Source organism: Gadus macrocephalus, chromosome 17, assembly GCF_031168955.1.
Source record: "Gadus macrocephalus chromosome 17, ASM3116895v1".
Lineage (NCBI taxonomy): Eukaryota > Metazoa > Chordata > Actinopteri > Gadiformes > Gadidae > Gadus > Gadus macrocephalus.
Genome location: NC_082398.1, coordinates 13,625,034 through 13,697,122, shown reverse-complemented (window position 1 = coordinate 13,697,122; position 72,089 = coordinate 13,625,034).

Here is a 72,089-nt window from a genome sequence, read left to right as displayed (position 1 = left end):
CTGACTTACCGACCTACCCGATTCTCCCCGTGTGAGCCCGCGAATGACAACTCTCCCGGGGCCTCCCCATGAGCCCCATCGTTACCACCTCAGAACACTGCAGGAACGATTAGTCGATTAACGTGTGGCTTGGAGGAGGCTCCCAGGAAGTGCCACAATCCTACGTCTGACACCCGGTGAATCTTGAGCTAGGTCAATCAAAACCGTCTAAACTAGGCAGAACAAAGAGTCATCCAAACCTACAACAATTATGCACATCTGGGTATCAAATATATGGTGATATTCTATAAACAAAACAAAAACTGAACCTAAAAGAAAAATTCAGAAGTTATCGGATGAAACAAATGTTATTGTAATTGAACTACAGCAGTTGAGCTAACTCCCGCCTTGTGCACCGGTTAAAACCATGAATGCCGGGCATCCATCACTGCTTGGGTTGCAAAGGCCTGAAGAGGAAGAACAAATTTAGTACAAATGTGAACATTTACAGATCGTTTAAACTATTAATGTTGGTGAATCAAAAAACATTGATTACAATCTACACAAATATTTGCGTGTTTTGCCGATATCAACTAGGGAGTGGCTCTCTGCATTTCAGCATCCAGACACACAGACCCTCAAATATACAAACACTTAACTAAATTTACATCTTGGTTTCAACACATGGCTAGGTGTGAGGGTGGGAGGGGGCAAGGGGAAGAAAATGTTTGCAGGGACAAAGGGTGGGGAGGGGGGGATCTGACGACCGGATTTGGGACAAAGGGATGGGGGGGGGGGGGGGTCTGACTACCGGACCTGGAAGACTGGGACAAAGGGTGGGGGGGGGGGGTTACACGTGTGTAGGGGGCCTGGAGGGTCTTTTACCTTTAATAATTCATCGTCTTTAATAACAAAATACTAACAGACTTGAATGTAAAATGAAGCATGCAGTCTAGGGTGGCATTTAGCGGATCGGCAGATAAGATAGTATACACTCCGAACGTCCGCTATGATGCTACTGCTTAGGAACACAGACCGTGTCGGCCTCAGCGGAGAAGTGAAAGATAACTCTCGTTAACATATATTTTGGCCCGATCTATACAGAGACCGATAGTGGAGGGCTTCACCTCTCAACCAGTACCAAGAATGATCGTTAACGACGAGTACTAAAAACAACTCAAGTGTGAAGAAAGGGGGAGGTTGGGCCTTCAGTGTTCCTTGCAACCGTTGATCTACACGTGTTGTTATGCTAGGCTTCTGGAGCAGCACGATCGGACGGTGGCTAAAACAAACTTACACCTAAATGTTCTTATAACCAATCCTATTTCAGATTAAATCTTTAAGACAAAGAGTTCTACTTACCTCAGAGGTGCAGGCCTGTTGAAGTTGTTTTAGCGTCGCGCCGGGACGGGACTTTCTTCCAAACGTCGGGGTCACCATCTATTGCATATTCTCGAAGAAAGTTGTCCAATCCCGGGTTGCTTTAAACTCACTTCATTTATTATAAAGTCGTCGGCATGTTTCGGCATGTTTCGGCATGGTAAGTGAAGCTATACGGAGGGAATTGAATCTAACACGTGTGAGAGGAAAATACCGTGATCTACTTCAAGCCCCCCGGGCTAAGGCCCGGGTGCTCTCTGTCGTCTACCTATTGATCTCTGGCCATCTCCACCCCTTGTCCTCAGGTAAAGACCGTCAAGTGGGCGTGGCCTAGTGGGCGTGGCCGGGGTGCCGTACTGGCTTCGGCTTCTTCGTATATATAAAAGCGCTGCTATCTGTGGCTGGAGCAGCCTCCAATAAGGTCTTGCTCCCCTTGTGGCTATGTATAGTATTTACGGCTTATATGTTTGGTCCTAATTCATTGGGTCTATGTGTGGGTAGCTTAGATTCTTAAAATACGTAACAGGTATGATTTCTAGATGTCACGTCCGCTCGCGACACTGGACTTGCGAGGCATCGACGCGGACTTCCATTCACATAGCCAAAAACAAGGCAATAGATCTATGGCTAGATCAAAACATCAAGACATACAATTCTAAAAAGAACAGATGAAGCAGCTACCCTTTTTTCCTTCGCGGTTTGCCTGAGCAGCGCACCTGCATTTAATATATCCGTGAATTGTCACAATTTCTCAGAATCAAAGGTGAAAGTAGAAACGGGTGGCCTAAAGCTGTCATATTGTTCACAGACAAGTTTAAGTAGAAACGGGTGGCCAAAAGCTGTCATATTGTTAGTTATCACAGACAATTTTTAACAATCAATGTTCTGTACGGAGCTCCTTAAGGGTCATTAGGGAGAACGCTCCCGGACAGAACCTTAGTTTGGAAGTCGTGCTTAGTGACACGACAAATACTTCCAATTGAAATACATGGGTTTGAAATTTGTGCTTTTTGACCCGAAAATTTTGAAAAAACGTGTCCCTGATCACGTTCAATAGATTAAATAACGTGACAGTGTCACGTATTTTCCTGAGACCGGGTTGACTGTTACCAATGGTCCATCGTAACAAATCGCCTGCTCGGCATGCCATGCATATATGGATGAAGCTTTGAAGGGGACGCAAAACACAGCTTTGGCAGCGCTGTTGAACGCTGATTGGCTGTCATCACGTGTTTGCTGCCGAAAAGTTGAAATATTTCAACTCGAGCAGCATTTGACGCGCCGCAAAATACGCGAACGCGCCTGCAGTGCGGGCACGGGCGTGCTGCGCTGCAAATCAAATCTTGCCGTGCCGCAAATCAAATTTTGCTGCCGGTTTTCTCGGCAGCAAGTGGTCCGGCAGCAAACCCGCAACGCGAATCTACATTCACTTTGAATGGGATCGTGCTCTTTTTGCATCTTTTGGTGTGAACGCAGGGCAGACTCGAGCATGCGTTGACAGGTGGACGCAATGTTAACAGTTACTATTGGCGAAAATTAAAGCAGGGGGAGGGCTGAACACAATGCACCTGTTTAATTGGCTTTTATTTAGTTATTTAGGTGCGAGATGTGAAGGTAAAGCCTGAGGGAGTTTGACGTAATGTAAAAGCCGAGTGTTCATTGGTTTAACGTTACGCCGACGGGAGTAATGACGACCGGCCCAACATTTTTTCCATAAATACCGGTATGTTTATGTTGTAACAACAAGCTCTTCACGGACCCCCTGGCAACGCGCTGCGGACCCCCGGGGGTCCGGGGACCCCACTTTGAGAACCGAGGTGCTAGAATACCGTCTAAGGAGAATAATTCTGCTTTTCTAAATCATGTTATGACATTGAACACAAAAGTAAAAATCAAAATATATATATATCTGTAGTATTGCAGGATAAAAATGATTGCATCCAATTTTTGAGAGTATTTGTCTAACTGAACCATATCATTTGTACAAACTCCATTGGGGTTGTCCTCAACCTGGCCCCCACTCAAACCTGTGAAGAATATTAATGTTCTTCGAGCCCAAAACCGACAGTATGACATTTATTGTGGATCAATAATAGAACACAGCCAAGAACGTCTCCTTATTCCTTTCTGTGAACATTCCACCAGAAGGGTTAGGTTAAAAGGTCATAGCGCCCAACGTGGGGCTATGACCTGAGATTAAGAGTCTCATGCTCTACAGACTGAGCTAGCCGGGCTGCTTAAATACAAAACATCATTGGAGAAAATATAAATAAAACCAGAGACTTAAATCACCTCGACATTGATGTCTTCAAATGTTGATATAAAAAACAAGGAATTTCATGGCCCACTGAGTGATAAATCACATGATTTGAATTCCAGGGCAGCCTCCCTCTCAGGGCCCCCTGAATCATGACCTTTCAACCCTTGCTCTGCACTTGTTTCTATGAACATTCTCACTGTACCAACAGCGACATATTATTTCTCCTTCTTCTGAAAAATGTACTCATGATAAGTCACTTTGGATAAAAGCGTCTGCTAAATGCCCTAAATGTAAATTGACCACGTCTCTGATTGTACGTATAGTGTTCACCTCACTATATAGGGATAAGGGAATGAGGGCACCATTAAACAATAAAAACAATAAATCCACTACTTCCTAAAAAACGATATATTTTTTATTGCAGCCCCTTTTCGAGGAACAGACTATGATGTTTTTTCCATGCAAACGTTGGCCCCTTGAACGTAACTATCGTTTAAAGTGCATGGAAGACAATTTGTGACCACTGGGGGTTCTGAAAGGGGGGGGGGGGCTTTAAGAACAAGCCTTGCCCCCCCTGTGGCCCTGAGATAGGACAGTGGGACACCATCAGGGCCTGGTGCTTTTCAGGTGTCTCTGGAAGAGCCGGCACACATCCTCTTCACCTATGATGAGTGGGGGGTGAGGGACAGGAGGAGGTGGGGGAGGGGAAGCCAGGGGGGAGATGGAGACTGCAGTTGGCCTGGGACAGGTGAGGGGTGTGAATGAGTCCTTTTCAAACCTGCAAAAAAAAAAAAGGGGTTTTGATCGTTTGCCAGGCCTAATGGTGTTCCAGATGCCTCAGACACCAGCCTTCCAGGTTGCAAGTGGGGAAATCTCCAAGCTTTCTTGCAGCATTTCACAGAGGCTCACCCCCTTTTGGTCGGTCCCTATCGGAATTCTGAGAGTATACAGAGTTCAGTGAGGCAAACCAAAAAAAAATTTTTTACCATGATGGGCATTTTAATGCTCTTACACACTAGATTACATTGGTACTTTATTCCGGTCACCAATTTATGCATTGCTGTGCGTGCACTACAATGTAAAGTTGTGTTGTTTGTTTTCGAGCTGGTTTGCTAAAGAGGCTAATGTAGTTAACCATAACAACGACTAGTCAATGACATGACCCAATCACAAAGACGAACGGGAAGTGATACGAGACAGGAAATGACGTCACAAGGGCAACTCGGAAGGCTGGTGTCCGAGGCATCTGGAACACACCATAAGTACGGCTGAGTAGTGGGGATGGTCCCTTGTCATTGGTGATGTCCTGAAGGCCTTTCCAGAGTGAAGTGGAGTGAGCTCAAAACCCCTTTTCTACTTTTCTGAGTAGCTCCTTTTGGCTAGTCTTTGGTCAGTGTATTCCTGAGTTCTCTATGTAGGAAATTGTCAGCCATTCTGTAAAGCTGGTGGAAGGGCATTACAGCCTGAAAATGCCTTTTAGGAAAGAGCACCCAATGCTCCCAAATAATTTACCGGTGGCCGGGCAAAGGATTATGGTACTCAAAGAAAGGTTTGAGAAGGATGAGCAGTTTCATCAGGAGTTTGCAAGCTTCTTCACCGACCTCATTGACAAAGGTTATGCAGAGAAAATACCTCAGCACCAGTTGCATTGTGAAGAAGGATAGGTGTGGTACATCCCCCATCAGACAGCTTTCAATGTGGTGGCAGGGGATTTTAACAAGGCTAAATTTACAAGCATTTTGCCACGATTTGACCAACATGTTTAGTTGCCAACCAGAGGGCATAACACCCTGGATCATGTATACACCAACAAACGGGAGGCCTATCAAGCAGTCGCCCGTCCTCCCCTGGGCTTCCCTGGCCATATTTTCATTCTGTTGGCCCCCGCCCATCATCGTGTTCCTAGGGACAGTACACCTACATAGAAAAGCATCACTGTGTAGCCAAATGAGGAGATCCCTATGCTACAGGACTGCTTTAAACGCACAACATGGCAGGTATTCAGAGACGTAGCTACTGGTGATGGGAGAGTGGACTTGGAAGAATATGTGTCATCCGTTTGTGGATACAACAGCAAATGCATAGGTGACGTCAACACCACCAGGAAAAAGAACCATACGCCCCAATAAGAAACCCCGGCTAAACGGCGAGGTGCGGTCTCTGCTTAAGGCACGGGACTAAGCCCTCCGGTTTGGGGATGCAGAGGCCTTAAGGGCAGCAAGGTAAGAGCTGGACGCAGGCATCAAAAGAGTAAAATCAGTCTATGCTCTCAGGAAACACAGTCAATTTCTCTGTAATGACCAAAAGAGTATGTGGAAAGGCATAAAGACTGTCACTGATTACAAGGGGAAGAGTGCAGGGTGCCCCAGGGGCCCTCAATACTTATGACTGCTTCGAGACCTACTACTCTAACTCCACCATCAGGCCGATGTTTCCTCCCGACGAGCTTCCCCTCATTGTGTCTGCTAAGCAGGTGACTGGGGCCCTGCGGTGGGTCGAATCCCGAAAGGCGGCAGGTCCGGAAAACATCCCGGGACGAGTGCTGAAAGAGTGCGCCCAGGAGCTTACCTGTGTGCTGGAAGACATCTTAAACCTCTCACTCTCTCAAGATGCTGTTCCTGTGAGCTGAAAGACATCTTCAACCTCTCACTCTCTCAAGCTGCTGTTCCTGTGAGCTGAAAGACATCTTCAACCTCTCACTCTCTCAAGATGCTGTTCCTGTGAGCTGAAAGACATCTTCAACCTCTCACTCTCTCAAGCTGCTGTTCCTGTGAGCTGAAAGACATCTTCAACCTCTCACTCTCTCAAGCTGCTGTTCCTGTGAGCTGAAAGACATCTTCAACCTCTCACTCTCTCAAGCTGCTGTTCCTGTGAGCTGAAAGACATCTTCAACCTCTCACTCTCTCAAGCTGCTGTTCCAGTGAGCTGAAAGACATCTTCAACCTCTCACTCTCTCAAGCTGCTGTTCCTGTGAGCTGAAAGACATCTTCAACCTCTCACTCTCTCAAGCTGCTGTTCCTGTGTGCTCGAAGACATCAACCATCATCCCAATGCCCAAGAAAAGCATGATTATCGCCCGGTTGCTCTCACACCAATGAAATGCTTTGAGTGGCTGGTCATGGCCAACGTAAAGGCCACCATGGAAAGCAATATGTATCCCCATCAGTTAGCATAGAGGAAGAACAGGTCTGTGTCTGATGCAGTACCAGCTTTTGTCCACTCTGCTCTCACCCAGCTTGAGAGCAGGGACACGGCCAGACTGCTCTTCCTGGACTTCAATTCTGCATTTAACACGATCATTCCGCAGACATTGGTCAATAAATTGCATCTCCTTGGATTTAGACCATCCCTCTGTAAATAGGTCCTTGACTTTCTGGCAAACAGGCCGCATGGAATCTCATCATCCACCATTGTGCTCAATATCGGCTCGACCTCAGGGGTGTGTATTGAGCCCCCTCCTCTACAAGCTCCTCACACATGACTGCTCTGCCAGGTATCATGGCAGTCATATAGTGAAGTTTGCTGATGACACGGCCTTCGTTAGACTAATCTCTAATGGCGACGAGTCTGCGTATAGGAAGGAGGTGGATGATCTGGCGGACTGGTGAAGAGAAAAAAACGTTTTTATCAATGTCGATAAAGAGATTGTTGTGGATTTTAGGAGGGGGAGGCATACCCCATCACCTCTCATCATCGGAGGAGCTGAGGTTGAGATGGTATCATCACTCAAATACTTGGGGATTCACATCTCAAGCGTCAGAGTCAGTGTCAGAATGGAAGGCCAGGGAGCACAATTCTAGTCACAACAGACAATGCTAGAAACATTGTCAATGCTGTGAGGCTGGACTGGGCCCGCAAATTAGATGCTTTGCCCATACAGTTAATTTAGCAGCACAAAAAGCAACAGGAATTAACCAGGTGTCCAGGCTTCTTGGCAGAATCAGGAGTGTTGTTACTTTCTTCCACCGAAGCACAACAGCTGCCCATATATTGCAAAGCAAACACGAGATGCTGAATGTGCTAAAACAAAGACTCAGTCATCCATGATGTCCCCACTCGCTGGAACTCCAGTTATGACATTGTGAGCGTTATCTTGAACAGCAAATTGCTGTTTACTCTGCATTAACAGAAAAGGCCCCTGTCTGACCAGGATGTGAGAATGGTAGAGGAGGTAATTGAGGTCCTTAAATCCCTAAAAACCCTCAAAACATTGATGTGCATTGAAACCACACATCAATGTTTCAATGGTCCTGCCTCTCAAAGCCATGCTCCTGAGATCCATTGAACCAAAGGAGGAAGACAATCAAACTGTGAAAGATGTCAAAGCAGCTACCGGAGGCAGCCTGAAGGACAGATATGCTGACCCTGCTCTTCAGGAATCCCTTCACAAGTGCACAGCTCTTGATCCAAGATTCAAGGCCATTCCTCATGTGGATAATTCCTGCCGTGAGATCTCACCACAGATATTGTGGCTATTAAAGAACAGGTATTGAGTGTTACATTATGCTATTTTTCTTCTGAATGAATGCCATTTTTGCTTAATTTGAAACATGTTATTGCTTTTACAATGTTATTAGTACTTATTTAGGCCACAGAAGCAACAGGAGCCACGTCCCATCCCAGAGCAGACCCAGAAGAATCCGGAGTATCTCCCCCACTCAAGAAATCAGGCATGGCCCATGCCTGATGAGCTCTTCAAGACTGAGGAGAGAAAGAAGCCTACTCTTCCGCTGGTGAAGGAAGAGGTAACCTCATACACGGCAGATGACTGCACTTCACTGGATTCTGACCCACTTGCATGGTGGAGGACCAATGACCACAAATATCCCCATGTTGCCATGTTAGCAAAGCGCTACCTGGCTGTACCTGCTACCTCTATCCCTAGTGAGAGGTTGTTCTCCCCTAAGGGGGACATATTTGCCCTTTCCGCAAACAAGTAAATTTTTTTGAAAAAGAAAACTGAAACTGCAATGAGCAATCCCTGGCAATCCTAATGTAAATCAGTGCAAATAATTTTCCTCTGTTCATTTTCTAAATGCTATATATATATATATATATGTATATTTTTTTTAATAATTGTTTTATTTACTTTTTTCAGCAGCATTGACCTAATTTTTGTATTCCTTGTTGACTTAGTTTATTAAGGAAACCATTGTTAAATAACAAATAAATAAACATTGGATATGTACCACGCAGGTAGCCTCCAGCCATATACTGGGGTTCCCACACACAAATGCAACGATATATAATAACCATATTTCCAATCGATTCATAATTTTAGTGCCAGTGAAACAAGAAATACTGTTAAATTGTGTTTCTAAATATTGACATTGTAAGGCTCTACGACGTCTGAAATGGTTAGCTTTTGTGATAGCCACAAGCATGGCTATCATATATGTATTTGAATATTTAAATATTTTTAAATCTTGAATGGTAGCGTGCAATTCGAAAATACTCCATAGTCGCTGGTGGTGGTTCGACTATGGATGGACACCGCAGAGACCCATATTACCAGACAGGGTCAATGTCCCATGGTAAAGTTTTGACAGTGGAATGGAGTCTCTAGGTGACGAATTGTGGAAGAATTAGGGTCCCAAAATGTGTAGAGATTAATAAAGAAATAAACAAAGAATAAAGCCTAAGAAGAACAGTGGTTGAGCGCTGTGTGCAGCACTTGATGTTGGTTGTTACAGTGGGGCCAGCCCGTAAATCCGACGCCTCATTATTCCGACATTTCAATGTTCCGAAATATTTCCCATTTGATCGACATGCCACCATGCCGACGGTTCTATGTTACGAAAACGGAACTCGTTGGTCCTAAGTGCTAGTCTGGCTATTGCATGACCAAGCTTAATCGTAGATTGCACATTGGTCTGGGGAAGCTGCCGTCCTTTTCTTCAGCACAAGAGGCGTGATCAACGGGCCTAGTTCAAATGACTCTGTACGCGATTGGCTGCTTGCCGTCGCTTCCCTGTCGTCATTGTGTTAAACCAGCCAATAGCGCGCCAAGGGGGAAAGCCAGCTCGGTGATTGGATGGCACCGTTACAGTAAACTATAACGTGTATGGAAATTACAATTAAAAAGACCATCAATCTTGTTATGTTAACCATCCTTATTTCCTTGAGGCTAAATTATCCATTCAACCCTGTCTCTATAGTTAAGGTGTGTAATGAGAGATAATTGCCCATTTTCCTACTGTGGTGCATTGAGGGGGAATAAGTCCTAGTTTTCACATGGCGATGTGCGTTTCTCCATTAAAAATGCTTGGAGCAAGAGTGGCAACGCATATTTAGTCGAATATTTTCCTTTCCTACAGACTTTTCCTTGATCTCGATGGAAAGGCAAAGCGTGGCGCTAAGAGAATTTGACTAGACGTACACTGGGCTGCGTCTTCATGTGACAGAGGATGCAATGGACTTGGGTCTGCCATTTTGAAACTACCATTTTAGAGGGACTACCAAATGAGCAACTTATTACTCCACCCTTTGCATTCTTACCATGTTGTTTCATACAGGCTGTATAAACATTGTGTGGAACTATTTAGTTCTTCGCCATGATTGGAATTTGAAAAAAAAGGGTTATAGTCACAAAACAGAAACAAAAGTGGAACAAAATGGATGTCACATTGAGAATGGTTGCGTTGTAGAAACTATTCATTTATATTTCACCCCCTGACGGTGTCTAGACGCTGGTGGTGGTTCGACTATGGATGGAGTTCCTTTGCACTGGAGGACACCATCTTTTTCTCCTTAGAGAGGTGGAGCTTAGTCCCGGGGGTGGAGGGGATGGAGGATAAACCAACAGACAAGCAACATGAATGAGAAATATTTATATCCACTGTGCGTTGGCGCGCATATTCCTGTTAATGCGTTAGGTCCTGATTGGTTGAGAGATTTGGAGGCAGCAGAATTGTTATAACTTCCATTGCGTACGTTATTCATTTATTGTTCTTCTTAAGTTTTCTTTATTTCCTTGTACGCATGCCTGTTTTTTCTGCAGTTAACTGCTCCTGCATACTTTCAGCTACAGATACCATCCAACGATCAAAACGTCCATCTCTTTAACGACATGATGGCTATCTCTCTGCGTTTTTACGATGTAAGTCAATGGGCAGACGGCTCTACCGTCTCTTCAACTACTTCACACATCGCAACTTGGTCAATTTCAATGTTAACCTTCGTTCAAACCATTTAACAAATCAACGCACTTGTATCTTCAATTATCTGAAAACCGAATTTGTATTACCTTTATACTTTTTCAGAATCACAGTTTAAGTTCCATATCGGCTTTGTTTTCAGTTGGTCTCATTGATTTACTCTGAGGTAAGAGCGTGGAGGACGTGCAGGCATTTTTGCCAGATGGGGTTGGTGTTTTTCCCGCCGAATTGGACAACTTTTTACGACGTTCAGGCAGCGGTGATGCTAGCGTTGACGTTAGCGGTGATGTTAGCGTTGACGTTAGCGCTGACATTAGCATTTTAGCAAGCACACTCCCGCAGTTCGTTAGGACGAAACGCATTCTAGTCTCCTTACTAGAATGCAGCCTTGTGTCGGGAAGTCTCTGGCTCTGGTTTAGATGAGACTCTGCCAAGATGGCCGCCACAGTGCACTATTGGGGAGCCAATATCCACTCTTCTTCAAAGAGGAAATGATTAAAGGATGCTTTGTGGAGCTCTTGAATGGACAGAACAGAGAGATGATGAGGGAGGAGTGGAGAGATAGATTCCCCCGTTGCATTTGGTGTTCATGCTCAATATATTGATGGATGGATTGATAGATGGTAGCTGGGAAAGCGTATATACAGATGGATGGATGACAGACATATCGCTTCAGAGCTGCCTAGCACTAATAGTTCCCATGGATGGGAAATGCATCCGGCTAAACGGTTTACCTTTGAAGGCCGTAGTGAGGAGACTTAAGGCTGGAAGACAAGAGCTGTTTTTTAGAATCACAACATAGTGAGCACACTCAATGAAAAGGCAAGGGGTCATTGGAAAACAGACAAACACACATGCATGTGCACTTGAATACAAACTTCCTTGCACAAACAGATATTACCAGACAGGGTCAATGTCCCATGGTGAAGGAGTTAGCTACTTGAAAGAAAAATGAAGACACCCTTTATACAGTCAGAATACCCCAAGAGTATTTGGGAGTGTACTCTGTGTGTGTGCGTGTGCGTGTGTGTGTGTGTGTGTGTGTGTGTGTGTGTGTGTGTGTGTGTGTGTGTGTGTGTGTGTGTGTGTGTTAGCGGAGCATTTTCAGTGAGTCACATGGCCCTGTGCCAGTGAGCTCTTATATTGGCTCGGACATGAGGAAAATCCAATCAATGTCGTGATCAAATCTGATTCAGCTACTTCACTCCAATAGTCTCTACACCACATACATTACTGTCTTTATGCCTCCCTCCCTTTTGTCTGCTCTCTCTCTCCCTGCTTTATTGCTTTATCTCTCTCACTTTACCCCCCTCTTCCGTTCCGTTTTCATCTGTCTCTCTTTCACTCCACCCGCTTCTTATCCCTCTTCCTTCATTCCCCTCTCTGCCTCTCGCTCTAGATCTGTCTTTTCCCTCTAATACTCTGACGCTCCCTCTCTTGCTCTCTCCCCCTCGCTCTACCTCTCAGTATTCCACGTTTTCTCCCCCCGCCAGCTATTAAGCCATAGCGACCAACCAGCGAAACGCCATGGTGCCCGCCCTCATCGCCTGCGCCGCGCGATCAAGGCTCTCGGTGATCGGCCTCTTATTGGAAGACGCTGGTGTGTGTCTGTGTGCGATCAAAGAGCCAGATGCGACTCCCAGCTAAGACTTCTTCACAGCCTCAGAGGATTGCACATTTGTATGATTTTGATTGTATCCTGCATTTTGTATAGATTTTATTTTTTTATAATTGTACATATTTTCTTTTGAATTTTCTCTTATGTTTCTATTCTAGTCTATTCTTGTGTTGGTCAGGACCAGTGCTAGAGCATTAGGAACAGAAGGGGCCAGATCCAAACGCAGATGAGAACTCGGGAGATTAATTTAATAAAGAAACGCAGAAATTGACACCGGCATAAGGACAGGACAACATGGAGCAGACAAGGGAACAAAGGAAGTGAACATGTAGATATGGGAGAGACTTATCAGGGGATGAGGTGCAGGTGGAAAGATAGATAGGGACGCCCAGGTGAGGGGAACGCTATCTTTATGAGAGAGAAGAATATATAGGTCGCTAACAGACAGCGAATCGGGTTAACAGTAAACATCGGAGTTACAGTGAACATCGGACTCAATTAAAAAAGAATGTAATAATAATAATTAAAAAGTATGCTAAAGATACTATTTCACAAATAGCGAACTGGTAACCAAACCAAACCAGCTAGACAGGAGCATGATCACCGGCGTCAAAAAGCAGAGTCTGGCAGTAAAAGGCAGAGAGAAAGTGAAAGAGTAGCAATAGCAGGAGTTCAATCCATTCCACAGAGGGCTTAGAGGAGCCCACTATGGTAAGCAGCAGACACTATCTTAACTACCATGTACTGGAGACGGTTTAGGCACTGAAACTGGAATGTATACATGCCTACAAGAGTCCCCGCCGCTTTATTTCTCCTACCTCATTGACCCACCAGCAGAGGAACCAAAGAACCATGCCTACAACCCTCCCCCAGGGTTAATGGGGCAGGCTAGAATGTAAGAGTGGCAGTGGGAGCTCATATTCACACATTTGTGTCATTGTGCAGACAAACGGCACACCAGAACAACATTGCTGCATATCAAATGAAAACATTTTGTGGGCACAATCAAATGTTCAGAAAAAGCGTGAAAATACATAAATATGTATTTGGTGAAAAATATGATGGGGCTAGATGCCAGGCTCATAAAGCTCAACCAGCATGACCATAACAAGAGACACACACGATGGAGATTCTGCAGGCCTCACCTAGGACGCCGTCCCGCCGGCGGCCATGGACGGCTTGGGGAGTGATGGGGGGGGGGAAGACCGGTAAAGAATGGTGCAATCAAGAGCCAGTTTCAACCGGAAAATACTGGAGAGAGGGATCAGCCAACCGGTGTGTGTATACTGAGAGTGAGTGTGGATGTTTGTGTACAATAAGTGGGAGTGTACCTGAGACACACTCACACTTTCAAGGCGATGTTCGTCTTCTTTCATTTTTGACTTTAATACCAAAAGCGGCTGAAGGGGGAGCAGCTCTGTCCCCACCACCCCTCTCCCCCTTCTCCTCGTCCGCTAATCCTACACAACCACTGCCTGCCGTCGCATTCCCCCAGGCACCGCAGAGACCCATCTGGAGCTGTTCCCAGGAGGGTTCCTGTGAGAGAAGCTATCTCTGACGCCGCCTGCTGCCTCCCATGAGCTAACCGTCAACGTCTTAAGTTTGCCCATTTAACACCAATCCTCCACATTCACAGAAGCCCAAGCCCCCAGATCTCCATCCTGGCCAGGTGGCAGAGAGGGAGGGACGGACATACAGATGGACCGGTCAGGAGACCTTCCCCCAACACACCCTGGACTGTTGACGTGCCTGGCCAATCGCAATCCTCAGACGGGCTGGATCTGGCTGCCATGGTGATGGAGCAGAACATCTGTAGATGCGTAGAAGCGAGGGTTAGTGAGTGAGAGTCCCCCCCCCTCCCCCCCTGTGGTATGGTCCTACTTATCCATGTCTGAGTTAATTAAGACACACTGAGCTGCAGCCGTGTGTGTGTGTGTGTGTGTGTGTGTGTGTGTGTGTGTGTGTGTGTGTGTGTGTGTGTGTGTGAGTATGTGTGTGTGTGTGTGTGTGTTTGTCTTCATGTGGGGGGCTAGGAGCAAAACAGCAAGGCATCCCTTTCACCATCTGGTCGGACCCAAGGACGGGTCAAATGTGTGTGTGTGTCGCCTTCTTGATTTCACCCCATCTTTCTTTCTACTGATGGAATTCTCTCTCTCTCTCTCTCTCTTTCTATTTCTCTTTCTCTCTCTCTCTCTCTGAATCCTGATTGCAAACTTCAAAGCTGTTCAGATTCAAGGTGAAACGGGTTCACTTACACCTTACATACATTTGGATAGAAACACAGCCTCTCTCTCTCTCAGACACACTTACAATTGAGTAGATAAAGTGGCAAATGAGGCAACCGGCTTGTTATAAGGGAGTCTTTATTATTCATTTTTCTAATTGTATTTATACTTCATTATTAATATTCATGCTCAGCTCGCCAGTCAAGGCGCTGATAGCGACTTGGATTCGATGCCCACAATTAACGGCTTCAAGCTGCTGTATGGCCGAGAGAGATTTAGAAGAGAGATTGTGAATGTGTGTCTCTGTGTGTTTATTTTTGTGATTGAGTGAGTGTGTGTCTGTGTTAGTGTGTTCATTTTGGTGAGTGATTGTGTGTCTGTGTGCGCACATACAAGTAGGTGTTTGTGTGTGTGCATGACAATGGTCCACGTCCACACACAAACACCCGGGGACGTGTGCGTGAGTCCACCTCGCTATCAGAAAAAAAGAAAAGGTGAGCATGTGCATTAATGAGCGAGACCTGAACCTGCCGTTTAAATGTTGTGTCATGAACCAAATGGCAGATTGAATCAATCTTGCTGAGGCGCAATTAGTATCTCCCCCGACCGCGACCTCCGCTGTAAACACGGCCGTCTCATGGGCAGCCGATGACTTCATGTCATAAAGCTGTGACTTTCCCCCAAGCCATTCATCTAATCTTGGCTAGCTATCAAGCTTGTGGGCAACACATGATTGAGAAGGGTAAAAGGCTTTATGTCATTTTAATTGGTCACTGGTACTCCTGAAACAATGTGGCTTTTGACTTTGGTAAAGATAAAACTTTATCTGGATTGCTGCATTGTTTTCGAAAATTGGAAATTTATCTGATAATCTAACCCTGTTGTTGTGTGTGTGTGTGTGTGTGTGTGTGTGTGTGTGTGTGTGTGTGTGTGTGTGTGTGTGTGTGTGGGGGGTGGGGATGGATTGATGAATGTGTGTGATCCTCTGTATGTATGCATGAAAGTATCTCTGTGCATGTGTGAGTGTGTATGTATACTATACGTGTGTCTGTGTATCTGAGTCAGGTCAAATGTATTATCCCACTGGGGGATCATTTTTGGTTGCAGCCAGGTTTTAGAAACACGTTCATCTCATCTCATCATCTCATTTTCGACCGCTTATCCGGGGTCGGGTCGCGGGGGGAGCAGCTCAAGCAGGGGGCCCCAGACTTCCCTTTCCCGGGCCACATTGACCAGCTCTGACGGGGGGATCCCGAGGCGTTCCCAGGCCAGTGTTGAGATATAATCTCTCCACCTAGTCCTGGGTCTTCCCCGAGGTCTCCTCCCCACTGGACGTGCCTGAAACACCTCCCAAGGAAGGCGCCCAGTGGGCATCCTTACCAGATGCCCGAACCACCTCAGCTGACTCCTTTCGAAGTAAAGGAGCAGCGGCTCTAATCCGAGTTCCTCACGGATGGCTGAGCTTCTCACCCTATACCTAAGGGAGACGCCAGCCACCCTTCTGAGAAAACTCATCTCGGCCGCTTGTACCCGCGATCTCGTCCTTTCGGTCATCACCCAGCCCTCATGACCATAGGTGAGGATAGGAACGAAGATCGACCGGTAGATCGAGAGCTTTGCCTTGCGGCTCAGCTCTCTTTTCGTTACAACGGTGCGGTAAAGCGAACGCAATACCGCCCCCGCTGCTCCGATTCTCCGGCCAATCTCACCCTCCATAGTACCCTCACTCGCGAACAAGACCCCGAGGTACTTGAACTACTTCACTTGGGCTAAGGACTCATTTCCTACCCGGAGTAAGCAATCCACCGGTTTCCTGCTAAGAGTCATGGCCTCAGATTTAGCGGTGCTGATCCTCATCCCAGCCGATTCACACTCGGCCGCCAGCCGATCCAGTGAGTGCTGAAGGTCACAGGCCGATGATCCAATGAGGACCACATCATCTGCAAAAAGCAGTGACGAGATCCTCAGACCACCGAACTGCAACCCCTCCCCACCACGACTACGCCTCGATATCCTGTCCATGTATATCACAAACAGGATTGGTGACAAGGCGCAGCCCTGGCGGAGACCAGCACCCACTGAGAACGAAACTGACTGGCTGCCGAGAACACGAACACAGCTCTCGCTTTGGGAGTACAAAGATTGGATGGCCCTGAGGATAGACCCCCTTACCCCATACTCCCGCAGCACCTCCCACAGTTTCTCCCGGGGGACCCGGTCATACGCCTTCTCCAGATCCACAAAACACATGTAGACCGGATGGGCATACTCCCAGGCCCCCTCCAGGATCCTTGCGAGAGTGAAGAGCTGGTCCGTAGTTCTACGTCCGGGGCGAAAACCGCATTGTTCCTCTTCAATCTGAGGTTCGACGATCGGCCGAACCCTCCTTTCCAGCACCTTGGAGTAGACTTTACCAGGGAGGCTGAGAAGTGTGATACCCCGGTAATTGGCACACACTCTCTGGTCCCCCTTTTTGAACAGGGGAACCACCACCCCGGTTTGCCACTCCTTTGGCACTGTACCCGACTCCCACGCGATGTTGAATAGGCGTGTCAACCATGACAGCCCCTCAACACCCAGAGCCTTTAGCATTTCTGGCTGGATCTCATCAATCCCTGGGGCTTTGCCACTGCGGAGATGTTTGACTACCTCAGTGACCTCCACCAGGGAAATTGACGACGAAACACCATCAACCTCGAGCTCTGCCTCCAACATAGAGGGCGTGTTATTCGGATTCAGGAGTTCCTCAAAGTGTTCCTTCCAACGTCCGACGACCTCCTCAGTTGAGGTCAACAGAGTCCCATCCTTACTGTACACAGCTTGGATGGTTCCCCGTTTCCCCCTCCTGAGGTGCCGGATAGTCTTCCAGAAACACTTTGGTGCCGACCGAAAGTCCTTCTCCATGGCCTCTCCGAACTTCTCCCACACCCGCTGCTTAGCCTCCGACACGGCAGCCGCTGCAGCCCTTCGAGCCTGTCGGTACCCTGCAACCGAGTCAGGAGTCCTCCAGGATATCATATCCCGGAAGGCCTCCTTCTTCAGTCGGACGGCTTCCCTGACCACCGTAGTCCACCACGGTGTCCGAGGGTTACCGCCCCTTGAGGAGCCTAAGACCCTGAGGCCACAGCTAGCCACCGCAGCTTCAGCAATGGAGGCTTTGAACACCGCCCACTCCGGCTCAATGCCCCCAACCTCCACAGGAATGCCAGAAAAGCTCCGCCGGAGGTGTGAGTTGAAGATACCTAGGACGGGGGCCTCCTCCAGACGTTCCCAGTTCACCCGCACTACTCGTTTGGGCTTACCAGGTCTATCCGGAAATTTCCCCCATTCCCTGATCCAACTCACAACCAGATGGTGGTCGGTTGACAGTTCCGCCCCTCTCATTACCCGAGTGTCCAAAACATGCGGCCTCAGATCAGATGACACGATCACGAAATCGATCATCGATCTTCGGCCTAGGGTACTCTGGTACCAGGTACACTTATGAGCACCCTTATGTTCGAACATGGTGTTTGTTATGGATAATCCATGACTAGCACAGAAGTCCAATAACAAACGACCGCTCGGGTTTAGATCAGGGAGGCCGTTCCTCCCCACCACGCCTCTCCAGGTGTCTCCATCGTTGCCCACGTGGGCGTTGAAGTCTCCCAGCAGAACTACGGAGTCCCCTACTGGAGCCCCATACAGGACTCCATTCAGGGTCTCCAAGAAGGCTGAGTACTCTGAGCTGCTGTTTGGTGCATACGCACAAACAACAGTCAGAGTTTTCCCCCCTACAACCCTTAGGCGCAGGGAGGCGACCCTCTCGTCTACCGGGGTAAACTCCAACACCGCGGCGCTCAGCCGGGGATTTATGAGTATCCCCACACCCGCCCGGCGCCTCACGCCCTTGGCAACTCCGGAGAAGAATAGAGTCCAACCCTTATCCAGGAGTACGGTACCAGAGCTGAGACTGTGCGTGGAGGTAAGCCCCACCAGATCTAAATGATAGCACTCCACCTCCCTCACAAGCTCCGGTTCCTTTCCCCACAGCGAGGTGACGTTCCACGTCCCCAGAGCCAGCTTCTGCCGCCCGGGTCTGGTTCGTCGAGACCCCTGACGTTCGCTGCCACCCATGTGGCTGCGCACCCGACCCCAACGGGTCTTCCCACAGGTGGTGGGCCCATGGGATGAAGAGAGGGGGGGTGCCACGTAGTTTGTTCGGGCTGTGCCCGACCGGGCTCCGTGGCAAACCCGGCCACCAGGCGCTCGCCATCGAGCCCTCCGTCTGGGCCTGGCTCCAGACGGGGGCCCCGGGCTTCCTCCGGGCCGGGTCACATCTCCTCTTTTTCCGTTATTCATTGGAGTTTTATGAACCATTCTTAGTCTGGCCCCTCACCTGAGACCACTCTGCCATGAGAGACCCTACCAGGAGCACAAGGCTCCAGACAACACAGCTCTCAGGTTCACAGGGACACGCAAACCTCTCCACCACGATAAGGTGACGGTTCCAGGAGAGGAAACACGTTCAATCCATCATAAATGTGAAATCAGAAAAAAAGGGAAAAAAAGACAACCTAGCAGACAGGACAGTGATACGACAACACAATACAGTACAGTGACAATACAACACAATGCAACATAATGTGAACACAAAAGACAAGCAAATGAGAAAGGGCTTAGTGCAAATTCAGTCTTCTAATTGCAGTGCAAACAAACCACTTTACGGGCCACTCAAGCCGACCGAGGCTATTCTCATAGGCCAGATTCAGGTTCCCAAACCACGCCACAATCGTACAAAGCACGACTCAATAAAGGTTCTTTAGAATAGAGTCATCCTTTTGGTGCACACATTCGAATAATTAATTTTCCTCAAGAATTAAAGACATTTTTGTATCTTCTTTGGCATTTGCATTAAGCTGAAACTACAACCTGTTGCCAAACACACTGCCAAAATATTTGTAGTTCGGCACTAAATTAATCTCAGTTCCCTTAGTAACTTTGGGGATGGGGGCTGATTTCCTAGAATCAATAATCACCTAACCTCTATACTCAAACTTGCTCTGGCAGCTATGTTTTGAAATCCTATAAAGATGGGGAGAAACTAGGCAACCTTCGGGGGAACCAGTGGATGAGTGGTGCTTGTTTGAGATGACACACTTTAATCTCACACACTGATCTGTCTGTTAGAGAGCCTAACTCAATTCAATGATAATAATATTGAGATTCAAATCAGAGAGAAGTTTCTCTTCTCGGTTTGGTGTTGGAAGGAGGAGAATAATCAATGAGCAGAAGGCTGGCGTGAGCCAGGGGCCCTCAGAGGACGATGGATCAGCAGTCTCTGGGAGCGTCCTCCACACCTCAGCTCTAGAGGCAGACTGCAGGGGATCTGGATCTGGCTCCATCACCTTCTCCCTGACCTCCATCCCTACGGAGGGAAGGGTTTTAACTAGAGCTGTCAGTTAAACGCGTTATTAACGGCGTTAACGCAAACCAATTTTAACGGCGTTAAAAAATTTATCGCGCGATTAACGCAATTATTTTAATAAAAAAAATAACAAATTTTTGTTTTATTTTTTTTCTTTGGCTCAAAACAAAGAAGCAGTAGCCTGACTGCTATGTTCAAATGACATTTGTTCAAAGCAGTCGTTTAATTGCACTATAGGCTCTTTTTTTGTATCGTCCTGTTTTGATCAGTATACAGTGCCAATGTTGTTATCAATAAAAAATCATTTGCACAAGGCAAGCCGATGCACTTCACCATGTTGATAAGATAATTAAAATGAGAAGAATTATGGGAAAAATAAATCAAGGGATATTTAGCATAGAAAAATAATTTGCGATTAATCGCGATTAATCTGAGTTAACTATGACATTAATGCGATTAATCACGATTAAATATTTTAATCGCTTGACAGCTCTAGTTTTAACACTTGACGACGGGGACAATAGTCAAGGGTTTCCAGATTACTGGGTTCTTTTGCAACTCAAGAGATTTCCCATAATAATGTGTGTCTCTCTGTATTTACGTGTGTCTCTCTATAAGTGTTTGTGTGTCTTCATGCACCTATGTCTGCACTATGGGAGGGTCTATAGGGGGGGGCAACCCCGTGCTGAAATATGATTTCCCCCCCAAATGCCATTGGGCAATCGGAGTACTGAGTACTGTCAATTTGACGATGCCCAACGCCATTGGATAAGAGCGCTGTCAGTCGTTGCTTGATTTGCGATAAATGAACGATCTGATCCAGTGATGTGGGAATGCTAAGATGTGAAATGGTGGCTTGGAACAGAACAACGTTACTCTGGGATGTGGTTGGAGAACTGAAGCCCCTGATTCATACCAGAGGGGTGTTCCATCAAAGTCGCTAACAAGGGCGGCGCTTAGTTGATTTAGCCCGGTTAGAACTAATGCCAATTTCCACTTGAGGCTAAAGCCATTCCATCAATGCAGTTCAGTCGCCCCTTGCTCACGTTAGTTCAAGCCAGGCTTACGTTATCATGGATTACGTACGCTCATGAGAGCCCAGAACCGTGAATGTCGAATCATGGATAAAATGTCCGAAAAGGACCGAGCGGGATCTTTTCCAGAGGCGAACAGAAGCTGCTTGTGGAGGTCTATGAGGAGTGCAAGCATATGATAACTCAAAGAGGGAACACCGTAACCATGAATAAATCAACCCAGTCGCAAAGAAAAAACGTTGACTGTGTACGTTTCCATGAACACTGGAGACGTACTATTACAACGTAAAAACAGCGTGTTATACCTACAGTATCCACGCGTGCCGCTGTGGAGGCGGGTTTCGGGGTTTGGGTTTCACGGCTTTCGCGGCAAATTGTGGACACGATTGTTTAGGGGGGGGGGGGGGGGAGGTAGACTGTTGTTGACCGGGGAGGGGGGGGGGAGGCACGTTTGTTGAGGGGGGGACGACGACACGATTGGAGGGGGGGGGGGAACACGTTAGTTGAAGGGGGACGACGACGATGACACGTTTGTTGAGGGGGGGGAGACACGTTTGTAGGGGGGGGGGGGGGCACGCTCGACAACGAGAGTTGGTTTTTATTGAACGCTCGACAACGAGAGTTGGTTTTTATTGAACGAGACTTCAACACGGAACAGCTGCACGAAACGATGGTCACGTCACTCTCGGTGACGGTGTCGACAACAATGAACACACGAACAATGTTAATAGAACAACACACAACCACATAACATCCCGAACCCATCAACCCCACTTAATCCTAACAACAAACAAGTTAACAAAAGCCCCATTTGTCAACTGACAACCCCAATTCCCAGAATCCCCCGCGGCTCCGGAACACGGCGTAGCTTATATTAATCTTTATTATCCGAATGGGAAATGCAATATTTCAGGACAGATACACCATTAAACGCGTTTCTAATGACATTTCTAGCGAGAAATGTACATTTTCCTTACATAATCTTCAGTCAGTGAATGTGTATGATCTTTATTAATCTTTATTATCTGAATGGGAAATGCAATATTTTAGGACCGATTCACCGTTAAACGTGTTTCTAATAACATTTCTAGCGAGAAATATACTTTTTACTTGCATAATCTTCAGTCAGTGATTGTGTCTGATCTTTAGTTTTATAGTTATTAGGATTTGATCGGATCGCTCGCATGTTTCAACGTCAGGTTGTTAGGCTGCTTTCGCTAAACTAGCAGCTCACGTGCTTCCTGCGTTTGTGTTATTAAACTGTTACTTTATGTAACTTTTAATGATATCATCTTGTTAGAAACACGTATATCTGAGAGGCAACCCAGTCGCCAAAAGCATTCGTTGACAGTGTACGTTTCGTGAACACTGGATTACGTCGCATTTCAACATAAAATAGCGTGTTATACACACACACACGCACGCACACACACACACACACACACACACACACACACGCACGCACACGCACGCACGCACGCACAGACACACACACACACACACACACACACACACACACACACACACACACACGCACACGGTGCATTTCGCTGCTAAAACAACAACAACAAAATATTCCCTCAAATATTATTACTAAAAAAACGTTTTCCAAAGAACGAAATGTAAACCAATGCATTCTGAATGGGAGTGTTTCTCCGATTTTTCCATGCTACACAGAACGAAATGTAAACCCATGCAAATAAAGACTTCATTGTCATAATCATTTAAATATCATTAATCTCCGTGTGTTGGGTGGTATTCTATTTTTTTCAACGGGGCTGGTGCCGTCTCCTTTTGACCTTTTGACCCCAGACTTCTGGGGGAATAGCTGAATCAATTCATTAGTCAATCAGAAGCATGTAAATATCTTCCCGGTGGCGTAGGAGAACGAACAAGGTGTCCTTCAACATCTACACTTCCAGGCGATTGCAACGGTGCCACACATGAGCATTTTCGAACATGTTTAATGGTAGTAATTAGCTGTCGAAATTGGAGGCCTTAATCAATAATGAGCAGCTATTGATTTGCTTCCCGATAAAAAATTGTGACAAATGACATGTTATTTAGCATCTACACGTTGAGCTGAGTCTAATGACACCAAGCATGACACTCTAGCTAATGGTAACATGTATTTTACATGGTACACCTAGGTCTAGGACATGATCTCGGTGTAGCAAGAGGGTGAGCTTGATCTCATTGGACTCAGCTTAACGTGCAGATGCTAATTAACATGTAATTTGTCAAAAATCTCCATCGGGAAGCAAATCTATAGCTGGTCATTATTGATAAAGGCCTCCAAAATCGACAGCTAATTACTACCCCGAAACATATTCAAATAGGATCATGTGTGGCACTGTTGCAATCGTCTCGAAACGTAGATGTCAAAGGACACCTTGTTTGCCCTGTTGCACGACCGGGAAGATATTTTCATACTTCTAATGGATTGATTCATATTTTAAGGTTCTCGGAGTGAGACTTTAAGCGGCTGCAGCAGAAGTGTTGAGACGAAAGATGATATCATTAATAAGACATTAATAGAATATTCCCATTCACATTATGATTCTTCGTCATAACATCCGACCAAACATCCTTTACATTCACCGAGCGAAGATTATGAAAGTCCAGGCCCCCCCTTCCTGCACTCGGGGTCCGACCGGGCCAAGTTTCGGTGCGGGGGTCCCAGTTAGGCCCTAGAATATGGTATTCAAATTTCAGGGCGGTAGGACCTTCCTATCTCAAAAACTGTTTTTCCACCACATTCTGAACCATCAGGTCTCGCAGGCAACACTTCTGAAGGGGCTTTGTCCAAATGACAGTCAATTTGGGAAAACTTTTTTTCTCTATGGGCTAGAACTACAAATCTTGGATATGTCGTTCTCGGGGCCCCGGGAAATGTGTGTAAACATTTTAGCATCCCTAGCTATCTCGAAAAGGCCGGAAAAGGGGCGTGACCTCCAACAGTACAGTCAATGTATATAAGACAGAGGTTAGTTTCTAGGCCCCATTTTTTGCGGGATGGAGGTGTACATTTGTGGCTTAATGTGTGTAGACACAGCTGGCCTGTGGCCACGTCTTTGAAGTCTGGGGTCAAAAGGTCAAAAGGAGCCGGCACCACGCCGCTTATGAGATAACAAAAAGTGAATCTGTATTTCTCTCATAACATTTTGTCATTATTGAAGAGAGACCTGATTCTCAGATATGCATGTTGGACTGTTAGGGTATAGGTCTGGGAAGAACTTCAGGCCAAAATCTTGCAAGCGAGCCGCTGGGTGCAGGTGCAACGAGATGGAGCACTTGCTGAGTAATTTCCTGTAGGGCTGGAGCCACAGGTTGTGGACACGTATGAAGCGTATGCGTCCTTTGAAACCCCCTTTGATATATAAGAGACCCCAAGGTACAGTTTACTTAAATGTTCTCGCCTCAGTCACCTATTGTATCACTTCCTTTAGGGCTTCGGCCTCCTAATTGATCATTGTAGTATAATTGAATGCCCTCTTTCATATTATATGATACTTCCACCACTGGGACGTGGCAACAACTCTCCAAATCCATATGGGGAGGGGGGGGGGATGCTTTTGGACAGTAGGGGTGTACACTAGACATAAATAGGAAGCAAACTCAGGAGAAGGAATGACCTCTCACAAATATTTATTGAATAAATTGTTTCAAATAACCCTGCCTCGTTATATCAATGAACTTGGTGTTTTGCTTTCAAAAATAGGTTATAGAAGAAGTCTAAACTGCAGAAAATAAAAACATCCAAGCTGCCTTTTAAGGATACCTCGGAATATCTGTCTATTTTTTAACCGTCGGACCCCAGTTTACGACAAAAACAACACAATTTACGGCAGCTCCTTTGCCGCGTGGTTTTTAGAGCCATGTAAGGATTAGAGGGGGCGGTCGATAGCAACCACCATAGCAGCATGACGGTCAAGTGACTGGATGCAGCCCCGTTGAAAAAAATAGAATACCACCCAACACACAGAGATTAATGATATTTAAATTATTATGACCATGAAGTCTTTATTTGCATGGGTTTACATTTCGTTCTGTGTAGCATGGAAAAATCGGAGAAACACTCCCATTCAGAATGCATTGGTTTACATTTCGTTCTTTGGAAAACGGTTCTTTAGTAATAATATTTGAGGGAATATTTTGTTGTTGTTGTTTTAGCAGCGAAGCCTCTGCACCACATCAGTTAATTGCCACGAGCGGTGTGTGTGTGTGTGTGTCTGTGTGTGTCTGTGCGTGCGTGTGCGTGCGTGTGTGTGTGTGTGCGTGCGTGTGTGTGTGTATAACACGCTATTTTATGTTGAAATGCGACGTAATCCAGTGTTCACGAAACGTACACTGTCAACGAATGCTTTTGGCGACTGGGTTGCCTCTCAGATATACGTGTTTCTAACAAGATGATATCATTAAAAGTTACATAAAGTAACAGTTTAATAACACAAACGCAGGAAGCACGTGAGCTGCTAGTTTAGCGAAAGCAGCCTAACAACCTGACGTTGAAACATGCGAGCGATCCGATCAAATCCTAATAACTATAAAACTAAAGATCAGACACAATCACTGACTGAAGATTATGCAAGTAAAAAGTATATTTCTCGCTAGAAATGTTATTAGAAACACGTTTAACGGTGAATCGGTCCTAAAATATTGCATTTCCCATTCAGATAATAAAGATTAATAAAGATCATACACATTCACTGACTGAAGATTATGTAAGGAAAATGTACATTTCTCGCTAGAAATGTCATTAGAAACGCGTTTAATGGTGTATCTGTCCTAAAATATTGCATTTCCCATTCGGATAATAAAGATTAATATAAGCTACGCCGTGTTCCGGAGCCGCGGGGGATTCTGGGAATTGGGGTTGTCAGTTGACAAATGGGGCTATTGTTAACTTGTTTTGTTGTTAGGATTAAGTGAGGTTGATGGCTTCGGGATGTTATGTGGTTGTGTGTTGTTCTATTAACATTGTTCGTGTGTTCATTGTTGTCGACACCGTCACCGAGAGTGACGTGACCATCGTTTCGTGCAGCTGTTCCGTGTTGAAGTCTCGTTCAATAAAAACCAACTCTCGTTGTCGAGCGTTCAATAAAAACCAACTCTCGTTGTCGAGCGTGCCCCCCCCCCCTACAAACGTGTCTCCCCCCCCCCTCAACAAACGTGTCGTCGTCGTCGTCCCCCTTCAACTAACGTGTTCCCCCCCCCCCCCTACAATCGTGTCGTCGTTCCCCCCTCAACAAACGTGTCTCCCCCCCCCCTCCACGGTCAACAACAGTCTACCTCCCCCCACCCCCTCAACAATCGTGTCCACAATTTGCCGCGAAAGCCGTGAAACCCAAACCCCGAAACCCGCCTCCACAGCGGCACGCGTGGATACTGTAGGTATAACACGCTGTTTTTACGTTGTAATAGTACGTCTCCAGTGTTCATGGAAACGTACACCGTCAACGTTTTTTCTTGGCGACTGGGTTGAATAAATACAGGAAGGCTATCTGGCAAAAAAAATCTCAGATCTATTGACTGCATAAGTAGTATTAAGCTTAATGTCCAGGTAACGTGTAAGACTTGCACCCACTCGTCCGGGGTTCAAACCCCACACAATTAGTAATTTAGGAAGGATAACTGGAGGAATCAAAGAACTTTTCATGCCATTTATTTTCCATTTCTTTGAATATTCTAAATTGACTGACCATAGTATTTCTCTCAACAGAAGTTATCTTTGCTGCCTGCTGAGAAACTAATTTTCCCATGCAGCAGTGTCTTTGTCATTGTGACAAAGGCTTCACTATCAGTAACATTAATATTAGCATTAACTTTACCATCGGTTTTTGCAAGTTATATTGGGGTTTTAGGGATATTGTAGCGTTTGCGGAATGAGGAGGACACAGAGTGGCTGGTGTTTAACCGGAGAACCAGGCTTTATTGACCTTCCCGTACAACTAACTAACGGGGTTGGAGGAGTGCCCAAAAACAACATAGCGAAACCGAAACCTGGCTGTTCCCGCCCCCTATCCCAACTGGCCTATCAGGCTGAACTAGGGCAACTCCTTCCCCCCACAAACTCCCCATCAATCCCCCCCATAGTCCTGCTGGGTCGCTACACGGCCCCCCCCCTCTAATTCCTCGTCCCTGAGGAAGATTATAGTCTTGAAAGCGACCCGGAAGTCGCCGTTCCCTCTGCGACCTCCTCACTCCACCATCCAACAGAGGAGTTCCCGTCGCTGCAGCCGTGTTCCTCGGCACCACAGCTCCAAGCGGCGTCACTTCCTCCCCTTGAGACATATTCTGTTGCCGCCTCGGTGGTGTCCCCCTGTGGCGAGGTGACCTGACCCGCGCCCTGGGAGTCGTCACAGGGAAGGCGGGCTGCTGAGTCCCCCGGTATGGTGCCATCCTATCCCTGTGCAGCACGACTGTGCGGCCTCTGGGAGCCAGTCTGACTCTATATACAACCTCGCCAACTCTCTCAGCCACATAGCAGGGCCCAACCCATTTGCTGTCCAGCTTGGGGCAACGGCCTCTTACCCTCTTAGGTCCATACACCCAGGCGAGGTCCCCAGCCTGGAAGTCCTGCCCCTTACCGTGCATGTCATAGCATTGCTTCTGACGAACCCCTGCCTGCTGAGCCTGGTGTCTGGCGAATCCGTGGGCCGTTTCCAGGCGGTCCTGTAACTGCCTGGCATACTCCGGGACAGCCATGGCATCCGGTGCATCGGGCGGTCGTCCGTAGGCCAGCTCTGGCGGCGTTCTGAGCTCCCTGCCCAACATCAACAATGCAGGAGTACAGCCAGTGGACTCTTGGACTGCACTGCGGCACGCCATGAGGATGAGGGGTAGTTGCAGGTCCCAATCACTCTGATCCGGAGCGGTGGTGAGGGCTAATTGGGCGCCTAAGGTCCGCATGAAGCGCTCCACCAACCCGTCACTTTGAGGGTGAAGTGGGGTGGTTCTGGTCTTCCGGGTGCCAAGTTGGCTACACATGGCGGTGAATACATGTGATTCAAAATTCCGCCCTTGATCAGAGTGGAGCTCCGAGGGTGTTCCAAAGCGGCTGAACATTCCTTGCACCAAGGCTTCGGCCACGGTTGTGGCTTCTTGGTCAGGTAGGGGGTATGCTTCCATCCACTTTGTGAAGTAGTCGATGGCGACCAGCACATACCGGTTCCCTCTGCTGGTACGGGGAAGTGGGCCCAACACATCGACTGCCACCCTGTCCATCGGTGCCCCGACACGGTGCTGCTGTAGAGGTGCACGGGACTGACCTTGGGGCCCTTTACGGGCGGTACAGGAGTCGCAGCGGCGACAGTAGTCCTCAACATCTCTCCTGCTCTGGCCCCAATAGAATGCCTGCCGTAGCCGTCTCAATGTCTTTGTCACCCCAAAGTGACCTACTCCGGGGGATCCGTGGTGTGCCTCCAGCACTTTGTCCCGGAGGTCCTTTGGCACGACCACCTGCCAGCGTGGCTCCCCAGTGGCTGGCTCACGCCAGCACCTCTTCAGAACTCCTTCCTGCAGCTCTACCCCAGGCCATTGGGACCACAGGCCTCTGACTGTGGCCGACTGGGCCACGACATCTTCTCAGGGCGGCCGGTTGTCTGTTTCCAGCCACCCCATGACTGTTTTAAGGTCAGGATCCACGGTTTGCAGTCCAGCCCAACCCCTAACATCCTCGGGTAATAGGGCTCGACAGATCACCTCCCCCGTCTGCAGGTTAGCTGCCTCCCGTTCTTCTTTCCCGTCACAGTGGTGACAGTCTGGGGCACACGGTCGGCGTGAGAGGCTGTCTGCATTTGTGTGACTCTCACGGCTCTGTGTTGTATGGTGAACTGAAAGGCCTGGAGTTGTTCGATCCATCTGGCGACTTGTCCTTCAGGTTCTTTAAAGGACATGAGCCACTTCAAAGCAGCATGATCAGTGCGAATGGTGAATGGAAGACCGCAGAGGATGTGCTTGAAATGGTTCACTGCATCAATCACTGCCAACAGTTCCTTGCGCGTGACACAATAGTTCCTCTCCGACTTATCCAAGGTATGACTGTGGTAAGCAACAACCCGCTCTCCGTCAGGGGTCAGCTGCGAGAGTACAGCGCCAAGGCCGGTGTTACTAGCGTCTGTATCAAGGATAAATGGCAACTCTGTGTTTGGTGCAACCAGCACTGGATCCTTACATAAGGCCTGCTTCAGCTCGTGAAAGGCTGCATTCTGTTGTGGCCCCCATTCGTACGGTGTGTCTTTGCGCATTAAGACGAACATGGGGGCAGCTACAGTAGAGAACCCAGCCACAAAGCGCCTGTAATAGGATGCGAGTCCTAAGAACGATCTCAGCTGGTGGATGTCAGTAGGGGTAGGCCAATCCCTGACGGCTGCTACCTTATCAGGCTCCGTCATGATGCCAGCCCCACTGATCCTGTGGCCCAAGAAGGAGACCTCTTGCCGTAGGAATCTGCACTTCCCCGGATGAAGCTTCAGTCCTGCACGCTTAATCCGCTCCAGTGCCTCCATCAGGCTCCCCAATGCCGAGTCAAAACATGGTCCATGGACAAGGACATCATCCAGGTAGACAAGGCAGCGTTCAGGGGGCATATCCACCAGGACCTTTTCCATCAGCCTTTCAAATGTGGCATAGCCCAAATGGCATGGTGGTGAACTGCCACAAGCCACGTCCCGTGGTGAAGGCGGTCTTGGCTTTGTCCTCTGGGGCCATGGCCACCTGCCAATACCCACTCTGGAGGTCCAATGAGGAGAACCATGCTGAACCAGCCACGTGATCGAGGGACTCGTCTATCCGCGGCAGTGGGTAGGAGTCCTTCACAGTTCTGTCATTCAGTGGTCGGTAGTCGACGCAAAACCTTGAGCCTCCGTCCTTCTTAGGAACCATTACGACTGGTGACACCCACGGACTCTCTGATGGCTCAATAATGCCAGCGTCCCTCATCTCTTGTATCATCTGCTCAGCAGCACCTTGGCGGGCTTTGGGCAATCGTCTGGGCCGCTGGCGGATTGGCTGGGCATCCCCTGTTTTAATAAAGTGTTGGACCAAATGTGTTTGGCCAACGTCGTTGGGGCCAGTGGCAAAACTGTGTCGATACTCATACAGGAGATTCCATAACCTATCCTGTTGCTCAGAGTTTAGGCCTTCCCGACTGTTCTCCCAGATGCCTCTGACAGTTTTACCGGCTGATGACTCTTCCCCAGAGATGGGGACCACACTTGCAATCCGTATGACAGCATGGGGCTGTGACTGGGCACATGCATCTGGTTCTGGGGGTATGAGGTTGTCAGACAGTGGAAGAGGGCTTTCTGCAAAAGGGGCCTCCCATTGTGGAGGACATGGTGGGTCCCCCTCTGCATCCCCGTTCTCACCAACCTTGTTGGCCATTTCGGGAGTGTGGAGATCATTCAGGAAGGGAATGGACGTCCCGTCTTTGAACGTGACGGTACGTGCTCCGAAGTCTAGTGAAATCCCTGCCGCACACAGAAAGTCCATTCCCAGCAAACAGTCCTCTTTTATTTCAGCGACCCAGACTGGTTGGCAGGCAGAGTAGGTCTCTATTTCGATCAGTGCCTCCCACCTCCCCAGCATGGGAGCCTTTCCCCCGGTAACTGTGGTGAGTTGAACATCGGTTGCTTGCGTTTGGGTTCCGGCAGGCACGAGGTCTGGGTGTAGGAGCGACGCAGTTGATCCTGTATCCAGTAGGGCTTTGGTCCATTGGCCATTAACCAACACAGGCACTCTACAGCAGTTGGCGGTGAGTGCGTTATGGGGAAGAAGAGCATGGTTGACAGGGTGGTGAGGCACTTTTGCAACAGGTCGTGTGTCATTGTCTTTGGGGAGCGAAGGGTGGCTCGGGTCGCTCCCCTTTACACCGAGCCCTGAGCGTTTCCCGGCTCCTGTAGGGCAGAATCAGGCACTGTACAAAGGCGCCATGGGTGACCTCTTTGGTGGCATTTCCAGCAGACTTGGTTCTGTCGGTCGTCCGGCGACATCGCTTTGCGTTCGTAGCCCGTTGGGTACGAGGTAGGTCCAGGAGGCTGAATGGCTTGGGTCTTAGGCCGTACAGAGACCTGTCTGTGTTGGTAGTCCAAGCCTTCTGTGAGTATGTCTTCCACTGCCAATGCTTTCTCTAGTGCTGCCTCCAAGGTCTGTGGGTCAGCGAGTCGGACTTGCTGGCGCAATGGGAGGGGTAAGAGGCCGCGAATGAAGGCTTCTTTAGTTAACACCAAGCACGTTGCGTCATCAAACTCAGGAAATCCCCTTTGTGCGAGGTAACGCAGCTCAGCCGCAAACACTCCTAATTTTTCTCCGGATTCCCGCACTCGTTCGTTGAACCTCTGCCTCATCACAACTGCAGGAGTGGTGTTCCCAAAACGGCTCTTTAAGGCCCTAAATATAGCTTGTGGATTTCCTAGGTCGGCTGTGGTCACATCCAACAGTACTCTTCTTGCCTCCCCTTCCAATGCTGAGACTAATTGAACAGCCTTTTCAGCCGGGGACCATTCATTGGCTGTCGCTAGCAGCTCAAACTGGGCGCAGTATGTTTCCCAAGATGTGAGGCCGTCATAACGTCCCAATTTTATGCGGCTGCCCATGGGGACGGGGTTTGGGCCTGGTTTTTGGAGAGTACCCAAGGCAGCAGTAAGTGCAGTGGTCAGAGCCGGAACCAGGTCAGCTAGTTGGTTAGCAACAGCCATGGAACTAACAGGGGCTACGATGGGGGGGCTACACCCGTCAAGCCTCCCCCTAGTAGCTGCCTCCGTACCTTCGCCGGACTGGGGGTTAGACTTAGAATATGGTTCGTCGAGGGGAACCTTAGCATTTCTGTCAAGAGCAACTGTTGCATAAGCATTGTTAGCTTTATTAGCATCAGCATGGTTCCCTGCTTCATGTGGGTTAATAACACCGCCTTGTGGTTCCCCCATCATGGACATTATGCTGCCTCTAGAGCTATTAAGAAAATGTCCAAAAGCACGCTCCATTGTCATGCTCATTCTTTGCATGAAGTCATCTTCTATTTGAGCTGTACTGTCTTTATGTAACTCTGGGATAGAACTTGGTTGGCCACCCACTTTACCTTGACGATCTTTCGGGGTGGTGACGTCATCGTCGTCTGTTTGGTTGAAGTCCGGTCTGCACGCATGTTTGTTTACCTCTCTCTCAACGGCGCGTGGCCCGGCCGTCGCGGTAACATGGAATGGGCTTTTCTTCACAAAATCGGGGACTTCAGTCAGCAAAGTGGCGAGTGGTGAGTTAGACCTTTCTTCCCTTCTCCTTACAGCTTGGCTTGCATTAGTTGGTTTTATCATTGGTGTGTCCGGCGGAGTGTATAGGTTAAAGAGGTCGGACCCTCCGATTCCTCCTTCAGCCATCTCGGTCCAACGGTAGCAGCTAGCGGTGGTAGTAGCTAGCGGTGGTAGCAGCTAGCAGTGGTAGCCCGCGCGTGTGAGGGAAATGGAGGCTTGGCTATCCCACTTCTTGACACCAGTGTAGCGTTTGCGGTCCGACACTGCGGGGCTAACTAGCGGAATGAGGAGGACACAGAGTGGCTGGTGTTTAACCGGAGAACCAGGCTTTATTGACCTTCCCGTGCAACTAACTAACGGGGTTGGAGGAGTGCCCAAAAACAACATAGCGAAACCGAAACCTGGCTGTTCCCGCCCCCTATCCCAACTGGCCTATCAGGCTGAACTAGGGCAACTCCTTCCCCCCACAAACTCCCCATCAATCCCCCCCATAGTCCTGCTGGGTCGCTACAATATTGTAAGCATATTTATTATATAAAAGTCAATTGTTAGGCCTAATTTTTCTGATACTAAGGAAATTACAAAAATGCCAACGGCAAGAATTCAATGGCGTACCCAGGACCCGAACTCGGGTCCCCCATACCACAGGGCAAATGCTAGACCACTCTCCCAACTACTGGTTCTCTGGATCAGTAGAATACATATCATTGTCTAAAAGTTTGTTGAGAAAATATCCACGATAACAATAGATAGCAATTCATTTAATTATTTTATTTGCATCATTTAATCTTAGACCCTTAGTGAAAATATACGCTGTTTGTACTTCATATATGTACATTTATGACAAAATCGTGAGGACTATGCTTGACGAAACCTTCTGATGGTACACTTGTTGCTGACAGATGGGACTTCTCTGAAACACAGATTAAGGGCATATTCACACCTGCCCTGTTTGGTTCGAACCAAACCAAAAAAATCGCTGGTGCAGACTTTTTGGGCTGGTGTGAATGCAAACCATCGAACTCTGGGGCGGACCAAACAGCCGGTCCGAGACCCAGCCGGAGAGGAGGTCTCGGTTCGCTTCCAAACGAATCCTGGTGCGGTTCGCTTGAGATGTGAATGCTCGGTCCGACCCAGTTCTAAAAATAATATGCCTTTTTGGACGCAACAGGCTCCCACTGCTGCTTGTTCACTTATATTGTTTGATTAGCGCGGTAAATTCAAAGATCAACGTCACGTTATCAGACCGGTGTTACACCGAATTCTGCGACCCGTCGAAATGTGTGACCCCAGAGGGCGCTGTTGCAGATTTTCTGCAACATGCACGAGTTTGAAGCTAGACTCGGAATGGGTACATTCGTTTTGTGACACCGGGCAATGCTTTCTTTCTTGAAAGCGTCTTACTGACTGTAGCGTCTTATGGGGAAAGAACGGTGATTGACCGTACTAAACACCATATCCATTCTATGGGTCTGTGAAATGCAAATGAAATCAAATGTAGCCTATTTATTAAGCACATTTTATGTTTTTGTTATAATGCCCACCGTTTTTATTTGTATGCCCACCGTTATTATTATTTTTTACTGCCGTTTATGAAATGAATATGAACTAATGCCACAATTATTCATGTCTGCGATCATCACAGAGTCCACAAGCAACGCAGGTCGCAATCAACGACGCCACAATCAATCTAGCGCACCGTCGAATTCTGCGCCCACACTGTAAATGCAGGAAAAATGAGGCAAACCCCAACCAAATGTTTTCAGGTCATTTGTCGTCCTCATATCTGTATTTGGACACAATTATTCATGTCTGCGATCATCACAGAGTCCACAAGCAGCAGGTCGCAATCCCCGATGGGTCACAATTCATGACAGCAGACCGTCGAAATCTGCGACCACACTGTAAATGCGGGGAAAATGAGTCAAACCCCAACCAAATGTTTTCAGGTCATTTGTCGTCCTCATATCTGTATGTGCCCACAATTATTCATGTCTTCGATCATCACAGAGTCCACAAGCAGCAGGTCGCAATCCCCGATGGGTCACAATTCATGACAGCAGACCGTCTAAATCTGCGACCACACTGTAAATGCTGGGGTTTCAGCGGCCCTCACAACCCCCACCACCACCCCACCCCTTTCAAGTGTGCATATTGTATATAGTTGTATTGTATATAGTTCTCTGCAAACCTATGGTGGCATCATGCCTTCAGTGTGCATATTGTATATAGTTCTCTGCAAACCTATGGTGGCATCATGCCTTCAGTGTGCATATTGTATGTAGTTCTCTGCAAACCATGGTGGCATCATGCCTTCAGTGTGCATATTGTATATAGTTCTCTGCAAACCTATGGTGGCATCATGCCTTCAGTGTGAAACTGCTGCTCATAAAGTGTTGAAACTTGTCTTGAAACTGCTGCTAATAAAGTCTACGTTGTGGTGGTTAACTTTCTGATAACGGTTGTCAATCTGTTTATATTCACGGAATTCAAATTGGATCCAATCAGACACATCCAACGTCATACTTGTTTACATGATGAAGCAGGTAGGTTAAGTGACCCATCGTGGATTGCGACCTGCTGCTTGTGGACTCTGTGATGATCGCAGGCATGAATAATTGTGTGCACATACAGATATGAGGACGACAAATGACCTGAAAACATTTGGTTGGGGTTTGACTCATTTTCCCCGCATTTACAGTGTGGTCGCAGATTTCGACGGTCTGCTGTCATGAATTGTGACCCATCGGGGATTGCGACCTGCTGCTTGTGGACTCTGTGATGATCGCAGCCATGAATAATTGTGTCCAAATACAGATATGAGGACGACAAATGACCTGAAAACATTTGGTTGGGGTTTGCCTCATTTTTCCTGCATTTACAGTGTGGGCGCAGAATTCGACGGTGCGCTAGATTGATTGTGGCGTCGTTGATTGCGACCTGCGTTGCTTGTGGACTCTGTGATGATCGCAGACATGAATAATTGTGGCATTAGTTCATATTCATTTCATAAACGGCAGTAAAAAATAATAATAACGGTGGGCATACAAATAAAAACGGTGGGCATTATAACAAAAACATAAAATGTGCTTAATAAATAGGCTACATTTGATTTCATTTGCATTTCACAGACCCATAGAATGGATAAGGTGTTTAGTACGGTCAATCACCGTTCTTTCCCCATAAGACGCTACAGTCAGTACGCTTTCAAGAAAGAAAGCATTGCCCGGTGTCACAAAACGAATGTACCCATTCCGAGTCTAGCTTCAAACTCGTGCATGTTGCAGAAAATGTGCAACAGCGCCCTCTGGGGTCACACATTTCGACGGGTCGCAGAATTCGGTGTAACACCGGCATCACGTTATCAGACCGGTTAAAAATGTGCCGTGGCTCGACATGTAGCGAAGAGGACGTGAAATGTCTTTTGGATATTTGGGCAGACACCAACATATAAAGTATGTTGGATAACACTTATAATAATTCGGATGCATTTAATACGTTCAGTACAAGGATGGGGGAGAAGGTGTTTGATCGGTCCGCGGATAGCATAACATCATAAAGCATCATGTGTCTCCTGTGTGTGTGTGTGTGTGTGTGTGTGTGTGTGTGTGTGTGTGTGTGTGTGTGTGTGTGTGTGTGTGTGTGTGTGTGTGTGTGTGTGTGTGTGTGTGTGTGTGTGTGTGTGTGTTGCGTTTCCTTAGTGTGTGGGTCGATGTCTGTGTGTGTGTGTTGTGTTTCCTGTTAGTGTGGGTCAATGTCTGGCTGTCTGTGTGTGTGTGTGTGTGTGTGTGTGTGTGTGTGTGTGTGTGTGTGTGTGTGTGTGTGTGTGTGTGTGTGTGTGTTGTGTTTCCTGTTAGTGTGGGTCAATGTCTGGCTGTCTGTGTGTGTGTGTGTGTGTGTTGGTCAATGTTTGGTAGTGTGTGTTGTGTGTGGGTCGATGTCTGTGTGTGTGTGTTGTGTTTCCTGTGTGTGGGTCAATGTCTGGGTGACTGTGTGTGTGTTGTGTTTCCTCTGTGTGTGGGTCAATGTCTGGCTGTGTGTATGTTGTGTTTCCTATGTGTGTGGGTTGATGTATTTGTGTGTGTGTGTGTGTGTGTTGTGTTTCCTGTGTGTGGGTCAATGTCTGGCTGTCTGTGTGTGTTGTGTTTCCTGTGTGTGTGGGTCATGTCTTTGTGTCTATGTGTGTATTGTGTTCCTGTGTGTGTGGGTCGATGTCTTTGTGTGTGTTTGTGTGTAGTGTTTCCTGTGTGTGTGGGTCATGTCTTTGTGTGTGTTGTGTTCCTGTGTGTGGGTCGATGTCTGGCTGTGTGTGTGTGTGTGTGTGTGTGTAGTGTGCACGTCATAACAGAAGCACATTGCGTCACAGGAGATCTGTGACCGCGCGCCGGTGCTCAGTCACCCAGCCTGGACGCCCTCCGGGGGCCAATGGGAGCAGCGTGACAGCACCAGTTAGTCACCCCCTAAACCTCCCACTGCTCTCACTCTGACAGAGGCAGAGCTGATACACACACGGTCCAAACCCCCTGGATCGGTTCAAAATATCAGCCAATGATCAGGGATCTTATTCTTTTGACGGAGCACAGGAATAATATTCAGTTTATGTTCGCCTGATTCATTTCACTCTTATCGCGTTCATAATGTGCATGTCCTGGATGAGAAAAACGCCTGGAATTGTATTTTGTAAATGTAGAAGCCCTTTTAGTCTTTAGTCAAAAATCAACTCTATCAACATCAACCGCGGCAAACATTCAAATTCACGCTGCGTGACAAAATTCCTATCTCGTACGTCATCAAGAAAATAGACACCTCTGATCATTTCAAGTCTTCAACATCCAAAATCCAAATCCCAAATTATATCCAAATCCATTGTGTGACGATATAATGCAATGATGGATGTGCAAAGTCACACTCGCGCCCTCAAATGTGTGTGTGATTGAGCCAGTACACAAAGATATTCTTAGAAAAATCTATTTCCTCTTCCTGATGGAAACTCGACAGCTCTTAGTGTGTGTGTGTGTGTGTGTGTGTGTGTGTGTGTGTGTGTGTGTGTGTGTGTGTGTGTGTGTGTGTGTGTGTGTGTGTGTGTGTGTGTGTGTGTGTGTGACATGTGTGGCGTCACAAATTGATTGAATTTGGAATGTTTTACAATGACTATTCATCCTGGTTAGGGCAAAGTTTGGATTGACCCACCATTTCAGTATGGATGTCCACAGCTCACAGCCGACAGGCTTTCCGTTATAAGTGATGATGCCCGGGCAAGGAAGGACTCAGGGCTGCCTGAGTTAGGCTTTGTATCCAGAGCACTCGTCGTTTGGTTTTCAATCGGCGTAGAAGCGAGGGATAAAAAGGCAGCCAGCGTGACACTGATGAACGAGCAGGAATGCAAATGGCTGTTCACTAATCTAAAACTCAAGCTAATGGGTGAGAACTGTAATTATTACGGGGAAAAAGCATGGACACAGTTGTGGGGAGGGGGGGTAGGAGGTACAGGAAAAAGGCAGTCTAATTTGCTTATTGAGCCCCCAGTGTAAATCAAGTCAAACATCGATGGGTACGCCTGCTCTGTGGTCTGAGAGGTACATAGAAGTGAATCAGCATTGGTACAAGAAGTGATAGCCAAAGACTCATGGCTTTTATAAAGACATGTACAAGGGGTTAATATGGCAAGGTCTCGAGACTGAGGACTAAGCACTAAGGATTAGAGAGACTAGTGGATGCAAGACCAGAAACGCTGACAAAGACCAATGTTGTAATGACCTTATCGTATCCTTAAATCTCTGCCCACGCAGGCACCAACCCACACTGAAACCAGACTCTTCAGTTCCTCACAAATACACTGTAGAGAAGCCCCAAATCCCTTTATCTTTTGTGTGAATATATATATATATATATATATATATATATGTACACACACATTTTTTAGCAGTATACCTTGAATTTATTCAGTTATTGTACTTATACAGAGAAAGATATACAAACACACTCTTCTTGAATATTAGCAAGGCTGTGGAAGACAATAAAATAATTTCAAATAGTGAACAAGCCCTTCCCCTGACAACTATAAAGCTACCAACTGTGTGAGAGAAAGAAAGATTAGCCCTCATTCATTCTTCAAAGGAAACCTCCATGAAAAACGAAACTTTGAAAGTGTGACTGTAGACGTGACTGCAGACGCGACTGCAGACGCGACTGCAGACGCGACTGCAGACGCGACTGCAGACGCGACTGCAGACGCGACTGTGGTGCAGGCCCAGGGATGGAGAGGGGCGAGGGCAGAGGGGCTGTGGTTGGTGGTGGGTGGGTGGATGAGGGGGCTTAACGAGCTATATGAATGTAGAGTGCTTAAATCATTTAACCATCCTTTCTGCTCATAGGTCGCCTTATCACATGGAAGCGAGAGAATAACGGCAGACTAAATGGTTTGGCAGCGCTCGACAGAACATTATTTCATACATGAGGGGGAAGGATTACAGGACAGAATCACACGGTTCAGCGACTGGAAGGGAAGTGTCGGATTTGCCAATGAGGTGCATGGCTAAATCAAGTCGAAAGAATGTGGACTGCCGATGCTTAAAAGGGGAATCTATTGGTTTTGTCATCAAGTAATACAAAAACGATGTTTGCGCTAAACATCGGTATTGTTACCTCAAATGTCAGCGATTGGCTGGTAGAGAAATGTTTTGTTCTAACTTTTAACCTTCCTTAATCACCCTAACTCTCTCTCTGTCCTTAGATGAGAGTGAGGAAGAGGTTGAGAGGCTCTGAAGGTGCCACGCCCTTTCTCCATCCACTGTCATTTTCGTCAAGAGCTTCACCTTGACAAGGTCAAAATGGCAAGTTGAGCCCGAACTCACCCTCTCACTAAACTGCAACAAGCACCGTATTCTTGCTTCTACCCGGAATTGGGAAACCGGACTGGTCGTCATGGCGGCGCGCATTGTTTAACCTGGGATACATTGATTTTTTCCCTAATCTTTTATATTATGATTACAGCAACATACTCTTTTTTATTAAGGTTGTCATTGACTGTTAAAGTGAGACACTGTCTCACTTTACCCCACCTTGAAGCACAAGTTAAGTTGAGTCTTAAACATATTTTTGTGTAGCATTACATTACATATGTTTAATTTGTAATGTCATAAACATTGTAGAAAAGCCATCATGCCAAGAACTACACCAGGAAGACAACCTGGGGCCAAACACCCCTCGCAGAGATGGAGAGTGCAGCCGCTGAGGTCATGCAAGGAAAGAAGTCCTTAAGAAAAGCTGGAAGGGATAGAAATATTGACAAGACAACCCTACAAAGATCCATAAGGAAAAACAGAAAGGGGAAGTAAAATCAGTAGCCTAGAGTGCAGTTGCTGAGGCAAAGAGAATATTCACAGATGAGATGGAGGCGGAGCTTGCCAAACACTTGAAACAACTAGCTGACCAGCTCCATGGCCTTGCTCCAGTTTAGTGCCGTGAACTGGCATTTGAACACACAGAGAGAAACAATATCCCTGTCCCTGCCAATTGGGCATAGAAACAATGCAGGTAGGTTAGGGTCTCATCTCATCTCATCTCATCTCATTTTCGTCCGCTTATCCGGGGTCGGGTCGCGGGGGGAGCAGCTCAAGCAGGGGGCCCCAGACTTCCCTTTCCCGGGCCACATTGACCAACTCTGACGGGGGGATCCCGAGGCGTTCCCAGGCCAGTGTTGAGATATAATCTCTCCACCTAGTCCTGGGTCTTCCCCGAGGTCTCCTCCCCACTGGACGTGCCTGAAACACCTCCCAAGGAAGGCGCCCAGTGGGCATCCTTACCAGATGCCCGAGCCACCTCAGCTGACTCCTTTCTAAGTAAAGGAGCAGCGGCTCTAATCCGAGTTCCTCACGGATGGCTGAGCTTCTCACCCTATCCCTAAGGGAGACGCCAGCCACCCTTCTGAGAAAACTCATCTCGGCCGCTTGTACCCGCGATCTCGTCCTTTCGGTCATCACCCAGCCCTCATGACCATAGGTGAGGATAGGAACGAAGATCGACCGGTAGATCGAGAGCTTTCCCTTGCGGCTCAGCTCTCTTTTCGTTACAACGGTGCGGTAAAGCGAACGCAATACCGCCCCCGCTGCTCCGATTCTCTGGCCAATCTCACGCTCCATAGTACCCTCACTCGCGAACAAGACCCCAAGGTACTTGAACTCCTTCACTTGGGCTAAGGACTCATTTCCTACCCGGAGTAAGCAATCCACCGGTTTCCTGCTAAGAGTCATGGCCTCAGATTTAGCTGTGCTGATCCTCATCCCAGCCGCTTCACACTCGGCCACCAGCCGATCCAGTGAGTGCTGAAGGTCACAGGCCGATGATCCAATGAGGACCACATCATCTGCAAAAAGCAGTGACGAAATCCTCAGACCACCGAACTGCAACCCCTCCCCACCACGACTACGCCTCGATATCCTGTCCATGTATATCACAAACAGGATTGGTGACAAGGCGCAGCCCTGGCGGAGACCAGCACCCACTGAGAACGAAACTGACTGGCTGCCGAGGACGCAAACACAGCTCTCGCTTTGGGAGTACAGGGATTGGATGGCCCTGAGGATAGAGCCCCTTACCCCATACTCCCGCAGCACCTCCCACAGTTTCTCCCGGTGGACCCGGTCATACACCTACTCCAGATCCACAAAACACATGTAGACCGGATGGGCATACTCCCAGGCCCCCTGGGAGTATGCCCATCCGGTCTACATGTGTTCAGTGCACTCCTGACCGTCTAATGCTGCTAATCCTAATAATCTTAAAGCTTGCATCTCACTCAAGGCAGTAAAAAAAAGCAAAGAGCAACGGTATTGTTCTGCTCACCCTTTTACCCACACATCCCATCGCATGCAGCCTCTCGACGTGATCGTGTTTGGCCCATTCAAGACCCTATAGAGCCGAGCTCTTGATGGGTGGATGAGATCTAACCCTGGCAAAAGAGTCTCCATCAACCTGATTGCAGGACTTCTTGTCAGCAGTGACACCCACGGAATATCATATCTGGATTGAAGTCCACTGGGATTTTCTGTGTTTGCACCATCCATGGTGTCAGACAGAGCTGCAGCCTGCATCCACTGGTCCATCCACTTCAGATTATCCGGATGGTCAATGTCCTGCAGATGATCCACCCACTGCAGATGATCCGGATTGTCCACTCCCTGCAGATGAACCACCTGCTGCAGTTGATCCACTCGCTGATGCTAATCCATCCACTCCGCGTGGTGTCCTGGCAATTTCTCTATCAGATATTACGTTTACGACAGATTTAGAAGCAAAAAGCACAGAATTCTTGCAGGCAATTGCTGATCAAATATCATTGTACTAAAAGTACGAACAAAGATACATCACAACATGCATCAACAAACAACAAAACAGGCATTCAATAATAATCGGAGGCCTCAGATGGGAGTTCGCCCTGCGTCTCACTTCACTCTCTAAAGGTTCGCGAGGAGAAGTCCACTGAGTGGCTAAAGTCAGGAGTTCTTATACACTTAGATTGGGTTCTTGAGTGCAGCTGTCCCCCAATAAACCTAAAGCCTTTGTTAACCAGATGGTAATCTATCGATTGAAGTTCCTTAGGATGTCATAAAAGGGTTGCAGCCGTGCCATGTAAACCTTTGTTTCCCGACGTTCCCCAGGGGGTCGAGGAACAGGCCCAAACCAACAGAAGATAACACGGGAACAGATAGTGAGAACAGATTACATCACCAACAACAAAGGTTTACATTTTAGACGACCCTGAAAGAGAGCAGGATGGCAAGACCATACACGGAATAGTAAACTAAACCTAAGTTCATAAAGAAAAACGTAACAACATGTAGATTTTCCATCACAGTGGTCCACATGGATGTGCCTCGCCAGCCGACCTGGATATGTGTCTCATCGTGAAATCCTATCACTCCCCAAATGTCCCCCGGGAGGACAAACCAAAGGAAGCGTGTGAAGCCAGCCATCCTTACTGATACTCCTGAAAAGCAGACAAAAGAAAAGGCGTAGGAAGAGAGACAATAGAAACTGGCAGGGAAAAAGCAAAATAGCACAGAAAAGGGAAAACCCCAAAAATAAAATCATGGATAGCAGCTCTGAGGAGAGTGATGTCCCCATCCCACTTGATTATGAGTTTGACAAAGAGAGCTCTAAGGATGAGAGAAGTGATCCTGGAAACACAGATCTGACTTTGTCCTAGTTAACTTTGCAACCAAACACATGAGTCTCCGTTACGTTGGCAGGGTTGAGAAAGTTGAGGATGACGAAGAGTGTGGGAGAGACCCACGTTTGCTATAAAATAAAATGATGTGGCACATGTTCCTAAAGGTGATGTGGTGAAGAAGCTGCCTCTACCTTAAAGGCCTGGAGGAACCATACGATGAGAGCAACTCCTCACCTTTCCCTGTAACCTTCAGGGCTGGAATGTAGAGTAGGCCTTGTTATAGAGTATGAGGCTGATGTTCTAATCCTGGTGGGTCTAGCCTGTGTCCTGAGTCCCAGGCTGATCTATTTCGACCTCTCTCTGACCGTCACCACGGTCTTACTACGAATGATGCCATTCAGCTACTTGTCGGGAGACCGTTATGTCAAAATTGTCACCTGTGACTGATTTGAGGCAGGTCCTGCCGCATAAAGCGGATGCAAGGACATGGCTCTTCCTCTTTTGCCGTCTCGCTCTGGTTTTTCGTGAGACCCGGTAAGTCTGAAACTTGGGAAATCTACAATCCATCACGTTAATCGGGCAGGCGCTTTAAGCCCCTGGGGACTGTTTAAAGTTTTCCCTTTAAAGTTTTCGCTATTTTTTCCCTGGTTAACCAACTTTGCTTGTGTGTGCAGGAGAAAAGTACTGGTGAACGAGCGCGAAGCACGGTAAGACGAAACGTTTCTACCCTGTTTTGAATGCTTTATATATTTTGATTATCATAGGCTCTGAAGTTAAACACTAAAAACACAAGGCTGAAGTGATAGGCTGACTCCCCTCTGCAGCAGCAGTCGGGTTGTGCCGTGAAACCCCCCCAAACGTCCGGGAATTGTGAATTGTGAATTGTGCAGGGTTTGTTTGTTAAATAGTTACCCCACCCTGTGTGCGTGAATTGTGCTGGGTTTGTGTGTGAGATATTTAGTTTGTTTATTAAGATAATTCTAATGAGCATGACTGCCAGGTGCGGTCGTTAATTTCTGTTCCGCCCGTGAAAAACCCCACCCACGTTCGCGTGAGTTGTGCTGGGTTTGTGGGTGAAGTTATTACTTTGTTTATGATGATAAATCCATAAGCCTTGTTATTAGTGTATGTATACAATTTAGTTGGCAGAGCCTAGTTACTTTACTATCGATTGAAAATAAAAAATAAAACAGCTTTCTCAGTCCGTTGGCCACTGTACGCAGCAGGCCAGACAAAAAGTGGTGAATACGCTTACTGTGTGCAGCAAAGCTACATTTACTGTTCCTTTGGCGGCTGTTCGCAGCAGGCTGGGCCAGTACACAAACAGCGTTGGTGAGTGTGTTGTCTAGTCCACCTAGCTCGGCACTAATTGCCTTGATCCCTATTGTTCGCAGTGGTTAGGGTAAACAGTTGTTGGGGCTGCTGTTGTTGTACACGCTTACAGCATATTGAGGCGTGAGTGTCCTGATTGCCGAGATGGCATCCCATATGTGCTTTTGCGGCGCGGCCATGGCCTCACGTGATGGCCACCGGGAGTGCCCTGGGTGTTTAGGCAGGGCTCATCTCCTGGGAGATGTCAAGAACCCATGCCCTGCCGCACTCGACTTGCCTCTCGAGGAGAGGGCTCGTAGGGCTGGCCTGCAGGCAGCACTCGTGTCACTGACGGACTCCTCTTCCACTCATGGAGGGCAGTCCTATGAACCAGAGGATAAGTCCTCGGGAAGGAAGCACAGGTCGTCCCATAAGCCTCCTCATAAGCACAAGAGGAGGAGAACCGCCGGTGAACAGCTTCGAAACCCACTCTCGGCAGGCCGAGGCCGTCGGCTCAGCCGAGGCCTCCTGCGTTATTTTCAGGAGCAGAAGCATCCTGATGCCATTTCGCTCCCTCCTGGGGGTTGGGCAAGACCAGGGGAACCCTGAGGGTGGGCGCAGTGGTGCTACCTCCTACCAAGGGAATTCAACATCAGGAGGTGATTCTTGCTGCTGCGAAAATTGTGGGGCTCACAATCCCGGTGCAGGGTGCAAGCCCAGCTCATGGGGTCTGGGCCGGTTTTGCCCAGCCCCGGCCCACGGTGTCCCTCCCTGTAGCAGATGATTTCTGCCAAATTTTTAGGAAAACCTGGGATGCTCCGAGCAAACCTTGTGAGTTTAACGCAGGAAGCTGGCTAGGGCGTCATACCCACCGCAGACCGGGTTGGGGGATATGCCGCCTGTAGAAAGGGAGATGGCTGCTCTGACTTCCGCTGGACCACCGAGGTTGACTGCAGACCCACACTGCCCTCGGAGGGAGTGTGACAGGACTGATCGCCTTGTTTGTAAGGCCTATAATGTGTCTGCTCGTGCTGCTCGGTCCGGAAATGCATTGGCGGTTCTTTTAGCTGCTGTAAGGAAGACTGTTGGTGCATGTGATCAGGACACCAAGGAACTTATGGATACGGCCTTGTCTGCCCTTGCCCAGATGAGGCGTGACGTGGGCTCTGCCAAGTCATCGGCGATTCTAGCTCGCAGGCAGATCTGGCTGGCCCAGACTGCCCTCCCTGAGGGTGTGAGGGCAGAGCTCATAAATATGCCGGTACTGCCAGCCAAGGTGTTCCATCCCGACTCACAGTCTGTGCTGGTTAAAGCTCAGGAGTCTGTGCGTGCTCCGGAGGGTGTAAAAAAGTCATTTCATCCACCCCGAGCTTGAATGGCAAGTAGTCAGCAAACACATATACACGTGTCTGGAGACGTCAGGAACCCTGGTCGGGTAACACACGCCGGGGTTTCAGCGGGCAAGGTCCGGCCCGGCCTGGGCACTATCAGGGGGAATGTCTACCCCAGTCAGAGGGAAATAGGACGGCCCAATGCGGGCGCCCCCCCGGGGGTCCATGGACTCAGGGGGGGCCATAAGTAGGATACGGGGGTCAGCTGCAGAGGTTCACACGCAGCTATGCCTGGATGGCTGGGAGAGGGAGACTCCAAGCCATCCGTGTTGGACACATTTTTAAGGGGTTACAGACTCCAGTTTCGGTGGCGGCCTCCACCCTTTTCGGGGATCCATCCGACCACACTCAAGGACCAAGACCAACAAGGGTAAGCACCAGCGAACAGCAAGCTGGCTTTTATTCAATATATTTACTGGTCCCCAAAAAGGACGGTGGGCTGCGCCCCATTTTAGACCTGCGCCGCTTGAACGCGCACTTGAAAACCCTGACCTTCAAAATGCTCCAGACAAGGCACATCATAGAGTCAATAGAGCCGGGCGAGTGGTTCACTACGATCGATTTAAAAGATGCGTACTTCCACGTCCCAATTTGTCAAGAACATCAGCCGTTCCTTCCTTTTGCCTTTCAGGGACAAGCCTATCAATTTCAGGTCCTTCCGTTCGGCCTTTCCCTGTCCCCGAGGGTGTTCACCAGGGTAGTGGCGGCTGCCTTGGCACCCTTCAGAGGAGGGGTTTAAGGATTATGCTCTACCTCGACGACTGGCTCGTATGTGCCCTATCCCGCCAGCAGGTTGTGGAGGATACAGAGTCAGTACTGTCCCACATTCAGTCCCTTGGCTTCCAGGTCAACTCGAAAAAGAGCGACCTGAATCCAAGGCAGGAAACGTCCTTTTTGGGACTCTGCCTGAACTCTCTCAAGATGAGGGCAACTCTCACCCCTCAGAGAGTAGCCGGGATCCAGGCAACCCTCCGTGTTTTTAGCCAGAACAGGCGTACAGAGCTGCTTTACTTTCAGAGGATGTTGGGGTTGAGATCTGCTGCGGCAATGGTGGTCCCACTGGGCATTCTAAGGGCCCGACCATTGCAGTGTTGGCTGAATGCTTTCAGCCTTCACCCACGGAGGCACAGGGACAGAAAGCTCAGGGTGACCCAGTTATGTTTACAAGCCTTGCTACCCTGGCGGAACGTCAGCTGGTTGACACAGGGAGTTCCTCTGGGCAGGGAACCTTCCAGGCGGACGCTAGTGTCAACAGATGCCTCCCAGACGGGCTGGGGAGCAGTCTGGGAGGGTCGGACGGTGAGAGGCCATTGGGAACACCCGTGGGACAAAGAACACATCAACGTCTGGAGCTCAGAGCAATACACCTTGGCCTGAGAGCACTTCTTCCCTTTATACAGGGCGAGCATGTGCTAGTACGTATGGACAATCGCTCAGCCGTCTATTGCGTCAATCACCAGGGGGGCACAAGATCTCGGCGTTGCCTCAGGACCGCCCAGTAGTGTTGCTTTCGTCAACGAAAATTATGACTAAATATCGTCGCAGACGACCCTTTATCACGTGAGGAAAATGAGATGAGGAGCAACGTAAATGCCGGTCATGTGACAATAGATCTAATTAAATACATAATGCGATATTGTTGACGAATAAAAACGAACATTTCTCTTAATTTTCGCTGACCAAAACTATTCGAGAAAAATATTTCTGGGGCTGTATCAGGTTATGTTACATCCTGAATCCCCGCTCGTCGCGGCATTATTTAGATTCACAAGACGCAGCTGTGGTGGTAGCGTTAATGAAAACTTAAGGCCCTGTCCACACTAATCCAGGTAAATATAAAAACGTACAACTTGTAACTGAAGACACATAGTACATTGCACAGAGAAATCATAATTTCCATTTCACCTGCCATTTTTTTTTTTAGATGAGCGCAAGCTTGCGGAAGCATCATGACAGTGTCATGGCAAACAAACACCATCGTATCTGAAAGCCTCCGTCTACCCTGACCACACTACAACGTGAACCAAGCGTTTTCATATTTATCCACCTCAGCGACCTTTTTTGAAAAGTATCGTTTTCAGTGTCCGTATGCGCCGTTCTAATGAGGGTGGTTGGTTGGTAAAATAAATACGTTGTCAATTCATATCAGAGTGTCTTCCGTGTCTGGAATGGATGTATTCTTGAGTCTATAAGGTAACAATAATATAATAATAAGATTAACCCTGTGAAATGGGTTTGGCAAAAATAAAATGTTGGTTTTGTCAATACTACTAGGTAGCCTAATTATACTATATTGACTGAGTTGCATTACAAAAAAGTGACTAATACAATCTGATTTGACTAAAACTAGACTAAAATAGTCATGGATAATTCGGACTAAAATAAGACTAAAATGCTCAGACTTTTAGTCGACTGAAACTTGACTACACTGAAATGGGGAAATGAACGTGACTACAACTAATAAAAACTAAAATGACAGCTCGACGTAAAGACTAGACTAAACTAAAATGAAAACAGGCCGCCAAAAACCACATTTCCGCCCAGGGACTCCTCCTTTGGGCGTTCCCACGCCTGACCTCATTCAGAGCAGTTAATATTCCTGGTGCGCTGAACCAAGCAGCGGATCTCCTCTCCAGGTCAGGACCCTCTCCGGGGGAGTGGAGGCTGCAGAGGTGGTCGCAAAATTGTGGGCACGCTTTGGCATAGCCCAGGTGGACCTCTTTGCATCGAGGGAGACGACCCTCTGCCAAATGTGGTTCTCCCTGAGCTATCCGTGCGGCCCGCTGGGGCTGGATGCACTCTCACGAGTGGCCGGGAGGAATATTGTACACTTTCTCTCCAATACCCTTGATTCCACTGGTACTGGTTCTCCTCCACCCGCTGGTCTCAGCATGATGCATGTCTTCAGTAGCCTATGTCTTCTGCCATTGATCGAGGCCCTTTTAACCACGATGGTTGAATTAAAATCAGAGGGAGACAGCAAGTGCAGCTCGAAAGCGACCTCCCACACAAGAGCAGTGGAATCATTTGATTTTATTATATGCCTTGTGACGTGGCGTTTGATCGGTACATTTCGGCTGCGCATGTATTTTTGGAATTTTAAATTGCTGCAATAAATTATGTTGTTGTTGACTTCTAACATGTCTCTATCTTTGCTGTTTAAATCTAACAGTACTTAGTCTTTGATTAATATATTGGCGGCAACCACTGTTTTTGGTTGCGATATTGCTCAAGCTGGGCATTCCGTGGCATTGGATGTGTTTTAATAAAACGCATCAAATCATAGGAATGTCCGCTGGTGACGCCACTGAGGCTATAGTAGGCTAACGATGCTCTTAGCGTCCTACGAGTACCCCTGGAATCCTCGTTAGCTACGAGCGTTTTCACGATGTTGGTTACCAACGATGCTTTCGGGAAACGGTGTGAAGACTGTACGATGCTCGTACGACGCACTTCACGATCCACTTAGGCTAACGATGCTTTCGGGAAAATGGGCCCAGAGCTGTTAAAAAAGGGGGCGGTCACTGTTATGGCGCGTTTCCACTGCAGGGTGCGGAACGGATCGGATCGCAAAGGTGCGGGTCGGGTCGCGTTTCCACCGCCAAAAGTGGGCGTGACCCGGACTTTGCCGTACCCGTTCCGGCCCCATTCTCGGGACTCCTCCGTTGCGGTACCCAAAACGAGACCAGACGCCTGAAAGGGTCCCGTGAAATTCTAGCTACACCCCCCCTCCGTTGATTGGTCGACAGAATCGTCACTTCCGGGTGACGCGGGGATAAAAACAAACAAACAGTAGCCTCGAGGTATTATTCTTTACAATTAACATGTCGCGTAAAAAGCTTGCTTGGGCGAACAAGGAGGTGGAGACGTTCGTCTGCATTCTTGGGGAGGAAGACGTTGTTTACGATGTTTACGTAGCTGCCGCGGCGATCGACATCCGGCCTACCACCAAGGGTACTGTCGGCAGTGGAAACGCGACCTCGGAACTGAGCTGGGCTATACCGCCCCCTCCCTACCGCACCTTTGCGATCCGATCCGTTCCGCACCCTGCAGTGGAAACGCGGCATTAGGCTCTATAGCGATACCTGCCCAAAATATCTGAAACAGAAACGGTGAAACAACGAAAACATTTGGTTGTTTGTTTGTTGTTATTTTCAACTAACTGATAGTAGTTGCCATTAATTTTTTAAATGTCAATGCATTTTGAGCCCTGAATAACAGTAAAAGCTATTGAATAATTGATTTGCATGGATAGTATACTACACATTCCATTGAACAATTACCCCGGTAACCCATAAATTGACTAATGTAATCAAATGATTACACACTAGCTGCTTTCAGACACACGTGTAAGTCCTGATATTCTCCTGCTATTCTCCTGATGGGCCGTATTTGGGAACAACATATCCTGACATTTGTACCCTGAAAATCTCCTGACTAATTCTACCCCTGAGGTAGTATTTTCGAAAAGGAAAAGTCAATTACGGTATATGTGAATAAGGAGTAGAAAGTCTGTATTTCTCACACCATTTGAGTGGGCGTGTTGATGACGCTTCTGCATGTCATTGAGTGGCCCCCTAAATGATAATCAGCCTGTTGCCTTTTGTTTGTTGAATGGTTAAAAAATATTGAAGTCTTGGAACTGCTTTTAAGAGTCATTCGTCGTGAACGCTAAAAGATAGGTCTTATCATAACCCTAGAAGTACACGTCATACAATAAATTAAAATACATGATTTCACAGCTGCATGCGTACATAGAAAAAGTTTTTTTTTATTATCATTACTGAAATAACAGTCTTATAGGGTCCTGGACTAGCACTTCCTGTTTTCTCAGTTAAACACAGAAATCAACTTATTTGTCCAGTGTTTGTTATATGTGAAATGAAGCAAAAAATACGCTCTCTTTCTCCGGTAACGCAGTCTTTCGCGTCGCCTTTCTTCTTCGTTGTTTCTTCTATTTGCCTCTAACTCATTCTCCAATCTTTCATCGATCGATGCTGCGGATTCAACGGAATATATGATGCATCGTTGCAGCAACATTTAAGATGATCGCGATGAGTTCTGCCTGTTTTGCCTCCATTTTGTCTGTGGTCCAACCAAAGCAAATTACAGTGACAGCAGCTGTCACGTTAAAATTGTACCGGGGGCGAAAATTGTACCTGGTACGTAATCAGTTGTCCGTTGCCAGGCAACGGACAACAGATTACGTGAGGGGTTGTCCGTTGCCAGTCAGGTTTCAATCGCGCTCATGTTGCCGAAGACGAAATAATATAATACAGATAACGGATCGCTAGAAAACACTTGTTTTTACTTTATATTTGTATTGCATTTAATTGTTTAATCGAATTTAGCTAGTAAACTGAGTGTTTAATGTGTATCATAGGCTGCATCCGAATACTCGTACTTGCATACTATATAGTATGCATTTTGTAGTATGCGAAAAATCTAGCGTGTCCGAATACTCTAGTATGCATTCTGTAGTACGGAAGTCGTTTCCGAATGCATACTGCCGCCAAAGTGAACCACGGACCACACTACGCTATCCCACAATGCAACCGGAGTCTGGTAACAAACGAAGAAGAGATGGCTGACCCGACACCACCAACAGCGGCTTTTTATTTGTGTGTGTGTGTGTGTGTGTGTGTTCAATAAAAAAGGAAAAATTAACTTCAATCGTCTTTTTCACGGAGTAACAAATAACTGTAAATGTATTATTATTATTCCAAAAAAATGACTTACCAAATGTCCACATATATGCAACATAACCTGCCGGTAAGTCGCTCTACGAGATGACCGACGACGACGCCTTCTAGCAGAGATATCCATTTCAAGAGCCATTCGCGTAGAAAGAGACATTTTTTTATTTAATAGCAACGATAACAAGACGGAAAACAGGTAAATTTTGCCGCCATCTGGGGGGAGATACGTCATCTCCAAACATCCGGTGGAGTTTCGGCGGCGTTCTACGCATGTCTGTAGACCGTACTACACAGTCAAGTGTAGTATGGTCAAGTAGTAGACACTAGACAGAAATAGTATGTACTAGGTATTCGGATGCAGCCATAGTCTAGCTATCTTGTGTTAATTGAATTTCCTTAATTGAATTTAGAGAATAGATTATAGGTAATTGATAGATAGATAGATAGATAGATAATAGATAGATAATAATAATATAATAATAATAAGTTTAATTTAGAGGCGCCTTTCAAGGTACCCAAGGTCACCTTACAGAGCATAAAGTCATCATAAATCGTTTAAAAACAAGACAAAAATAATAATAAATTAATAATTAAATAAATAAAACAAAAACAAGACAAAACAAACAATCAAGACAGTGATCAGTTAGACGTTGTGTGCGAGTTTGAACAGGTGAATTTTGAGTTGTGACTTGAAGGTTGTAATGGTGTCTGACTGTTTTATGTGTGGGGGGAGGGAGTTCCAGAGCCTGGGTGCTGAACAGCTGAATGACCGGGCACCCATTGTAATGAGTCGTGATGTGGGGATACATAGTAGTCCAGCAGAGGTTGAGCGGAGGGAGCGGGAGGGAGTGTATTCTTGGAGGAGGTTGCAGAGGTAACTGGGGGCTAGGTTGTGGAGAGCTTTGTAAGTGAGGAGGAGGGTTTTGTATTGAATGCGGTAGTGTACTGGGAGCCAGTGAAGTTGGATGAGGACAGGGGTGATGTGGTCAGATGATTTGGTGCGGGTGATGATCCGGGCGGCTGAGTTCTGAATGATCTGCAGTCTGTTGATGAGTTTGGTGGGGAGTCCGGTGAGTAGGGCGTTGCAGTAGTCTATGCGTGATGTGACAAATGAGTGGACTAGGATTTCAGTGCTGGATTTGGTCAGTGATGGGCGGAGTCTGGCGATGTTGCGGAGGTGGAAGAATGCAATCCGGGTGATATTGTGAATATGGGGTGCGAATGAGAGGGTGTTGTCCAGGATGACGCCGAGGCTCTTGACTTGAGCGCAAGCTCAAGGAGGAGAAGGGTACTGGGAATCCATCGATGATAATGAGTGGGAGCTGGGGTGTGTTGTGATTTGGTGAGGGTGGATTTGGAGCCGATGAGCAGGGCCTCGGTCTTGTTTCCATTGAGTTTCAGGAAGATTCTTCTCAACCAGCTCCGGATGTCTTCCAGGCACGTGATGAGGGAGGTGGGGGGGATGGCAGCGGTGGGTTTGGTGGAGATGTAGACCTGTGTGTCATCAGCGTAGCAGTGAAAATGGACCCCATGGTGATGGAGGAGTGTGCCCAGTGGGAGGAGGTAAGTGGTGAACAGGAGTGGACCCAAGACTGACCCCTGGGGAACACCCAGACTTGTGGTTGCTTAGTTTGAACAAATTGTTGACGGCCGGTGAGGTAGGATGTAAACCAGGAGAGTCCAGCACCAGTGATCCCAATGCCAGTCAGGCGGTCCAGGAGCAGAGGGTGGGAGATGGTGTTGAATGCTGCGCTGAGATCGAGGAGGATGAGAATGGTGAGTAATCCAGAGTCGGCTGCACGGAGGAGGTCGTTGGTGATTTTGACTAGGGCTGTTTCAGTGCTGTGTTTTGGACGGAAGCCAGATTGGAACGGTTCGTGGAGATTGTTTGTGTCGAGGTGGGACTGTAGTTGTGCGGCAACCACCCTTTCAAGTGTTTTGGAGATGAAAGGGAGATTGGAGATGGGCCGGTAATGGTTAAGGTCAGTTGGGTCAGCACCAGGTTTTTTCAGGATGGGAGTGATGGCAGCCAGCTTGAGAGTGGGGGGTACACAATTCAATTCAATTCAAATTCAAAAAAACTTTATTTGTCCCCAGGGGGCAATTGAGGGCACATAGCAGCAGCATTACAAAGGACAGGGCCATGTCCAAACAAAAACAAACAAACAAAAACAAACACGGCTTCACCAGTCCATGTGGGGAGGGCACAAGCCCGGGTGGGGGGTTTAGAAGGAGTTGAGGAGGTGAACAGCCTTGGGAACAAAGGTTGCTTTTCTCCTCTGTGTCCTACAGCCGAGGCAGCGTAGTCGGCGCCCTGAGGGGAGCCACTCAAAGGCGGTATGTAGAGCGTGTGAGGGGTCCTGCATAATTCTTTTGGCTAACCGGAGTGTTTGCTGGTCGTGGAAGGAGGAGAGAGTTCTTATTGAAAGTCCAATTATTTTAGAGCAAACTCTGGCCGTACTCTCCATGCGGTTTCTGTTTTGGAGGGTGATGGAGTGGAACCAGCAAGTTATAGAAAATGTACAGATGCTTTCAATGAAGGAGTAATAGAAAGTAAGCAGTATGTTTTTGCTGACTCCAAAGGAATTTAGTTTCCTTAAGAGATACTTCCGCTGATGACACTTCCTAAGGATCTCTTCAGTGTTGGAGGAGAATTTCAACTGGCTGTCGAAGATGGTGCCCAGGTATTTATATTCCTCCACCAGCTCCACCGGCCTCCCGTGGATTGAGATGATGGATGCTGCGGCCAGCTCTCTCTGCCTCTTAGAAAAGGTCACCACCATCTCTTTGGTTTTACTCACGTTCATCCCAAGGCATGAGCTGTCGCACCACTCCACAAACTCCTGGAGAGCTGATCCATGCTGCTGTGAAGGACCTGAGAGCAGGGACAGGAGAACTGTGTCGTCTGCGTACTTCACCAGGTGACACTGAGGCTGTGTGAATCTGCAGTCATCTGTATAGAGGATGAAGAGCAGAGGTGAGAGCACACAGCCCTGAGGGGAGCCCGTCGAGGTGTGTCGGAGGTCGGAGAAGGTGTTGTTGACCCGGACTCTCTGTGACCTGTTGGTTAGAAAGTCCATTATCCACCGGATGAGCTGGTCGTCTAGATGGAAGTAGGAGGTGAGTTTGTTCGCCAGGATGTGGGGCTGTAGTGTATTGAATACAGAGGAGAAGTCTATAAACAAGAGTCTGGCTGATGTGTTGGGCCGCTCCAGATGTTTGTGTACAGTGTCAATGATGAATGCTTTTGCGTCGTCCACACCTCTGCCTGCGCGGTAAGCATACTGTAGTGAGTCCATCAGGGTGTCGGTTACAGTGAGGATGTGTTTTTTAACAACCCTCTCCATGGCCTTCATCACCAGGGAAGTGAGGGCCACAGGCCTGAGGTCGTTCAGAGTGTTGATGGTGGTTTTCTTCGGGATGGGGATGACTATAGAGTGTTTCCACAGCTGGGGGACTGTGCTAGTGTCCATGGATCTCTGAAACAGGGTTTGGAACACTCCCCCCAGCTGCTCAGCACAGAACCTCAGGACGCGGCCACTGATGTTGTCTGGGCCAGGAGAGCTGTTCTCCCTGGTCTTCCTGAGGGCTCTGACCACCTCCTCTGTTTTAAAGGTGAGTGTGGAGTCACCAGGTTTCAGTGTTGTTAATGTATCTGCCAGTTGGGTGGAGTTGTCAGTCTCAAACCTGGTGAAAAAGGAGTTGAGGTCGTTAGGGAGAGATGTAGAGCTACTACCCGCCACCTGGATGGTTTTGTGGTTGGTAGCAACGGTGTTAACAGCAGCCATGGTTTTGAGGCCCTGCCAGGCTGAGCGGAGGTTCCCCTGGATGAATTTTTCCTCAACCTTGTTCTTGTACTTCAGCTTAGCAGTTTTTATGGCGCGCTTAACTTCCCTGTTGACCTCCTTCTTTTCAGACTCTGAGCCAGTGAAGAAAAACCTTTTTTTCTTGTTAAGAATTTCCTTCAGTTCTTTTGTAATCCAGGGCTTATTGTTTGGGAAGATGGTGACCATTTTGGAGGGGATGATGTTGTCCACACAGAAGTTGATGTAAGATGAGACGGTGTCCACTTGCTCCTCCATGTCGTTTGAAGGGGTTAGGAGGTTATTCCAGTCAGTGGATTCAAAGCATCCTTGCAGCGCTTCGATGCTGTCGCTAGTCCACTGCTTGATGTTTTTAATAACCTTCTTTGCCCTCCTTATGACAGGTATGTAAGATGGAGCAAGCAGGATGGTGTCGTGGTCGGCAGTGCCAAGAGGGGGGAGGGCTATGGACCTGAAAGCATCTGGTACAGAGCCATAGCATTTATCCAGTGTCCTCCCACGGCGAGTGGTGCAAGTTACATATTGTTGAAAGCCTTTGAGTGATTTATCAGGAGAGCAGTGGTTAAAATCACCCAGGATGAATTTTGGGGAGTCTGGTGAGATTTGTTCTAGTCTATTTAATGAGCTTTTGATGTGCTCAGTGGCAGTAACTGCGTTTGCTCTGGGGTGTATGTAAGCCAGGATGATAAAAAGTTGAGGAAACTCTGGGGAGGTAAAAGGGTCGTAGGGAGACAGCCAGGAGCTCGATGTCAGGGGTGCACAGTTTCTCTCTCACTACAACTGTGGAGCACCAGCAGGTGTTAACATAGAGACACACACCGCCACCATGTTGTTTACCGGTGCGCTCACTGTCCCGGTCGAGTCTGAGAGGGGGTGCGAAGCCATCAATATGCGTCGTGCTTTCTTCATCGTTCTTATTTAACCACGTTTCGGTGAAAGCAAGAATAGAGGCACTTCTGTATTCATGCATGTGGTTAACGTTGGCTTGTAACTCATCCATTTTGTTGCGGAGGGAGCGCACATTGGCCAAGATGATAGACGGAAGTGGCCGTTGTTTAAATTTCTCCTGTTTAAGCCTAGCTTTAATTCCTCCTTTTTTCTTGCCCCTTCTAGTTACCTTTTTTTGATTGTGTACGCTGGATGAATTTTTGCGGATTATTTCATCGGGAAAAGTATCCGTGGTGCAGGTGAGATGAGATGAGAGTCTGAGCTGCAGCAAAAAGTCTCTTGTGTAGGTGATTTTGCCGTCGGGAATATTGTTCAGATTTGCAGAAACAGACTCACAGATAATCCACATTTGAAGAATAGTCACATTTGAAGAATAGTCAAGTTCTTCAAAAGAATAGTCCATATGAATGCGCGGATATCCAAGCCGGAAAAAACAGTTAGAAAAACAGTTAGTCCTCCAGGGAGCTTATCCTCGGCCAGGTAGCGATTAAAAAACAAACAAACAGTGATACAAAGTATCACTATTTACAATGATGTTTACAATGATGTTTACAGTGATACAAAGTACGCACCGTACAGGCAAATGGAAAAAAATCGTCCAGTATTTCTTTACACAATGCGTGAAGTAGGGTACACTGGATACCAGTGGGGGGTACAGATAGATGGGTAGATAGGTGAGCAGGCATTTACTAACTGGTAAATGTTTTGTATTATTATTATTCACGTTATCCCCATAACATTTAGCTATTACTGTGTAGGGAAATGGATAAATACAATGCAATACAATACAAATATAAAGTTAGGAACGCTAATAAATGTAATTTGTAAAATAAGTGTTATCTGTCTTGTCGCGCTCAATGAACGAGTTTGCGAATGTTCAAGAACCTTCCCACGTCATTCGACGCGATCGTCTGTTGCCAGGCAGGTTTGGAATGGATTACTATGGATGACGTAGGCCGGTACAATTTTCGCCCCCGGTACAATTTTAACGTGACACAGCCACACTTATCCCACCTCTTGCAAACTTAGACCCTACGTCATATCCCGCCCCTTGCAAGCCCACCCCCCTAAACCGCCCGTTGATTCTACGATGTCTAAACGACATCGATGTTCACATATAAAGCATCAAGCGTGAATCACCCTCAGGGTTGAATCTCCTGATGTACAAATACGGCAAAAATGTGGATTACATCTGTGAAATATTATGCTTGCCTCATTACCTCAGTAATAGGTCAACCAAAATGTTACGCGTGGTAACATTATAGGCAAAATGTTATTCTATTATGCGCTCAGAAATGTGTTACATTTTCGACTGTGGTTTCCACATTATAGCTGGGTTTAATTACCGTATTGGTCCGAATATAAGACGACCCTGATTATAAGACGACCCCCCGTTTTTCAACACAAACATTTAGAAAAAAAGATTGGCAGACCAGATTTGCAGAACAAATAACTTTTATTTAAAAATAACAATATTAAAAACAGTGAATTAAACATTTGTTATATTAATGACAATAATAATAATGCCAGTAAAGGCCACGGCACTTTCAAGGCAAAATATGTACAGTATGATTCAAAATTTATATCAAGCAATAATCAAGCAACATTGTGAAAAAAAAATTAATAACAGAGAAAATACAGGCCACATATTTAACTAAACTTAACTAAAATTCGCCAAACTTCGACTTCGATGTCTCTCTATCCCTCACACACGTCCTCTGCCCCCAAGTGCGTCAGTTTGTTTTTAGAAGTGGTGGGGACAATAACCATAAGCTTGACTGTGGTTTGAAAAGTGCTGGGTACCCTTATGTAAGCTATTCATCCATTCAACGCTGCATTACAAAATGCTCTACAGTGCATTGTCAGGTGTTGAAGGGCTGGCCCGAATTATTCGAATATTCGAATACTCGTTTGGAAAATTAGTATTCAAGGCTTAAATCAGTATTCGGAGCTTCGTTTTTTTTTTTTTCCACGTTTCCCTTTACTTTATAACACAACATTAGCGGGATCTCTGGAGGAAAAGTAATACTTAAAACCTTAGCTTAGTTGTTTGTTTACGTTCGCTGTACAGCGCCGCGCCAATCTACTGTGACTGGCTTGCTGTAGAGCGTGAGCGTCTTGGGAATACCCGGTCAATATAATGGATATAATATGGACACATAAGACAATCAATATTCGGTATTTGTTATGGATTTATTGTACAAATTCCCTGAAAATATGCACATTCCAGGATGAATTGAAAAGCTCCCGTAAGGGCTGAGATGGCAGAGAACAGCTGATTTGGAACGGAGCAACAGCTGTTCGCTTTCACGGGGAAAAACGAAGGAACTTCAACCTACTTAGGCCTACTAATTAACGTTCAAAAGCTATTAAATCTTCAACAAAATATGCAGATACTGTCAATCGGTTCCAGGGAGTATATAGGGATTATTAGTGTTGTTTTTGATGGTGTTTTTTTCTGGAACGAGTATTCGAATATTTGCTCGGAAAAACCAACAAGTATTCGAAGCCTGAAAAATGGCATTCGGGCCAGCCCACCTATTCGAACAATAAAAGTTGAAAACCACAGTTTGTGTTATGGCTTGTTTTGCAAAACGGTGTTGGAAACACCAGGGTATTGGCTCGGGATATGTAGGCCTAATACTAATACACACAGGACAAAGAACAGTGTTGGCAATTTAACATAAATCTTGACATCAACAAAGTTTACCAGACAAACAATGACAGACTGTAAAGGGGGTACGAAATGAACAACATGAACTCACAGGAATCCGTGAAATGACTACGGTCGGACGCTTAACTCGAAATCCGTGGCCACATCACGGAAACACGCCGATATCCGTGTGTGAGACACGGAATAGCAGTGTCATTTACTTGCATTGGAGCAAATTCCGTGGCCACATCACGGACAATTGAAGTGATTCCGTCAGACCACCGCGGATTTTGAGTTAAGCCCCCGCTGCGGTCAAATGTGGCACATACACAGATTGAAACGGGAGCACACACACAGATTGAAACGGGAGCACACACACAGATTGAAACGGGAATCTGTGTGTGTGCCACGGAATATCATTGTCATTTACTTGCATTGGCGCAACTTCCGTGGACACAACAAGGACAATTTAAGTGTTTCAGTGAGACCACCCCGGGTTTTGAGTTAAGCCCCCGCGGTCGACTCGCTCGTTGAAACGGAGATCCGTGTGTGAGCCACGGAACATGAGCGTCATTAACTTGCATTGGAGCGAATTCCGTGGCCACATCACGGAAATCGGCGTGTTTCCGTGATGTGTCCGCGGATTTCCAGTTAAGCGTCCGACCGTAGTCATTTCACGGATTCCTGTGAGACCAGGTTGGAAATGAAACGAGGTACTGAGCATCAGCCTTTTGAAGACGAGCAAGGGCTGCTGGTAGCATATGTTATGCTGCATTAAAAAAAGAAGAAAAAAACAAGCGCCCAGAGGAGAATTGCATCTGCCAAATCCTGACCACCAGTAAACACTTGCGAAGGACCAATGTAGACTTCACTCGTTACAACATCATAAGCAAATTGTCTGCAAATATAATCCCCTACAGTTTAGGATAATCACACAGGTTATGCAAGAACATATTTATTCGGATATGCCTACCAGGCTCCAAGTCGTCACATATCTCAATCAGACAAAACAACTATAACCACATTGGCATAGCAATCGCACCGTGTGTTGCTGCTACTAGCTGCAATCTATATATACAATGCATACTAACTGGAGCACCAACCAGAATCAGATCACAATCGCTTAGGGCCGTGGGTAACCTTTGGCCAGGTCATCACGAGCAAACAGAACCAGCAGCAAAGTTTACGTAAACCAATTTCTTACCTTATGTGGCCCTCCACATGCAGGCTAGATGACGTATCCATATCGTTATCCAGTGTCACAAACATGCTTTTTATAGGAAGCAAAAGGACCGGCTATTTTCTGAATAAAAATGTCAATTTGGCTGTCTGTCTTGAAACTTCTCCAGTGCGTTCACACCAAACGCAACGGGACGACTAGATCCCATACAAAGTGAACGTATAGACGCGTATTGGGCGATTTTTTTTTATTTGTCGCGCCACACTTTCGCCGTGCACAGGCGAGCGCATTCACGAGGATTTGTGGCGCGACAAATTCGCTCGAGTTGAAATATTTCAACTTTGACACGAATTTCGCGTGATGACAGCCAATCAGCGTTCAACCGTCAAACTCAGTGCAGTGCAGTCCGGGGTGAACTGCAGCATGGAGGAGAAAGTGATTGTTGCCGTTTGCGACTCTCGGAGCTCTATATATAATAGTATATAATATAATATAATTGTATACATAATATCACGGCCAACAGCTCTGTGCGCCTCCGGATGGCCGTAGCACGGGGAGCTCATAGGGATTGGGCTTCTCGGGAGTCAGGGTTTGTTTACCGGCGTTGCTATGGGTTCCGGTCTTGTGTTCCAACGGTTTATTAGGTAGGCCTATCTAATAAATGATGTCTTCGAGCGCGCCTATCGCATGATTTTAGACTCAACGATTTCGGTTGAGTATGTGGGGAATTTTTTTCAGTCGCAATTGGTTTGCACATTTTTAAAACTGGTGGGGACAAAATTCGTATTTCAAATAGTGGGGGGGACATGTCCCCCCCGTCCCCCCCGTAATCGACGCCTATGCTGCCCCGCTGTGTTCGCTCTTGCTGTCATCGCTCACCAGCTGCTCCGCTTCCACCGGCTCCTCCCAAAGCACGTTTTCTCTGACGTATTCAAAAACTCTCCGGTCAACCTCACTGAAACGACCACTTTGAGGACCACGGTAGGATTTGCGCCGACTGTTGGCATCTTTGAGATGTTGTTTTGGTTCTCACCATCTTCTTACGTTACACTCCGTGAACCCGAACTTCTTGGCAGCTTGGTAGTTGTAACTTGAATCTGCCTTATTGACGACCATTATTTCAAAATTGGCATCAAAGCTCCTCCGCTGTTGTTGATTGACCTGACCCACTTTTGAGCCACTTGTCTCTAAATGGCCAGCCTGTCTTTAAACACCGGTAACGGTCTGGTTGTTAAGGACGCTGGACTACTTCTTCCCGGAACCAATTTCTGGCGCCATCTGCGGCCTTGAATGTGTATTGACATTTAAAGGGAGAGGCGAAGAAGAGAAGCTGCGCTCTGAATGCTAGACCCTGAATATAAGACGACCCGACCTTTTTCGGACCTATTTCGCGGGGAAAAAAGGCTGTCTTATATTCGGACCAATACGGTACAACTAGAGGTTGAGCTCTAGTATTCATAATAACTGGACGGCATTCAATAATAATAAATAAATCTCATGAGCTCATGTTGTATTGGCTCTGCAGAGGTCTGGCAGAGCAAATACCGTCGAATCTCATCTGCTGTTTCAAAAGCAGACATGAAGAAACCTACAACGATTTCCTGATAGCCAATGAAAACAGAAAAAAAATTACTCAAAACCAAGAAGGCACAAACCACCACAAGCAAGGCTCAGTCGATAACCGCAGCTTTTGAGAAAGGGAAGAAATTCTGTCACATTAGTTTACCAACCTTTGCCCGCTGTGGGGGGCATGGGGATTCAAAGCCTGATGGAGTTAATGGAGCCTTGCTACACACTTCACAGTCGTCGTAATTTTGCTTGACACCTGTCTTCCCAAAATGTACAATTTATGGCCACACATATTCATGAGCTATTGGCTGCTGACATCCCTGCCGTCAGTTTTACAACTGATATATGGAGTTCAGATATTAGCACTGTGAGCATGCCTAGCTTCACGGCACAGTGGAATGACAAAGCCTTTAACTTCATAAAAGCGGCCTGAATTATATATATTTTTAAACATTGACAGACAATTCCAAAGTGCATGCTGTCGTCAGAGATGACGCCAGAAAAATTGCGAAAGCTATGAGGGATAATGGTCTGGTTAGTTTGGGCTGCATGGCACACACCCTGCAGCTGGCTGAAGATAGTCAGAGACTTAAAGAACTCACCCCTTGCCTCACACCTGCGTGTTGTGCAGATCCAGGGGATGAAACCAAAAAGGCTGCAGCAAGATGTTCTGACCTGTTGGTGTAGGGGATAAAACCCACAATCTAATACTGTCCAAAACGTGTTGCCTCCCCTAAGATGTCCTCGGCCAATCACAATGCTCTAAACTACGGGCCCTTCCCGTTCCCCATTTATCTTCACGCTCCCGGTAGCACAGTAAATTCAAATACAGTAATTCCTCAAGAATTACATACAAAAGGGTTACATATTCAACACTGTAGTTACATGAAGTTACAGATTACACATTACATGTTATATGAAGTGAGGTCTTTGATTAAAATCCATTAATCGCCTTATTTATTAACCTGAACCCAAACCGACATGACTTAGGAGATGAGCCTTGTGTAACCAATATTTATTTAAACAGTATAACATGCATTGAAATTGTCAACATCACCACTATATTTGCCTGTGGTATAGTAGTATGGACTAGTTAACTCCAACTTCTAAGTGGAGTCAACCAGTCCACAATTTCAGCAAGCATCCCGGAACCGCAGGAGGGCCCCTTCTTACCAAAGCCCTCTGGAACAGAAGCAGGCCCTCGCTACATATGCTGCAGACTACGTCCTAAAGGTGTCGAGGAGTCTCCCCTAGCAGATAAGGGTTAGGTCGTCCTGCTCATAGATCAGCTGTGGACATTGGGACACACATTATCCTGTTCCTAGTTCCTGGATCTCATTAGGTTTGTTTTGTTTAGGTGGACGGGGAAAAGGCAGAGGGTGTTCGAGATCGAAGAAGCCACGAGGAACATGTGATGTTGTTGGTACAGAGTGTGACACGGGGTGTATGTAAGAAAAGGAAGAAATCCTTTACGGTTCTTGCTTTTGATGTCAAACTTATCCCTGAGTCGCACCGCAAAGCTTTGCTATTTTTCCGTGCCGCATAATTTGCCGCGTGTGATTAAAATGTAGGATTAAATAAGAACCACAATGAATGGACACACGCAAATCCAACACACCAAATGAATCAACGTTTTTGTGTGTGCACACAGTAGCTGTAGCTCTCTCTCTCTCCCTCTCGCTGTTGATACATCTCTCTGACTCTCTACCACCGACTATTACATGTCGGTTCCCATGTTTGAATATGGTGGCCCCAACCTGAATGCAGACGACAATTTTTCTCAATTGACGACAGAGAAACAACTTGGCCGCAGATTAAACTCTTGTATTACACATGCCAGTGCAGTGTGACTAAAAAGAATAGTTTTGTATGACGATGAGGGCAGTAGGCTATATATTCCACACAAAGTAATTTACTGACATTTGCAGTCTCGCTAACTTTTAACCACTAATTTCTAATGTTTGTGTAGTAGCTTTGAAATGCTTTATTTTTTTTATTGAAATAGTCATCCCTCAGCAATCCTGTTTGTTAAGTATTGAACTATTCAATTACACTTCCAAGTCAGGAGATGATGCTGCCATGGGTACACTAGTGGTTACTCTGAAACATATAAGCTCATGACACTAACTTTAATCTTTTCTGTCGATCCACAGGTACTACAAAACTCATTTGACTAGCCTCATTTTCTCATCTCGTCCTGTTCATGAACACCCCACCCCCTATCCACCTTTCCTTTGTATCAAGTGTCCCAGTATTTGGGTTCATGGTTTTGAGTCCTACTCGCTTCTCCTGGAGTAAGACTGTGTCTTCTCCCTGCCGGAATGTTTGCCTGATTTCCAACTGATTACCTGTTTGCTGACCCTTGTATCTTCTAGTAAAGAGCATTCTTACTAGCCAGACGTTTTGCCTTTGAGTTGTGCTATTAAAGGAGACATATTATGGTGTTTTCCCAACAAGTAAACAAAGTATTTGAGTTCCAGAAAACTGGTTTTTGAAGCTGTTCGCTGGAAATAGCTTTTAGGAAAATAATTCTCGACTACCACCATTTCCCTCTGTTTCAGTCCCTTCAGAATGCGCTGTTTCTGGTGTCTGTAGCTTTAATGCAAATGAGCTGCTGCCCATTGACCAATGAGCTGTCAGAGTGAACCACAGCATGGAGGAGAAATGATTGTTGCCGTTTGCGGACCCCTTGAGCTCTATATCTATATAATATAATATAATAATGTAGGAGATCCTATAGAAATGAGGCCGGAGACTTGGTTGCCGGTGAAAATATAGAGAAGGATTTATTTCCCCAAACACAGAACAACCCCGCACAGCCAGAGGTGCGTTCCTTAAGTACCGCGTCGCACCCCCAGGTGCTTAAAGGGGGCACCCACCATACACCTTACACACAGTGAATTACGATACCGGAGAGATACAGCTACAGACGCCCCCCAGAATTCACTCTCCCGAACAGTCAAGGCCAACGGGGAGGAGCCCTGAGCACCCGCCCGAAGCGACTCAGCGGAACCGGTGCGGGGGCCGAGGGGGCCACAGCAGGCACCGCCGGGGTCATGAGGCGGTGTGGCTTGAAAACCGGAGGACAACCCCGCCGCGGGGCTGAGCCAACCCCACGGGCTGGTCCAGATCCAGGTGGGCCGGCTTGAGGCGATCGATTGAAATGTAGTCAGGCCTGCCCCCAATGTCTACTAGGAAGGCCTTGTCCCCGGCCTCCAGGACGTGAAACGGACCGTCGTAGGGAGGTCGGAAAGGGCCCCGATGGGCATCATGGCGGATGAACACGTACTCCGCCGTCTGCAGGACGGCGTGGTCCGCTCCTGGGCCCGCCAACCAGGTCCGCTCCTGGGCCGCCAACCAGGGAGCTGTGGCGGTGGGGATGAAATCCCCAGGAACCCGTAGTGGCTGCCCGTAAACCAGCTCGGCCGACGAAGCCCGCAGGTCCTCCTTAGGGGCAGTCCAGAGGCCCAACATGACCCAGGGGAGGCTATCGACCCAACCGTCATCCGTAAGGCTGGCCCGGAGTGCAGCTTTCAAGGAGCGATGAAACCGCTCACACAACCCATTATCCTGTTGGTGATAAGCGGTAGTTCGATGGAGCCACACACCCAGGCCCCCGGCGACCCCATTCCACAGCTCGGAAGTGAACTGAGGTCCCCTGTTAGAGGAGACATCAGAAGGGGGGCCAAACCGGGCGACCCAGGTGCCTATGAACGCCCGGGCCAAGTCAGAGGTCGTAGTGGATGCCAGGGGACAGCCTCCGGCCAGCGGGTGGTCCTGTCCACCATCGTCAGGAGGTAGCTGAACCCTTGAGAGGGCGGCAGGGGCCCCACCAGGTCCACATGCACGTGGTCAAACCGCCGCTCTGGCACTGAAAAATGCGCCAGCGGAGCAGTCACATGCCGATGCACCTTGGCGGGCTGGCAAACCAAGCAGGCCGGAGCCCAGTCCCGAATGTCCTTCTTAAGGCCATGCCAGACAAACTTCCCGGCCACCAGCTGCTGCGATGTCCTCCGCCCAGGATGGGCAAGGCCGTGCACGGCATCAAAAACCTGACGCCTCCAACTACCGGGCACGGCCGGCCTTGGCTGTCCAGTGGAGACGTCACACAGGAGCGTGGCACCGACGTTTTCATACTTGATGTCCTCCAAACGGAGTCCCGTGACAGCTGTCCTCAGAACCTGGACCTCCGGGTCGGAGGCCTGATCACCTGCCATGCTGGTGTAGTCGATTCCCAGGTGGACAGCTCCTGCGATGGCCCGGGAGAGGCAATCAGCCACGTGATTGTCCTTACCCGCCACATGGTGAATGTCCGTGGTGAACTCCGAGATGTAGGCCAGCTGGCGCTGCTGACGGGCAGACCACGGCTCCGAAACTGAGAACGGCCGAGCCTCCAACAGGAAACGGAAATGTCTAATGGCGAGGTAAAGACCGAGAAGCTCTCGATCAAAGGTGCTATATTTCCGTTCGCAGGGGTGGAGCTGCCGGCTGAAGAATGGCAGCGGCTGCCAGACGCCGTTCACCAACTGCTCATGCACGGCACCAACAGTATAGTCCGAAGCGTCGGTGGTCAGGGCAATCAGCGCCGCAGGCAAAGGGTGTGCCAGCATAGTCGCCTCGGCCAATACCCGTTTAGTGTCCCCAAAGGCCGTCTCTCTCTCAGCGGTCCAGTCAATGATATGTTTTGCGGTCTTACCCTTGAGTGCCTCATACAGGGGCCGCATGAGCCGGGCCGCACGGGGAACATAACGGTGATAAAAATTCACCATCCCCAAAAACTCCTGCAGGGCTCAAACTGTGAGAGGGCGCTGGAAGTCCGCCACTGCGGCCACCTTCGAGGGCCGCAGTGGCGGACTGCTCCCTCCTTGGTGATGCGGTGGCCCAGGAAGTCAATGGCAATCCGGCCGAATTGGCACTTGGCCGGATTGACAATCAGGCCATGCTGGCTGAGCCGCTCGAAGAGTGTTCGCAGATGCTTCAAGTGCTCTGCCGTGGAGGCGCTGGCGATCAGAATGTCATCCAGGTAAACAAACAGGAATGGCAGGTCCCGCAGCACGGTGTCCATCAGGCGCTGAAAGGCCTGGGCTGCATTCTTCAGGCCGAACGGCATCCGTAAAAACTTGAATAGTCCAAACTAGGGATGGGCATTTGAAGAAATTTTCTTGATCGAGCATCGCTAGAGTTATCGATCAATTATCGATTAATCATTAACTTTTTTCTATGTTTTTTTTCTAATGTTTTTATCAATGAAATCTTTATTCCAACAATAATGTATGGGCCAAAATTAATACAATACAGTTAACTTGAAGACCTACAACTGTTTAACAGTTTTAAAATAATAAATACAGGCATTATAGGTTGTAGGCCTATGCGGCGCTCGTAAAGTCCGAACAATGCGCCTACAGGCGCTCTTAAAGGTTTGGAAACGATTCAACAAGACTAAATCTGTAGCCTATTCCAATTACAATAAGTAGCGAACTTATCGGACAACAATAATCAAACAAAGGCAGTAGGCTAAAAGTGGGCATTAAACTGTATAACTGTTATGAAAAAAAAGGGGGGGGAAAGGCCGACATATAATGCCTGCAGCCGGCGCGCGGAAAAGGCTCGCAACAAAAAGATGAGCCACCCATTTACAAACAATTGCATGAACTAGTCTATCTAAAAGCAATACCTTATTGAACATATATAAGGCTGGACTTGTTGCTAAAATATCACAGTTTTGGCAAAATGTAACGACTCCAAGAGGCACCAAGCGGAGCGAGAGTCAACACATTAAGAAAGAAAAGAGCGACTCACATACGGTGGTGACTGTCGTCCATAGCATACAGTAACTCCAGCCTACATATTTTTGTTTAGGAATATAAGCATGTTAACATGCTCGGGGGTCAGACGCGAACGCAGCCTTGTAACTGTCAGTCCAGCAGCAGAAAACACCCGCTCTGACGGGACCGAAGTTGCGGGGATGCAGAGGTATTGTCGCGCTAACTTTGACAGCCTGGGGAACCTTCTTCCATTCACTTTCCACCAGTCGGCAGGGTTATATTAAATTAAATGCTTCAAGACTCACAGTATGCAACACAACGTCCTTTTAATCGATAACAATATAAATTGATCGACGCATTTCTTAACGATCAATTATCGAGCATCGATTAATTATGCCCATCCCTAGTCCAAACGGAGTGATCACCGCCGTCTTCGGGACGTCCTGCAGCTGGACGGGCACCTGGTGATAGCCCCGAACGAGGTCCACCTTGAAGAAAACTACTGCACCGGCCAGGCGGGCAGAAAAGTCCTGGATGTGGGGAATCGGGTAGCGGTCGGGTACCGCAATGTCATTGAGTCGGCGGTAATCCCCACATGGACGCCACCCACCGCCAGGCTTCGAGAAGATGTGGAGCGGGGGAAGCCCAGGGGCTGTCCGACCGGCGGACAATTCCAAGGCGCTCCAGGGTGTCAAACTCAGACCTAGCAACGGCGAGCTTAGCAGAGTCGAGGCGCCGAGCCCTGGCATAGACCGGCGGGCCAGTGGTCGCGATGTGATGCTCTGCTCTGTGCTTGGTGGCGGCAGCTGAGAATGTGGGCTCCGTGAGCTCAGGGAATTCCGCGAGGAGGGGGGAAAACACATCGGAGGGTGAGAGTGTGCCCGACAGCTTCGTCGTGTCAGAGCCACTGAGCTCACATGCAAGGGAGCTAAAAGTCTCAGCACTTATTTAGCGCCGGTACATCACATCCACCAATAGGCCATTGGCGCAGAGGAAATCGGCGCCGAGGTGGGGTGTGGACACCTCCGCGGTGACAAAATACCAGCCGAAACGCTGACCCCCGAAACATATAGCAACAGTCCTAGTCCCAAAGGTGCGGATGGGGCTGCCGTTGGCGGCCTCCAGGGCGGGGCCGTGGCCGCCCCCTATTCTGTCAATGCGTGAAGCGGGCAGGACGCTCACCTGGGCCCCCGTGTCACACAGGAACCGTCGCCCAGAGCCTGTGTCTGTGATGAACAACAGACCCCCAGAACGGCCGACACTAATGGCAGCTAGCGAGTGCCGGCCCGTGCATTTCCCGATGCCACGAAACTGCACGGGGGGCGGCACCTCCTAGCTTTGGGTCCATACAGGGCGTGGAAATAACACAGGCCTGCAGAATGCTGTGGCTGTCGTCGTGTCGCTGCGGCCACTGCGATGGTGTCCGTCATCTCCAGGTCGACGGTGGTATGGGCCAATACGGCCGTGCAGCGCTTGCGCCCGGCGGCGAAAAAACGATCCACCTCCCTAGCCAGAGCCCGAAAGTCTGTGGTGTCGCTGTTGGCTAGAGCTGCCCTGACACGCACTGGCAGCTGCTGCATAAATAAAGCCCGAAACAAAAAAAAAGGCCTAATATTCCCCAGGAGATGAGCATATGATCCATGAGCTCCGATGGTTTGGAGTCCCCGAGGCCATTCAATGCCAGAAGCTGCTCGCCCCGTTCAGCCTCCGACAAACAGAAAGTCTCCATCAGGAACCCCTTTAGCAACGCATACTTCCCACGGGGCCGGGGGGTCCTCGAAAATATACATCGCTCTGGCCGCCGTCGAGCCTGCGAGCGCGAATGCGACGTGATAATACTTTGTTTTATCCGCCGTAATCCCCTTCAGCACGAACTGCGCCTCCGCTTGTGCGAACCAGACCCGCGGCTGCCGTTCCCAAAACTCCGGGAGCTTCAGGGAGACTGCCATCACCGGAGCAGCAGCCACGGAACCGTCCGCAGAATCCAAATCCATAATCCAATCTCCGATCTGCGCGTCCTCGCTCTTCCAGCGCATAGAAAAGTAATCCGGTAAAACGTCCGGAAACTGTCAGGGTCACCAATGTAGGAGATGGTATTGAATTGAGGACGGAGACTTGGTTGCCGGTGAAAATATAAAGAGAAGGATTTATTTCCCCAAACACAGAACAATCCCGCTCAGCCAGAGGTGCGTTCCTTAAGTCATGCGTCGCACCCCCAGGTGGGTCTCACGCCCCCTTCCCTTAAAGGGGGCACGCACCATACACCATACACACAGTGAATTACGATACCGGAGGGATACCGCTACAATAATAACAATAATAATAATATTATATAAAGGTATTTATATCATATTATATCTAATATCACGGCCAAAAGCTATGTGTGCCTCAGATGATATTATGAATCATAAAGACTGCGTCTGACGTCTCAGGTACTTCGACAACAAGTAGACTTGTAGTGGGGGATATTGACTCTCTGAAGTCCATAAACCGCGACATGGAGGACAGGGGATTGTACTCCGGGAGCTGAGCTGCCGGAGTACAATCCGCCGCTGAGCTTCGGCGGCAGTTCAGCTCCCGGAGGACACCGCCGGAGCTGCCGGACGGCGGCCGGACAGCTTCGGCGGCGGGCGGACAGCTTCGACAGCGGTCTGACTGCCGCCGAAGCTTCGACGGCAGTCCGGCAGCTCCGGTGGGGGGAGCTCAGTGGCAGTCCGGCAGAGAAAGGGATTGTACTCCCGGAGCTGAGCTGCCGCCGAGGTCCCCCCGCTGGAGCTGCTCGTCCGCTGGTCCACAAAATCATAGCTATGCTCTGATTGGAGGGGAGGGGGGAAGTGGAAGGTAATATTCAAGTGTGCCCCCTTCCTACGTAGGAGGGGGCGCCGAAACTGACTCGCTCATTTGGTAACTGTGGGCTGGGTACTTTCAGAAATGCATATCACTCAAAAGATCATGTACAGACTTTTTTCGAAGTTTGTGGGAGCACCAGAGATCCAAAACAACACCCCAAATCCCAAGAAATGTGTTGTTTTCATAATATGTCCCTTTAAAGGCCCACTATGCAACTTCAAGCATTTCTTCGCTGTTTTCTTGGTTTTGGCACGCACATTTCTCTACACAGCGCCCCCTACAGCTTCGTAGTAGATATTTTACAACACTGTCGTAACAACTCGTTGACGACCCTTCCCCATGCACTTCTACGCGAGCCATGTGCATTTGTTTTCAAAGAAGCCGGCGAATGCGTGGAGCCATGTCCGAAGTAGATGTTCATAAAGTGTAGGCAAGGTTATACATTTTTAAAATGGTGTATTTGTATTGCAATAAACATAAATCCATCCTTTTTTATAGTTGACGGGGAGAATTTATATCCTAGATTATAATTGTTTTATCTTAGGTTGAACAGAACAATCAGTGTAAGAGTGTTGGCCAACATAATAATCTAAATAAACAAGAACCTGGATTCGGGGATTCAGTCTGTATCTGGGGGACGAGACAGACGAACAGCAAAACACCCATGGAAACAAAGGTGTTTATATGATTGCAACCAAGCAAGCTAGAAACATACAGGGCTCACAACAAAACGGTCGAGAAAACTATTTTTACAGAGCTCACAACAAAATGGTTGAGCAAACACATTTGTACAGAGACTACACTGAAAAAAAGGGCACTGGCCATCTGTTCGATTTATTTAAGCATTTCGTATCTATTCAACACAATTGTTTCATGTTCTGAGGCTCAATGTAACCGCATTGTGTAGAAACTACATTATAGGCACTGAGAGTGCATGAACACGTTTAGATCATATTCGGATAAAGTCAGTCAGTCATGTGTGTCATCATGTATTCTCGCGATATTTCGTGCAATCCCGCATTCCCGCTTTGCGCGCCGGGAGAACTTGAAGTTCACTTCACTTCACATCGATTTTGGATGACCATCAGACGTTTGAAACCTCTGCTCAGCACGGTAAGTTTTAATGTCAAATACATTTGAATGTTGGTCAATGGTGCATAACAAAATGTAGTTTAATGTTTGTAGAGTTTCAAACATAAGTTAATGAACTGCCATGTTGAGGTTATTTGCTAGCTGACGCCATTCCGAAAAAGCGGGTAATGTCTGTGCTAATTTCTTAGCATTGGTAGCCGTCCGTCCGTCAAAGTGAGAATACAGAAAGTGTTTGTGTTTATTTGGTCAATGGTCAATTGTGCATAACTAAATGTAGTTTAATGTTTGTAGAGTTTCTAACATAAGTTAATGAACTGCCATGATGAGGTTATTTGCTAGCTGACGCCATTACGAAAAAGCGCGGTTAATGTCTGTGCTAATTTCTTAGCATTGGTAGCGGTCCGTCCGTCAAAGTGAGAATAGAGGTCGTAAGTCCCCATTGCTAATGGGACCTATGAGACCGAAAAAAATGAATGGGAGTTAATGGAGAGAAAGTAATTATTTTCTGATCCCAGTCTTTATATGCCCCGGATTACACACATGTTGTTTGTGGATTTAAATGATAATTTTTCATGCAAAGAAAACTATAATTTAGCGGGTAGGAGTTTGATACGGTTAGTTTTTGTGTGGGGCGCTTTGTGGACTACAACTCCCGCTGCTCTCGACGTGTATGATATACGTCAACACCACTCGCAAACAGATCCCGCAGTCGGAACATGGCTGTGGCCGTTTCTCAATTTGCGTTCTTTTCTGTACTTGTGTGCTTGCGTTCTTGTGAAACGTCATCAGTCGTAGCCCCAGTACTGTTCCAATTCAAAGTACGCATCAGGCGAAGTACTGTCGTAAAACCCGGAAGTGTTCTTGATGCGTTCTTAAATTGGCCGAAATATCGAGCCTGCATCGATGGTGACTTGTGTGGACTTGGGACCGTTAAATATCCCAGGATGCATTTTGCATTTCGCATTCCTGTTTTAAAATATCAGTGTGTAAACTATAAAATAGGCTATATAGGAACATTTTAAAAGTATAACAAAGATGGAGGCCTATTCAACATATTTACATACTATTATTTTAAAATGAAAGAGGGGTTTTGTTTTATATAATTTGTTTATATTGTATAAATCGCTGATGGAGGAATCCCATCGCAACTGTGTGTGTGTGTGTGTCGCAGAAGACACTGTAACATGCACAACAATTTAATAAATAACATAGCACATGTTCTATATCTGAAGTGACTGGGTGTATAATTTCTCTGCCATGTGAGTAAGTGTTTTTTTTTCTGTATTTTTGTTGCAGATGCCTTCAGACTAAGTATCTCCTCTGTGGG